This window comes from Pelobates fuscus, chromosome 8, assembly GCF_036172605.1.
Source record: "Pelobates fuscus isolate aPelFus1 chromosome 8, aPelFus1.pri, whole genome shotgun sequence".
Lineage (NCBI taxonomy): Eukaryota > Metazoa > Chordata > Amphibia > Anura > Pelobatidae > Pelobates > Pelobates fuscus.
The window spans coordinates 170,913,690-170,985,778 of NC_086324.1; the positions used below are offsets into that span (position 1 = coordinate 170,913,690).

Genomic DNA, 72,089 nt, shown 5'->3' on the forward strand with positions numbered 1-72,089 from the left:
AAAAAAAAGAAACATTTGCGGCCTGTGGTGTATTTCTTGCAGTCCTGTTGCATGGAGAAATGCTCAACTCCTGATGCATGGAGAAAAGGCCTTCACAAGCTTCTGCTATTGTGTACATTGTTTATACTAAGTGACCTATAGGTTGAGGAGGCGGTGACCATGGCGGTGTAGGTGGAAGCAGGAATCAACTTTCGATGCCATTGACTGCGTCTACCATGGTGACCATGGGTAGCAGGGAATCAGGGTTCGATTCCGTACAGGGACCCTGACAAATGGCTACCACATGCAAATGACCCACTCACGACGCGGGAAGGTAGTGATGACAAATAACAATACAGGACTCTTTAGAGGCCCTGTAATTGTAATGAGTCCACTTGAAATCCTTTAACTCTGATCAATTGGAGGGCAAGTCTGGTGCAGAGCCACTGACCCGTGCGGCTGCAGCTGAAACTCCACTAGCGCCTGCTGCTGCTCAAACAGTCTCTCCAGCATGTGCAAGGTGAAGTTCCACCTTGTGGGCACGTCGCATGTGAAGCAGTGAGCGGGAAGGCCAAAGTTACGCTGCAGCGCAGACAGGCGAGAAGCAGCAGGGTGAAAACACCGAAAGCGCGCACAGCCGCTTCAATGAATGTCACATCCTGTTCCAAGTTGCGGATCAGTCTGGTGATGGCTTCTGGTATCCAGTACTCTTTTTACTGAAGCTGCATCAGGGTCCTGGTATGTGGCCGCACAAACGCTGGTGCTCAACACCACGGGGCGTGCGGTTAGCCTGCACCACACCCTGCTAATCCATTCCACACTGTGACTCCTAACTTCTACATCACGCATACTGGGTCCCGGTCGTCCGACCGCCGCCCAGACAGTGTCTGGGTCCCGGTTACCGGACTGCGAAACTGCAAATGGCTCATTAAATCTGTTATGGTTCTTTTTATCGCTTCAACTGTTACTGTGGGAATTCTAAAGATAATACATGCCGTCGAGCGCTAGGGGACGGCTGCTCCGCTTTTGCACCCTGCTCCCTCTTATGCTGTGCTGGTGCCTCTGTGTGACCAGCGCCTTTTCCTCCAAACTGCACACATCACTCGCATGTCCTTCATTCCATGTGGGGTCTAGGACCTCATCATCCTCCACATCATCTTCCACCCACTCCTCAACCCTGCCCTCCTTGCCGGTATGCACACTGCAGAAACCCACAGCAGTTGGCACCTGTGTTTTTCCAGCATGTAAAGTCTGCAAAGGACATATGGAAATTGTTTTAGAATTGTATCCAGGCAATAGTTTTCCCTATAAACTGACCTCTTAGTTTGACTTGTGAGGGTATTGCCCCAGAACTACAATATTGTTTAAGTACCTCTTAGCTATTGATAACTGGTTTAAATATAGCAGCTTGTTATCTGGTAGATTCTAGTGTAGAAAATATCAATCTGTTTTCTATCACTTAGATCTGTGTAACAAGTGTTGTAGGTGTGAAACAATATTACAAGTGACCGATGTAGTAAATTCAAATCAAAGTTCCATTTGCAAAAACAATTCTCGCCCATCTTCTGTGGGTTATTGCATTTTTAAGATGTAGACTTATTGTATCACACTAGCCATGCACAGGTAGATTGTCTGGCACGTTGTTTTGGTGTTTGGTTTTTAACTTTGTAGTTGTGTCTTTACACAATATAGAAATGTATATTAATGCTTCTGTATATGAAGCGATCACAATAACACTTATTTTTCACTTTTTGTAAAAAAAAATCAGGCTAAACAAAAATTGGTAATTAACAATATGACATCTGAAAAGCACATGAAAGGATGCTGTCTGATTTTTTTTTTTTTTTTTTTAAAAAGAACACACTACATGAAGGTCCTGTTCACTAGAGTGTGTAGTCATGAATGTAACCAGTAAAACTTAGTTTTTACAGCCACTGGTTGACCCATACATATTTTAAAACGTGTTTAATTTTGTTATAGCATGACTTGTAGTCTTGTTTTTAACTTGTCTATAATACATATTTTTGTATGACACTTAGTGTGTTTTTTCATTGATTATTGAATTTTAATGGTCTAAGATAATTAACCTGTAAACAGGCAAACGTAACCCGAATGATTTGTCTCAGTCTTGCCTTCTATACTACCTGCACCATGGGCAACATTTATTTGTCTTTAGACTTTCTTGAGAAGCGGTAATTAGCCGGTGTTGCACACATACACTAGATATGAAGTGCACACCCCAAATGTACTATTTAGCACCCAGAAAATTAGAATGTTTACAACTGCGCTGTAAGCGCACTATTAGACGCTTCGATTGGACTCTCAGATATGAAGAGCAGGCCCCAAAATGTACTATTTAGCAGATTAGCAGCAAAGCAATTAGAATGTTTACAACTGCGCTGTAAGCGCACTATTTGACGTTTCTATTTGACTCTCAGATATGAAGAGCAGGCCCCAAAATGTACTATTTAGCAGATTAGCACCCAGAAAATTAGAATGTTTACCACTGCGCTGTAAGCACAATATTAGACGCTTCTATTTGACAACTTTACTGCTCTTCACAGACAGTGAAATAAATGTATGCATTGTACGCAGGGTATTATATGCAGGCTACTGTGGCCACCAAATTCTAAGTTTGACTCCTCTTACAAAGTAAACACACCAATACTAAATGTAACCCTATTCTAAACCTACTCCAAATAATTCTAAACATCCCTTATACCACAACTATAACTCGTATCAAGCTTTTTATCCTCCTAACTGTCTATGTATTATTACTCTGACACAAACCCCTCTCTAACAATGGGAATCACTGTATGCTGTCCTTATTGTCCTGTGTGAGAGGCTATTAGTGGGCAGATGGGCAGAGATCCCTTCCACTTCCTGTCCAGCCTCACACACGGACACTGGAGGAGCTTTGACGCACTTTACACTGCTCCGTAATCAAGCATAGGGACCTTACTGGATACAGAGGACACTGGCCAACACTCCTGGTACTTTCAAGTGACAGAGAGACTTTCATTTTCAATATTTTCACTGTGCTAAATTTATTGTTTGTTTGTCGTTGTTTTTGTTTCTTACATAAAACATGGTAAATAATTATATTAAAGCACTACATAAAATGTTATATACTTTCACACAAAATGATCATATCCACACAAAACAGTTTTACAATATTTATTAAAGAAGAAAAAAAAATGTAAAGAAGGGCATTTACTGATTAACATGTTTACCAATGTCAGCCATAGATTGGATATCCATTGATACTGGAAAGAACGGAATCCTTTATAAAATAAAACCCTTTATAAAGAGTTCTGATTTTTAATTGCTGGCACCTTTCACTAAATAAGCTGATTATGCAAATCACTCGTGATGTGTTAGTCATTGCACTAAAGTGATGGCTATTCACACAACGTGAATTGATGGTGAATTCAAAGTTAAATATTTTAGCCCTATATGACTGACTTGGGGAATTTTTTTTAACATTTGTAATTTACATAGAATTCAGAACAATTCACAATTTAGTAATTCATTCTGTCTAAGTTAACCTGCTAAAGTTAGTATAAATCCTAAGCTAACAAAAAACGTAACATGTTTAGTAGAATAAAAATGTACAGCTCCCTAGCCCTATATAGAATGTATCCATTTTATTATGAGTGATAGAAATTAATTAATCAGAGTTGCTCCTTTGGGATTCCCTCTATGGTTTATTAAATCCAGTCTTACAGAATATTCGTATTTACCTAGAGCTGGGCACAGATTAATTCACAGCCCAACAGTATATGGCAGCGACGTGAGTCCTATGATAACATGTAGGGCTTTGGAGTCCTTCTCACTGCTTTTCTATTCTTATTAACAAATTCCTATCTTCCCCTTGAACTCTATTCTTCCGGTTATTTTTATGTATTGCAATCTCACTCGCAATTCTTTCAATTATAACCATCAAATATATAATTTACTCCTTTTTTCCCTTCCAGTCCTCTCTAACCAGCTGTAAATTTGCAGAAGGTTTGCCCCAGTCTTACTGTCAATGTATTACAGAGACATTTTTATGAGGACTGTTTGCAAATTGCACGTCACACAGTAAAACTGATACAATCGTGCGACTTTATAAGTCGGAAATTGTCCATTGAAGCCCAAGTTCCCTTTGCTGTTACCCTGACTTAATTCCAAAACAGGAACTTGCATAATGATTCAAATACACTATTGGGGTTTCATATTAAAATTATGTTTAATTCAATAAATCCCAATATTCCCCATCAACAAATCTTTAAATGGATACTAGAAGCATTGTAATTGATTCATTTCATTGAAGTGGTTATAGTGTCCGGAGTCCCCTGGTGCTATTCTTCCATTCAGTGTTAAACATTTTAATGCTTTAATGTTAAATGAGAGTCCTCACCAACTCAGCCCCTCTGTACTGCTTGGACTAATGAGCAGGTTTTAGTCTGAGCAGCAATGGGCAGTTGAGTTTGGCTAAGAGTGTCAGCTGACCAATCTCAGCCTATCAATGCACCCATTGCTACTATGATTCCGTATGGCTAGAAGGAAGTGTGTAATCTGTGCCTTAGCCACACTTATTCTATGGGAAGCCAATGACCCAGTGGGGGCCAGACTGTGGGTGTCAGGAAACCTTATTCAAATATAAACTGCTTAAAAATTGTTTAACACTGAATGGAGGAACAGTGCCAGGAGACTACAGAAACTATAACCAAATTAATGAGATGAAATGGTTTTAGTCAAGTTGGATAATGTGACCCAATTAACCAAGATTATTATTTCATATTAAACACTTCCTTCAGGCTTCTCAGAGCTTGTTCTCTGTCTATCTGTTTCCATCCATCTGGCAGTTTAGCAGGTTCGGCATTATATTCTTTGGCAAACTCTTCATTAAACTTCATGAAAATGTATTTCCAGTAATCAGAGGACTCAATGCTGGGATCAGGCTGGATGGACCAGTCTGGGTATAATGTGCGATATTCCTTGTATAAGTGAGTTTTCAATTCTGTATCTGAATTTCTAAATGATGCCGTATTAGACACAACATCAGTAGAGCATATGTCTGTGCATAAAACCTTGCTATCGTGAAATCCATATCTTCCTAATCCTTGAGGTCTGTGAATGGATGCAAAGTGCTCTTTATGATCAGAACCTCCGGCCTCACAGGGGACTCTACAGAACGGACACTGCTTCCCACATCCCATCACCTTCTTCAGTAATTCATTCTCTGGTTTCAATGTCACCTTGGAGAGAATAGATTTAACATCCAAACCTTTAATCCCTAACAGAATTTGTTGTTCTGTTTCTGAAAGAAAACTCTGAATGTCACCAGAAAACTGCTTAACGTCCGCATTGTTCCCAAAAGTGACAATATTCATTTGATTCTGTGAAATTACTAAATCACTTTTTAATTCTTCACAAAGGTTTCCCAGCAAATGTTCAACATTGGGACTTTTCAGGCATTTTTTACTCTTCAGAAGATCTTGTACTTTTTTAATGATATCAGACAGGATGTTCGTTTGTAGACGTTCTAACTGTGACAATTCTTTATATTTCTCAGAGATACGTTCTAATGTCCAGCTTTGCAAAAATATTTGATATGATCCAATGTAATTTTTAAAGTTTTGAAAATCTTCTTTCTCTAACAAATCCTTTAGTACGGCAGCCTGGAAAAAGGATCGACTGTTAAATATAATATTGTCAGAACTCTTTAAAACATCATCCACTATTTCTTTCCCGAGATGTTTGTAAATGTACTCGATTAAAGCTGGCTTCAGACAGAGATCACAGAATTGTTTTGCTCTCTCCTGACATTGGTCTTTTTTTTGGAAAATATTGAGAAAAGTTGAAAGATACTGAGGTTTCAACTTTTCTAAGCAAAGCTTTGGGTCGTTTTCTTGAATAAACCGTTTATGCATCTCCTGGAACCTAGGAGTAGCTCGGCCAAAGATTTGAAGTTTGATATCTAACTCAAATGCCAAGTTAGTGTGAAGCTGATCCTGATTCTTACTAGAAAGGCTCTCATCGATCATACGTAACAATTCCTGACAGTAAGTGTCATCATAGTCTGACCCTTTACTAACCTTTTCTGTAACATATTGATCACAACGATCCATCAGAGAGACAGCAAACTGTGATATCTTATCATAATAATCCTGTTTTATAAATATTGATTTTACTTTATCAGAGAAAGAGCGATCAATATATGCTTTATCCATTTTAAATGTTTGGTTTCTGTATTGATCTAAACAATTTGCATTGAGTAATTTCTCGTTTATCTCAGGTCCTTTCTTGCTCATGTTATTGCGCAATTGCCAGATAATTGATTGGTTTATATCACATTCCCTTAAAGGCACAGTCTCTAAATCTGAGATTGTCTTTGTCCACATGGTCTCAAACTCCTCTTCCAACTCTCTGTCACTGAGCTTTCTCCCTCTGCATGTCTTCAGGAGATTAATAACTTTCTCTTCAATCAATTTCTGATATTGATTCTGAATAGACTGAATCTCATGTTTCCCTTTCTGGATATTTAGAGCCTCAGTACATTTATTGAGAGCATGTCTTTCAAGCTCCTTTTTTAGAAACATTACGCTCTGAAAGAAGTCCTCTCTGTGGTTTTCAATGAGCTGCACGTTCTCAGTTCCATGCTCAAAGTATTTTTCTAAAGATGCTGACATTTTATTTTCTTCCTTGCACAGCAGTGTTTGCAGATTGTTCTTGTATCCTTTGTATGTTTCTGTGTTTAATGTATCTGCTGACTGATTCCTAATCTGTGTCTCTGTGTTAATCACCCAGCTGTGCACGGCTTTGGTAAAATCCCATTCCCATTGAGAGAACTGTATGGACAACTTGTTATAAGCTTCAGCCACGAGACTGTTCCTGAAACTGAAGATAAACTTCTCATGTTTTAGTGCATTCCACAAACTGCTTACCCATAAGATAAAGTATTTAATGTTCAAAGATGTATTTAAAGATCTGCAGGTTTTCAAAAATCCTAATGAATACTTTTTCAGTTCAGAAACGGTTTCACTGTAGCCAGTGTTTACTGGAGCCATAGGTGGGACTCCGTGCCACAAACCAGGAACGTACCAGCTGTCCTTCGAAATGTCATAGTCCATCACATCACTAAATTTTGTAATTCCAATTTTGTTTTCCATCTTTGCTGCAATACCTGTCATTTCATCTAATTGTTCCAGCAGCTTCTTTCGGTCTCTCATATTATTCTCATGAGCAGACACATCACTCACATTCTGATGAACAAACAGGCATTTCAGTTTCTTTCCTATTGCTTTCATTCTAAGAAATGCATGGACCACAATCTGCAGAATATCTTTCATTTCTGCCGTGTTCTCCATGGCCATGTTAATTATGGTGATATCACTCAGCCCGATCACTAGCGTTGCCAGTTCATTATCATGTTCATAACTGCCCTCCAGAGAAGCCAATTCAGGAGCTTTCAGACCTTCCGTATCTATAACCAGAATAAAGTCACAGCCCAGCTCTTCTAAGAAGTCCCCTTCTACTTTGATAAATGTCATATAGGCTCCTCGTGTGCATCGACCACTGGCCACCGGGAACTGCAAACCAAACATGGTGTTTAGAAGGGTGGATTTCCCCGTACTCTGAACTCCCAGCACAGTGATCACTCTCATTCTGCATTGTCCTCCTGTCTTGGTGTCCAGCTCAGTCAGGACATCAGTTATCCACTGCAGGGGGATGTTAGAGGCATCTCCATCAATCAGCTCCAATGGGAACCCATCCAGCAGGAGATCAGCAGCTATTCCTGGGAGTTTGGTAAACTGTCTCATGTCTTTCTGAATTAGTTTTTCTTTTGACATGTAACATTCAGCCTCATAAAACTGCCCCATCTCACGCAGGAAATGTTCGATCCCCAGTGAGCTGTCAGATATTTTCTGATCTAGCTGTTTTAGTTCATCCAGATTCTTTGATGAGTTGTTACATTTCTCTTTGTATTCTGCCTGTAAATCAGCCAGATTATTCCGAGCAATTACATCAAGATCAAATTTTAGCCATTTCAAAAAATAGTGTTTCTCTGAATAAGGTAAATTAACAATGGCATTAATAAACAGCATTATACCAGTAGGAAGATCATGAGCATGTTGCTTCTTATGCAGTATGCTGTGTTGATGATTTAAGTCATCCAGATATTCTTGTGTATCTTTTGCTCCCTGCTCTCTCAGTCTGCACATTTCTTTTTCTAATTTAGATATTTTTTTCCACAGATCTCCTTGCAGACACATTGTTTCTTTCTTATACTGAGCCACATCTGTTATCTCCCGAGTAATATTCTCAGCTTGTTTTCTGGCATTACGGCATTCCATAGAATCTTCGTCTACACAGATACAAAGCTCACTGGCCTGAGTCCACATAGTTTTAATCATTATTTTATTGGAAGAATTTTTCATAGCAGAAAGAATGCTGGTCCTTATCTGTTTCACCACCGCTGAATCATTGTCTGAGCTTTTCTTCAATATAATATTGTTTTTTTCAGTCTTCATCAGAGACTTTAATTTTTTCAGATTCTGAATTGTCTCTTTGCTTACTTCTTTCCCAGGACTCGGAGTGATGATGAAATAATACTCTGTGTCTTTGTTATCGCAGTTTGATAACAGTCTGAATTCTCTCTCCCCGATGCTCTCAATAAATATAAACACAGCTGATGAGATTCGGGATAAGAAGTTGAACTGTGTCCAGTTAGACTCCAGGTCTCCTCGGAGATTGGTCACTGCAATCGGGTCAGAGGAAATGTCCGAACCTTTACTCCCAGAAGGAAAATACCAGGACATTTCCACTAGTCCATCTGATAATTTCCTCTGTATATTCCCTCCTTCCATGTTGTCATGTATGAAAAAGTCATTATGTTGTTGAGCTGGGCTGAGAACCTGATTCAAGATTTTAGATTTGGATAACTTGGTTTTCCCCAGTCTGACAAAGGAGAAGGTTGGCATTTCAATGGCTACCAAATTTTCTTCCTTAAACCCTTTACTGTCTGCTAATGACTGAGGTCTCCACTTCTTCACTATATCTCTCATTGCCCATAACATGAGGGTGCAGTTTGAGCCATCACCAGCAGGGATCAGCAAAGGGACAGCAAACTGACACATGGACATCTTAGATAGAATTTCCTGCTGTAAAAAAATATCTGAACAATGCAGGAGAACACACAGAACATCCAGGGGGTTAATTGAATCTGCCTCATTGTTTCCAAAATTAATACTTCCAAATGGATCATCATTTTCATCGCTATCTACACTTGATTCCATATTAGAGGGATCTGTCTCACAATGAATATTTCTGGCATTCCTATTAAGAGCAATAAGATTCTTTAAGAAATACCAGAGAATGTCTTGTTCACACTGGGGATTAATGTCCATCATTACATTCTTTTTTCCAATGTTCAGAATATTCTTCAATTTGAGCTTCTCGCTGATGTAGTTTGTCATTCCCAGTTGCACCAGGAGATCTTCAAATATCTTTGCTTTGTCTAATAAGAGAAAAGAAAGACTCATTATAATAATAACAGAATAACTGGAGTCTAGAACAAGCTATGAAGGGTATTTTTGTTTTGATTTGCAGATTTCAACCCACTTGGCCTGTTAGAGAAAAACCGAGAAAATTGACTCTAAGTGTGTCTGACAGGGCTCCATCAGGTAACTCTGGGCAAAAATGCACTTTACAAATAAATGTGTTCAGGGGCGGACTGACCGGTCGGGCACTTCGGACATGGTCCGGCCGCCCCTTTAAATGCTGCAGCCGCCTGAGCGCTCTCTTAAGAGCCTCAGGTGGCTGCAGCTTCTCACCTCCCCTGTAGCGTGACCGAGCTGCACTCCGGTCCGCGGTGCCCGGCCGGAGTGATAGGAAGGTGCACAAACACTGTGCACCTTCCTGTCAGTCCGGCCGGGTACAGGAAACAGAAACTCCTGTTCCGCGCGGAACAGGAGTTTCTATTTCCTGTACCCGGCCGGACTGAAAGGAAGGTGCACACTCAGTGTGCACCTTCCTATCACTCCGGCCGGGCACCGCGGACCGGAGTGCAGCTCGGTCACGCTACAGGTGGGGGGGGGGGGGTCAAAAAGAGAAAGGGAGGGGAGGGGTGGGCAAAAAGAGAAAGGGAGGGGAGGGGGGCAAAAAGAGAAAGGGAGGGGAGGGGGCAAAAAAGAGAAAGGGAGGGGAGGGGGGCAAAAAGAGAAAGGGAGGGGAGGGGGGCAAAAAGAGAAAGGGAGGGGAGGGGAGGCAAAAAGAGAAAGGGAGGGGAGGGGGGCAAAAGAGAAAGGGAGGGGAGGGGAGGGGGGGCAAAAAGAGAAAGGGAGGGGAGGGGAGAGGGGGAAAAAGAGAAAAGGAGGGGAGGGGAGGGGGGGCAAAAAGAGAAAAGGGAGGGGAGGGGAGGGGGGGCAAAAAGAGAAAAGGGAGGGGCAGGGGGGGCAAAAAGAGAAAAGGGAGGGGGGGGGGCAAAAAGAGAAAGGGGGGGCAAAAAGAAAAGGGGAGGGGGTAAAAAGAAAGGGGGGGTAAAAAGAGAGAGGGGTAAGGGGAGTGGGGTAAGAAGAGGGAGGGGGTAAGAAGAGGGAGGGGGTAAGAAGAGAGAGGGGGGTAAGAAGTGAGAGGGAGGGGGTAAGAAGAGGGGGGTAAGGAGAGGGAGGGGGGTAAGAAGAGAGGGGGAGTAAGAAGGGGTAAGAAGAGGGGGAGGGGGAGTAAGAAGAGGGGGGAGGGAAGAGTAAGAAGGGGGAGGGAAGAGTAAGAAGAGGTGGGAGGGGGTTAAGAAGAGGGGGGCGGGAGTAAGAAGGGGGTAAGAAGAGGGGGAGGGGGGAGTAAGAAGAGGGGGAGGGGGTAAGAAGAGGGAGGAGTAAGAAGAGGTGGGAGTAAGAAGAGGGGGAGGGGGGTAAGAAGAGGGGTAGGGGGGAGTAAGAGGAGGGCAATTGCCCCCTCCCCTGTCCGCAGGCACCGTGCGGGCAGCCTGCAGGGGAGGGAGAAAGAGAGGACCCGGGAGCTCAGCCTGCAGCTCCTCTGGGTCCTTCTTGCGCGAGCACAGATCGTTGCCGCGGTTACCACGGCGACGTTACGGCTCTGGCGAAAGTGAACTCTAGCCCCATAAACACACTACCCCCACACACCATACACATTTACACACTGCCCCCCATACACACCATACACATTTACACACATTGCCTCACACACACACACATACACTGCCCACCCATACACACACAGCCCCCTATACTAACATTGCCACACACATACACAGCCCCCTCATACACACATTGCCCCACACACCCTACACATTCACACACTACACCCCCTCACACACACTACACCCCATCACACACACTGAACCTTTCACACACACTGCACCCCTTACTCATTGCACCACTGCTCCTATACCCTACAACAGCCTCATATCCCAGCAGACCCCAGGTAAGTTGTCAAACTGTTCTTAAACGGTTTGACTACTTACTCTGAGAGGGGGGCCCGGCCCTCCTTGCACCATAACGACTACACAGAGCAGTAGTGGTTATTGTGCATGGATTATTTATTTAAATAATCTCCAAGTGCCCCAGTAGCCAGCAAGCCAGCCAGCCCACAGGCCAGCCAGCCAGCCCACAGGCGGGCCAGCCAGCCAGCCCACAGGCCGGCCAGCCAGCCAGCCAGCCCACAGGCTGGCCGCTGGCCAGTAGCCAGCCAGCCAGCCCACAGGCCACCAGTTAGGCTTACAGCCAGCAAGCCCGCAGCCAGCAAGCCACAGCCTGCCAGCCAGCAAGCCACAGCCAGCAAGCCAACAGCCTGCTAGCCGCAGCCAGCAAGCCCACAGCCTGCCGGCAGTAGCCAGCAAGCCCACAGCCTGCCAGCAAGCCCACAGCCTGCCAGCCGCAGCCAGTAAGCCCACAGCCTTCCAGCAAGCCCACAGACTGCCAGCCAACAACAGTAATTAAGGTAAGAGGAGCCAACTTGGCCTAGGTATCAGCGAGCTATGTTGTGTTGCTATATTGTGAATAGGAACCAGAGTGTTGGAGAGACCCCCCTCCAGGCCCCATTAGACTCTATTGTAGTCTCTAATGGGACCTGGAGGAAATTCTTTCTAACACACTCTCTAAAGGACACTGAGATAGCCTCTGCTAGAATACTCCCCCCCTCCATGGCCCATTAGCCCTCAATTGTAGTCTCTACTGGGGCCTGGAGGCGACTGTTTCCAGCAGGGACACTGAGATGGCCTCTGTTAGAAAGACCCCCTTCCAAGCCTATTAGACTCTAATAGGGCCTGGAGGGGATTCTTTCTAACACACTCTCTAAAGGACACTGAGATAGCCTCTGCTAGAAAGACCCCCCTCCATGGCCCATTAGCCCTCAATTGTAGTCTCTAATGGGGCCTTGAAGGGATTATTGCACTTTTGTTCCTTGTGTCTAAAGATTGTGTAGGGTGTGGCTGGAGGCGGTGCATGGAGGCGGGACATGGGTGGTGCTTGCTGCGGAGTATGGGTGGGGCCTGTAAGGGGGCCCTTGATTTATTTTGCCCGGGGGCCCTGAGGGTTCTCAGTCCGCCCCTGAATGTGTTTAAAGCCCACTATGACCAATGTCGTCAAATTGAAGGGAGGGAGGGACTGTCGCGTTTTTTGTGCAGTGTTAGCATCTATAAACTGTTCATAAGTCAGACGATGGTTACTGAAACGTTGGGTGTTTTTGGTGGATGCCTCTCAGTGAGAAATGATCTCTAGACAGTATTAACACTTTGGTAAAGTACTTTTTTGGTTTGTTTTTTATGTTTACATTTCCTGCTTGATTTTCCTTTGCATGTTTTCTCTATACACACTTTGTAATTACATTGTGACTGATAGATGTACAACATACTTGTGGATATGGTACTTTGATTTAGCCTTATGACTGTGGCTAATTTTCCAACCCCTGTACACCTTTATCGATCTTATGTTCACTGTACCTTTTTTCATGCCCCTGCTTATATTAAGTAGTGTCTGAATTTTAACTGAACTGAATGCTGCCTGATATCCAGGCTAGATTTTTAAAATGGAAGTCCAATGGTTCAAATCCGAGTTCAGATTCTAAAACTATGAACTATTTCCTCACTGACCGTAGCTAAAACAAATCCTCAGCAGTGTGATGTTTAGTCATGGGGTGGCTGGCAAACGTTTACTAGCCAACCACCACTTTAAATGCTAAAAAAATAAAAATAAACAAGCTATATGGAGGTGATTATTACCCCCTTTACTACATTACTACAAGGGAGGTTTCTAACCCCGCTTATGAACCCCCTGCCATGCGAGTGAGTGGCTGCTCAGTGTAACTATAAACTAGTGACTGAACAGGCATTACTCCCAGGCACTAGAAAGGCAACATTCCATGGGATGGGTCCTGTGAAATAATAATGTATGAGACCTCGCTCAAACTGTGGTGGGGGATTTATATTAAGAAACATGTCCCATCCAAGGCCAGCATATGGGGGTGTTTAAATAAATAATCAAACAGGGGTGACCTTGTTTTCACCCAGCTACCACGCCTGTATGGGACATAACTATAATACTGGGAGCAGCAGTGGCGTCTCCAGCATTCATATTTAGGGGGGGCAAATGGGGGGCCAGGGACAAAAGTAGGGGGGCAATTACAAAACGTGTGTATAATAAGAGGATAACCAACTAAGAGGATAACCCCTTGAGAACGACGGGATGACGTGACGTGAGCACGCCGCGTCTGGGGGGGCGGAGTTTCCGAAGAGAGAGGCAGCGGGAAAAGTTTGAAGCCGGCGGGGGACTGAGTGCGGTGGACGGCGTGCAGCGTGGTACGAGCGATTAGCTGCAGCTTAGTTGCGGCAGTAAATACTGGACGGCCAGCGGCACTAAGCGGCACAAGGTGGCAGACACTGAGGCGGATACTGAGCGAGAGCGAGAGCAGAGATTACTTGGAGCAAAGTGGAGAAGACAGGTGGAGAGATCAAAAAACGCCAGGCACCGGCCTAACATCAAGAACGTCAGGAAGACGAGATATGAGGTTTACTTTCTCCTTGTGGGGAATAGTACCCTCCACCTTACGCAAGTAGCAAAATAGAAAAAATATTGAGCAACAATCTGTAACAATCTGTATAGAATCTGATTAAGGGCAGACTAGAGTGGCTTGTGTCTATTTCAGGACCTTTTGCACCTTTTTTTTCTCTCATTTGTCTGTTGCTGCATTTATTACATCTGACATACTGATATATTGATACATATTGATACATTGATACATCAATACTTTTATACATTGTTTAGTGCAGTGATGGCGAACCTATGGCACGCGTGCCACAGGTGGCACGCCGGGCCCTTTCTGTGGGCACGCGGCCATAGGTTCGCCAATAATGCAGAGTAGGCACCTGCCTGCCCGAAACGGCAGGTGCCTACTCTGCTTCCGGGTTGGGAGGCAGGGGAGGGATCTGTGATGCAGCTCCCCTGTCCTCCCGCGAGCAAGCTGTGTGGAGCGTTGCCGCGCGTTACCATGGCAACGCTCCACACAGCATCGCGTGGGAGGACAGGGGAGCTGCTGCAAAGATCCCTCTCCTGCCTCCCGACCCGGAAGAATGCTTGCCACCACCGGACCACCAGGGATGGCTGTGTCCCCCCCCTTCCTTCATTAGAGGTAAGAAGGAGGAAGGGGGGGGACTGATTTAATATACTTTTTTTTATTTTTTATTTTATTACGTTAGCCCTACCCCCCCACACACAGCACCCCTACCCCCCCACACAGCACCCCTACCCCCCACACACAGAGTACCCCTACCCCCCCCACACAGAACCCCTACCCCCCCACACACAGAACCCCTACCCCCCCACACACAGCACCCCTACCCCCCCACACAGCACCCCTACCCCCCCACACACAGCGTACCCCTACCCCCCACACAGCACCCCTACCCCCCACACACACAGTACCCCTACCCCCCACACAGTACCCCTACCCCCACACAGTACCCCTACCCCCCCACACAGTACCCCTACCCCCCCACACAGTACCCCTACCCCCCAGCAGTACCACTACCCCCACACACAGTACCCCTACCCCCACACACAGTACCCCTACCCCCCCACACAGTACCCCTACCCCCCCACACAGTACCCCTACCCCCCACACAGCACCCCATACCCCCCCACAGAGTACCCCTACCTCCCCACACACACAGTACCCCTACCCCCCACACACAGTACCCCTACCCCCCCCACAGAGTACCCCTACCCCCCCACACAGTACCCCTACCCCCCACACACAGTACCCCTACCCCCCCACACAGTACCCCTACCCCCCCACACAGTACCCCTACCCCCCCACAGCAGCCCCTCTACCCCTACACACAGCACCCCTACCCCCCACACACAGCACCCCTACCCCCACACACAGCACCCCTACCCCCCACACACAGTACCCCTACCCCCACACAGCACCCCTCCACAGCACCCCTATCCCACAGCACCCCTACCCCCCCCACACAGCACCCCTCCACAGCACCCCTATCCCCCAGCATCCCTCCCCTCCCCCACACCCAGCATCCCACCCCTCCCCCACACCCAGCTTCCCTCCCCTCCCCTACACCTAGCATCGCTCCCCACCCCTACCTCCACACACAGCACCCCTACCCCCCATACACAGCACCCCTACGCCCCCACACACAGCACCCCTACCCCCCCACACACAGCACCCCTACCCCCCAAACACAGCACCCCTACCCCCCCACACACAGCACCCCTACCCCCCCACACACAGCACCCCTACCCCCCCACACACAGCACCCCTACCCCCCCACACACAGCACCCCTACCCCACACACACAGAACCCCTACCCCCCACACACAGCACCCCTACCCCCCACACACAGCTCCCCTACCCCCAACACACAGCTCCCCTACCCCCCGCACACAGCTCCCCTACCCCCCGCACACAGCTCCCCTACCCCACACACAGCTCCCCCTACCCCACACACAGCTCCCCCTACCCCACACACAGCTCCCCTACCCCACACACAGTACCCCTACCCCCCACAGCACCCCTAACCACCCACAGCACCCGTAACAACCCACAGCACCCCTACCCCCCACACACAGTACCACTACCCCCCACAGCACCCCTACCCCCCACAGCACCCCTACCCCCACACACAGTACCCCTACCCCCCACATAGCACCCCTGCCCCCCACACAGCACCCCTATCCCCCAGCATCCCTCCCCTCCCCCACACCCAGCATCCCACCCCTCCCCCACGCCCAGCATCCCACCCCTCCCCCACACCCAGCTTCCCTCCCCTCCCCCACACCCAGCTTCCCTCCCCTCCCCTACACCCAGCTTCCCTCCCCTCCCCTACACCCAGCATCGCTCCCCACCCCTACCTCCACACACAGCACCCCTACTCCCCACAGCACAGCAGCCGTACCCCCCACACAGCACAGCACCCCTGTCTCACACACACACACACACACACACACACACCACCACTCATACACACACCACCCCTCACACACACACCACCACTCATACACACACACACACCACCACTCATACACACCACCACTCATACACACACCACCACTTATACACACACCACCACTCATACACACACACACACCACCCCTCACACACACACACACACCACCCCACACACACACACACACCACCCCACACACACACACACACCACCCCACACACACACACACACACCACCCCTCACACACACACACACACACACACCACCCCTCACACACACACACCACCCTCACACACACACACACACACCCCACCCCACACACACACACACACCACCCCACACACACATACACACACACCACCCCACACACACATACACACACACCACCCCTCACACACACACACCACCCCTCTCACACACACACACACACCACCCCTCACACACACACACACCACCCCTCACACACACCACCCCTCATACACACCCCTCACACACCACCCCTCATACACACCCCTCACACACACACACAGCACCCCTCATACACACACACAGCACCCTTCATACACACACAGCACCCCTCACACACACACACAGCACACACAGCACCCCACACACAGCACACACACAGCACCCCTCAATGCCCCTTAAACTACACCCCTCAATGCAGTGTGTGTGTGTATTCAGCAGTCTGTGTGTGTGTGTGTGTGTATTCAGCAGTCTGTGTGTGTGTGTGTGTATTCAGCAGTCTGTGTGTGTGTGTGTGTGTTTGTATTCAGCAGTCTGTGTGTGTGTGTGTGTGTGTATTCAGCAGTCTCTCTGTGTGTGTGTGTATTCAGCAGTCTGTGTGTGTGTGTGTATTCAGCAGTCTGTGTGTGTGTGTACTCAGCGAACTGTATGTATGTACTCAGCAATCTGTGTGTGTACGCAGCAGTCTGTGTGTATGTACTCAGCAGTCTGTGTGTGTGTACTCAGCAGTCTGTGTGTGTGTACTCAGCAGTCTGTGTGTGTGTACTCAGCAGTCTGTGTGTGTGTACTAAGCAGTCTGTGTGTGTGTACTCAGCAGTCTGTGTGTGTGTGTATTCAGCAGTCTTGTGTGTGTATATTCAGCAGACTGTGTGTATGTATTCAGCAGTCTCTGTGTGTATGTATTGCATTTGTTGGAGATACTAATAAATATAAGCTTAATTTTATCTATTTATATCATTATTTAACATTTGTATTATTGAACTCTCTGCTGTTGTGTTCTTTTAAAACAAAAGTTGTTAATTAGTTCGGACAACAGTACGAGTTGTTTTTTCTAAACTTAAACCTCAGTATTGAGGTTTAATTGCCGTGTTGGCACTTTAAGGAAAAAAAAGTTGGCATGTATTGCGGTTTGGGCACTCGGGCTCAAAAAGGTTCGCCATCACTGGTTTAGTGGGACTGAGCACTAAAACTGAAAATTGAATTTGATACACTGAATACTGTATACCGATGACTGAATAATGGAAAATTGTATCACTGTAAAAATGTATTGTTACTAAGAGCAATACTGATACAAAGTGCATAGGAGAACTGGTTAATTGTATCTGATTGCTGATGGCTAGTAGTTGATCTGCATTACAGAGGCTCTTTGCTTGACTTGCATTATAGAGGCTCCTTGCTTCCTGCTCTCTCAAGTAGTGGTCAGCTATTAAGCCTATTAAGCATATTAGTTAGCTAATTATCGCTCTAACTGGTCTAATTGGGCTTAAACTGTGCTAATTTAACTATTGCGATATACTAGGCTGCTGGTCTAGTGCCGAATGATACCCAGAGATCTCCTGAAGCTCTCTAAAGTACAAGGAACCTGTAAAACGGGTACTTCAGTAATATTCTAGTAACATATTTGGAGATCTCTTGGAGCTCTCTAAAAATATAAGGAACCTGTAAGGAACCTGTAAAACGGGTACCTTAGTAGTACTTCAGTAATATATTTGGAGATCTCCTGAAGCTCTCCAAAGTATAAGGAACCTGTAAAAAGGTTACTTCAGTAATACTTCAGTGATACTCGGTGGGGTGTGAAATTCATAGTTTGATTCATAGCTTGAAGAAGCCTTGGTAAATAGCCCTGAGATACCCCTTGAGTATAACTGGACGATCTATTTGAGAAATAATGGGTCCTAAAAAAACCTGTCAGACAGCGACAATTGCTGTAGGTCTTAAATCTGCTATATCTAATTCATCGCCACAAAGATTATGTACAGACCGAATAGGCCAGGAACAAGACCACACTGAGAAATGGGCATCTCCATCTCCAGTCTATGAACCTTTGAGTTCACCAGTCAGTCCTACAATGTCGGAGAGTTTAACGGAAGGCGCAGACATCAGAACAATCTTGGCACAATTACCCTCTAAAGCGGATTTGATGGATATGTTTAAAAAAATGGAAGATAGTTTCTCTGAAAAATTAAAAGCAGTTACCTTAGAAATACATCATTTAGGAGATAGGGTCTGTACACTGGAAGATAATCAAGAAATAAATGAAAACCAGTGGACTGAATGCTCAAAATTCCAAAGATCACAGACTGAAGCTATCTTGTCCTTACAAAGGAAATTAGATGATATTGACAATCGGGGAAGACGAAATAATTTATGAATAAGAGGTGTACCTGAAACCATGCAGGACGAATTGGAAGATCCCACAAAGATTCTTAATCGTATTTTCAATCTGATTTTAGGAAGATCTTTGGACACTAAAATTAAGCTTGATAGAGCACATAGAGTGGGAAGACCAAGGAATCCACCACAAGAAAATCCTCGAGATTTAATCTGCTGTATCCATGACTTTTCAATAAAAGAAGAGATAGTACAGAAAGCCTGATTGATGAAGGAAATTAAATATGAGTATACTATTGCAATTTTCCAGGACCTCTCACCCTCTACCTTAATGGCACGTAAGGCTTTGAGACCGATTACTCTTCTACTAGGACAGAAACAAATAAAATACCGGTGGAACTATGCATTTGCTCTAATGGTTTTTCAACACTCCAAAACATATACGATAAAGGCTCCAGCAGACATACCAGACTTTTTACAAGCTTTGGGGCTTCCTCACATAGAGATTGAAGACTGGACAGGTCTTTCAGGTATCTCTCCACTACAAGAGATACAAAAATTTAAATGGCAAAGCAAAACAAAAAATAAAAAAATCGCCGAAACCATTAGGGAATGATGGCCTTAAAAACACCAGAAGGCCTTGCAAAAGGAGGAACACGGGATGACGTATCTTGGCTATGTAGAATAACCATGGAGGGCTCCTGGAAAATTAGCTTATAATTTTGTTCATGGGATGAACATGGGATGACGTATCATGGCTATGTAGAATAACCATTTAGGGTTCCTGGAAAATTAGCCTATAATTTTGTTCATGGGATGAACATGGGATGACGTATCATGGCTATGTAGAATAACCATTTAGGGTTCCTGGAAAATTAGCCTATAATTTTGTTCCCACCTACCTTTCTCTTCCTCTCCCCCCCCACCCCCCCTCGGGAATATGCCGATATGTCTTGTGGACACAAATGGGTCTCCCACGGGGGTGGCATCTTATCCTATATTGAAAATAGCATTTATATTATGATTATATATTTCTTTTTTTTTACTTCTGTTTTTTCTCTTTTTTCTTTTTTCTTTTCTGCCTTCTGCATAAAAATAGGAGTAGCGGTAAGTGGCTTGAGTTCAGTAATTATAGAAATGGAATTTTTATACTGCTTCTATGGTACAGATTAGTTGTATGTCATTGAACGTTAATGGTCTGAATTCCCCAAGGAAACGCTCTATCTTGGTTCAGGAGTTAGAAAGGCAAAAAAAATATATCGTATTTATTCAAGAAACTCATTATAAGAATACTTTTCAGCCTAGACTTAATGTGAATAAATTCAACCAGACTTTCTATAGCAACTTTATGAAAGGCAAGTCTAGAGGAGTGGCTATTTTTTAAAAACTCTGATTTGAATTTTGCCCAATTAGATAGTAAAATGGATCGAGGAGGTAGATATATTTTCCTAAAAGGGAAGCTTAATGACCAAATGATTACGCTAGCAAATATATATGTTCCCAACGCTAATCAGGCATCTTTCTTGAAAACATGTTTAAGGAAACTGGAAGATTTCAAGGAAGGAGTTTTGATACTTGGTGGGGATTATAATATGGTCTTGGATTATGCAGTGGATAGCTCTTCAAGTACGAGAGAAACACAAAAGAGTCAGAGGTCATTAGTCCTAGGGATTTTGCACTCCACCAATTGATTGACTGCTGGCGTATGTTCCATCAGTATGAAAGGGATTATACTTTCTATTCATCAGCTGCAGACAGTTATTCTAGGATAGATATGTTTTTTGTAAACCATAGGTATCTTCATTTGGTTAAGGAAGCAAAAATAGGAAATATTACGTGGTCTGACCATGCCCCCATTTTCCTGGATATCGAGTTGCAGGGTGTTGGGAAGGCTAATAATATATGGAGACTAAATGAGTCGCTTCTTGATGACCCAAGGGTCTCTAAGGATATATCAGAAAAGCTCTCTCAATATTTTCTAGATAACTGCACAGATGATATTAATGACTTATGGATATGGGGAGCGCATAAGAGTGTGATCAGGGGGTCTTAATCAAATGGGGTGCTAGATGTAAAAAGGAACGAGCCGAAGAAATTCAAAGGCTTGTTAAAAAACTGGATATATTGGAATCTATGCATAAGCAATCTCCAACTGAAGAAAATTTTTAATGTTTATCGGCAAATAGATCTAAGCTGAGATCATTATTGACATATGAGGCCCAAAGAGCTGTCCTGCTGACACAAAGTACAACCTACTCACATGGGGATAAAAGTGGGAAATTTTTAGCTAAAGTCTTAAAAGTAAAGTTACAAAAAACTTATATACCTAAAATGAAAGACACACAAGGTAAAATCTGTAATACTACTGAGGAAATAGCAAACACTTTTAGGAATTATTATAAAGATCTTTACAATTTAAAACCCCTTGAGAAGACCTCATATGAAAGAGAACAATATCTATCTAAAAATATCCCATTAAAAATTCCTAAAGATACATCAGCCCAACTAGAGGAACTGTTTTCTCCTCAGGAGCTTTCGGCAGTGATAAAAGCAATGCCTCTTAAAAAAAGCCCTGGGCCGGATGGTCTCTCTGCACGCTAATATAAACAATTCTATAATATTCTTGAGCCACATTTTCTAAGAACCTTTAATGGCCTATCTCCAACTATGGACATTCCGCCATCAATGTTGAGAGCAGTAATTGCTGTGATACATAAAGAAGGGAAAGATTCAGAAATATGCAGTAGTTACAGACCGATTTCTTTAATTAACGTTGATTTAAAAATATTTGCAAAACTTTTGGCAAATAGGCTTAAGCCCCTTATGCCTGGACTGATCCACCCTGATAAGGCTGGCTTTGTCTCTGGCCGTGAAGCCAGAGACAATACCACTACAATTATGAATGTAATACATGGAGCTATAATAAATAAAAGTCCTATAGCTCTGTTAACTATAGATGCAGAGAAGGCCTTTGACAGGGTGGATCGGTCCTATCTGTTATTTTAGAGGCATGGGGGCTTGGCCCGCGGTTTTGCAATTGGGCACAGACTTTGTATAGAGGCCCTTCTGCTAATGTCCGTGTTAATGGTCAACTCTCCAACTCCTTTGATATTAGTAACGGCACCCGTCAGGGTTGCCCATTGTCCCCTCTTCTTTTTGTTTTAGCATTTGAACCTTTTTTAGAAGCCATCCGAAAGAATATAGATATTAAAGGATATAAGTATACGGGAGGAGAAGTTAAAGTAACTGCTTTCGCTGATGATGTTTTACTTACGCTTACAGAACCCCGATATACATTATCTTATGTTCATGAGGAACTGGAGAAATTCTGTGGCTTATCTAACTTTAAAGTAAATCCAGATAAGTCTGAAATATTGAGAGTGGGGATAAATAGACGAATTAAAGAGGACTTACAAAAGCTTTACATATATAAGTGGACAGACATTAGTATAACATACTTAGTGAGACAATTGACGATACATCAAAAAGATCTATTCAAATTGAACTATGGGAGACTATTGAGTAAGATTGAAGAAGATTTAAAAAAATGGAATCAGGCCTCTTTCACATTGATCGGGAGAGTTAATATTTTAAAAATGATGATTTTACCTAAGATATTATATCTGTTTCAGACATTGCCGGTCTTTCTGCCGAGAGACTTTTTTAGAAAAGTGCGGTCTACATTCCTTTCATTTATTTGGAATCATAAAACTCCACGTATTGCGTATAATACATTGACATTACCTATTGAGAGAGGTGGCTTGGGCCTTCCGCATATTTAAAGATATTATGTTGCGGTATTATGCGTTCGAAATAGAGAATGGACGGCTATAGACAAGGTGAATCCATGGCATATGATAGAAAAGGATTTTATAAAGGTGAAGTTGGAGACCCTGCCTTGGCAGAATTGTAAATTAAAATTATTATCACCATCTAACCAGCCAATTATAAACCACACTATACAGACTTGGAGAAGGCTTAAAGATAGATGGGCTATCCCCGGGACTATCAGTTTTCTTCCCAATAGCATCTAATTTGGAGTTCCAGTTTGGTTCGGGTCATAAATTATTGGAAAAGTTAACAGGAGAGGTAGACCCTCTAGTAACAAGTTTAATAACAGATGAAACACCCAATAGATTAAGAGTTCCCATTATGGGACAATATGACAGCACTTATAGATAGAATGGGTATTAGGTATTTAAAGTTCTTTATAAACCAAAAAGTGCTACCATATTGGCAGACGAGAGATAGAACAGGTTTTGAGTCACTTTGTGGTCCTGGTATAGAGAAAAAGTGTTACTTGTCTAGTATATACAGTTTAATTCATAGAGGGGCTGTGGAGAAGACTGTCCCTTCATTCCAATTTAAATGGACGCAAGGTTTGAATATTCAAATGGACAGCAATGATTGGTCCTTTGTGTTCAAATTGGGGATGAAGGCTCAGGTGAGCACTTCTAGGACATTTTTTTTTTTTTTAAATTCTTTATTTTTGAGCAGACGATTTTGAGATTTACCGTATAAGCGTTTACATTTATGCATTTGATATCACATTTGCTGGTATAGTTTTACAGAGTGTCAGCGGTAAAAGTTACATTATACATTTTATATACGTTGCTTTTCCTGTATACATTTTCGTCTGTTTCGTCTGTTATTTTCTATTTTGTTGGCAAGCGGTCTCTGGCCCCGGAGGGTGTGTGACCGTTTACCTGCTTCCCGTTAGTTGCTACTGCTAGTAGATGTTGTGATTTATTCCCTCATTTGTCAGTTTATGAGTTACTAGAGCTTGCATTCAATAAAAGAAAGTTAAGAGGAAAGTAAAAGGTAAGTAGTAAGAGACAAGTACATAGATATCCGTTGTTGCTGAGGTTGCGTTTTCTTTGTGTTTTTCGAGTTTGATCCCTCACACGTCCGGTGGTGGTGCCGCTGCCACCCGTCCGGGTGATGGGGTGATAATTGGTAATAATCGTGTTTTTAGGTTTCCGCTTTTTGAGCTGTGTGGATGCTGCCCTGCTCCCCGGGTTGCTCCCTTAGGTGTCGTATTGTTCCCATAGGTCCCATACTTTTTGGAACTTAGGCATTGAGTTTCGTACCTGGGCGGTTAATTTATCCATTATATAGTTATCTCGCATTTTAGTTTTGACCAGGGATATACTCGGGAGGTCTGGACAAGACCACTTTTGCCAGGTAGTGCATATTGAGTAGCCTTTGTTCATGCCTGGGGAGGCCTTCAGTGGGTCTCGAGAGTAGGCACGCCCAAGGGTCCATTCCCAGTCGTCGTTGTAGGATTTGGGAGCTAAGTTCTACTATATTGCGCCAGTAGTTTGCTACCTCTGGGCATTCCCACCACATATGAATATATGTTCCTTTCCCCCCACATCCATGCCAGCAGTCATCTGTGGGGTTCAATCCCATGTGTTTCTGTTTTACCGGTGTCATGTACCACCTAAATAGTGTTTTATAGGATTGCTCTTGAAGTGTTATACAGATTGTGGTTTTGGTGCATGCTTCCCATATCTCCTGCCACTCCGTGCCCTCTAGTGTCTCCCCCAGGTCGGTTTCCCACTGTTTGGTATAACGCAGTGAGTCTTCTCCGTCTGGGGCCCCTATGAGATGGTTGTACATTAGCGTGATGAGTTTGGTTTGTGTTGTCTCGTTGTAGCATAGTTTTTCGTAGAAAGTTAATGGTGTTAGGGCTGCTTTCCGTACGTCGGGTTTGTGTGCAAAGTCTCTGATTTGCATGTATCTAAAGTAGTCTCTGGTATGTAAGGTGGCTTCGGTGGCTAGGTGTTCATAAGTGACCACTTGTTGGTTTATATATAGGTGGGTATATCTTTGGAGCCCTGTGGCTTCTATCCCCTTGTAGTCACCTGCCCTCATTCCCGGGGGGAAGGCCCTGTTTCTAAGGATCGGTGTCATGGGGGATAATTGGGTACTGAGGGTGTACTTCGTTTTAGTTTGGTCCCATATCCGAATGGAGTTGAGTATGGCTGGGTTCGCGGTTCTTAGCATGGCTCTTTGGGATTTGGGTGCCCATATGAAAAATTGTGGGAGGTCCTGACCTGTCATCAGCGACTCCAGGTCCACCCATCTTCGTTTTCCTGGTGGTGCGTGCCACTGTATTATCTGTGTCAGCTGTGCAGCTAGGTAGTAGGCGTATATGTTGGGCAGTCCCAGTCCCCCCCTAGGTTTCGGTCTATACATGAGGGCGCGCGCTATCCTTGGTCGTTTATTATGCCAGATGAAGGCATCTATCGCTCTTTGGATGCCTATCAGGTCCCCTCTGGTTACCGGTATCGGGAGAGCCTGAAAGAGGAACAAGATCCTCGGTAATACGTTCATTTTTATAGAGTTTACTCTTCCCATCCATGAGATGGGTCTGTCTGTCCACTGTTCTAGTTCCTTAAGGAGAGTTCGGAACAGAGGTGTATAGTTGCGGGTAAACAATGAGGAGGTGTTTGCTGTCAGTCGTATCCCTAGATACATGAATTCGTCAGTGGCTATCTTGAAGTGATACATGTCGTGTATGCGGGCTACGTCCGTGGGTTCTAAGTGGAAGGGCATGGCCACGGATTTGGAGTAGTTTATTTTGTACCCCGCAATCGTCCCAAAGCGCTCCAGTACTTGTGTGAGGTGTCGGAGAGACTGCATGGGTTCCTGAAGCGTTATCATGACATCGTCAGCATAGGCTGATACTGTGAATGGTGTGTCTCTTATTACGATGCCCTGTATGTTTGGGTGCTGTCTAATGGCTTGTAATAGTGGTTCTAAGGTTAGAGCAAAGAGTAATGGGGACAGTGGGCAACCCTGTCTGGTGCCGTTCCCTAGCGTGAAGGGTCTCTTGCGGGCCCCTGAGATGAGTATTTGCGCTTTTAAGTCTGTGTATAGTGCTTGTATTGCTGTGACAAAGGCCTCTGGGAACCCTTGGAATTGGAGTAGTTCAAATAAATAAGGCCATAGCACTCTGTCAAACGCCTTCTCCGCATCTAAAGAGAGTGCCAGAGAAGGCGCCTTGGAAGCCCCCATGTGCCAGATCGTGCTAACTCCCCTGCGTGTGTTTTCATATAGTTGGCGACCTGGCATAAAGCCCACCTGGTCCGGGTGGATCAGGCGCGGGAGCAGGGGGGTCAGTCTGGATGCCAAAATTTTAGCGAATATTTTAAGGTCGGTGTTGATTAATGAGATGGGCCTGTAGCTCGGGGCCAGTGTCTCGTCCTTCCCTGGTTTTGGCAGAAGGACAACGTTTGCCATTGCCATGTCGCCATCAGGTGTCCCTCCCTGCAGAAAGTGGTTGCTAAGGGTTGTGAGGGGTGGGGCCAATACGTCTTTGAATTGTTTGTAGTAACTAATGTCATAGCCGTCTGGTCCTGGTGCTTTGTTGCCTTTTAGGGATGCTATTGCTGCCTCAACCTCCATCTGTGTGATTGGTGCCTGCAGGTCATCGGCTTCGGCTCCGCTCACCCTTGGAATAGTGAGTTCGGAGAGGAAGCGGCGCACGTTTGCCATATATGTCGTGTTGGTGGTCTTGAGTTGGGGGGAGTGGTTGTAAAGGTCGGAGAAGTAGGATGTAAACACTGCGTTTATAGTTTCAGGAGTTTTGACTAGTGTGTTTGTTGTTGTGCGTATTTTTGTTATGGTCTCGGGCGGAGGACTCTTGCTAGGAGTGTATCTGTCTTATTGGCCTTTTCATAGAAAAGTCGTTTTGACCATAGAATGGACCGTGAGACCGTCTCCAGAGTGATGTCCCTGATTGAGTGTCTGATGTCATTGAGTTCCCTGAGGAGTGGGTCTGTTGGGTTTGTTTTGTGTTGTTGCTCCTTTTTGCGTAGAGCAGATTGTAAGTCAAGTAGCTGTTTCGTTTTGGCCCTCTTTTTCTGTGTGGCCAGTTTTATGAAGTGTCCACGTATTACTGTTTTATGTGCTGCCCATACCGTGGTGGGGCTAACCTCGGGGGTTGTGTTTATGTCAAAGTATTCTGTGATGGCGTGTTGGATGGTTGTTCGTGTTGTGTCATCCCTTAAGAGGCTATTGTTGAGCCTCCACGACCAGTTGGATTTGTAGCACAGATTGCTGAGTGTGAGTGTGATGTCTGCGTGATCTGACCATGTGATGTTGTTAATTTCCGTGTGGATTGTTTTGGCCATCCCTGCTCCGTTGAGAAATATGTTGTCTATTCTGGAGTAGGTGTTGTGTGGTGCTGAATAGAACGTGTAGTCTGTTGTGGTTGGGTGTTGCAGCCGCCAGGCGTCAAGGAGGCCTGTGTGTGTCAGGAATGTGTGTAATTGCTTGTCTTGGCTCCCTCTGCCCTGTGATCTGACGGTGCCTGGTTTCGTGCTTCTGTCAGCTACTGGGCTGGGTACAGCATTGAAGTCGCCCCCTACCAGGAGGACCCCTCCCCCTGTTCCCGCCACCAGCATTTCCAGGCTCGCCCAGAACTGTTGGTCTGGCTCGTTGGGAGCATAAACATTAATGATGTGTATTTTAGTGGTGTAGAGTGTGCCCCCTATGTATATAAATCTCCCCTCTGGGTCAGCTTGAATGGTGGAAATGTTTAGGGGACAGTTTTTATGTTGGAGAATTGCTACTCCTGCCCGTTTCCGTAGTGCTCGTGCTTCGTGAACTGTCGTGTAGTTTCTGTCCGTCAACCTAGTGGTCGCCGACCTGGGGAGGTGTGTCTCCTGTATTAGTGCTATGTCAATTTTTTTGGCTTTCAAGTCCCTCACCAGCAATCTGCGCTTGTTGGGGGAGTTAAGGCCTTTGACATTTAACGATAGTACCTTAAGGGCCATTTGGAGATGTATTCAGGGCATTGAGTGTGGCGGGGTCCCCCTTCCTCCGGGAACCGTGGGCTGAGGTGTGCGCTGAGTTGCTTACGGGGCTCCTCCTCGGGGCGCAGGCAGCATCCAGGCAGCGAGAGCGGATGAAGAATCAGTACTTGTCTTAAAGAATAGAGTAGGAAAAAGAAAAATAACTTGAGTAAGAAAGAACATTTGCATCATATATTCACATAAACAATTAACATAAACATTTGTTAACCATCTGGTCTTAACCTGTGCCAGATGAGAATGGGGGTGTTCACCCCCTCCGAGTGGCGTAGAAAAAGTCACCTCTCGGAGTCGGTGATTGCCCCGCGTTAATCCACTGTGGTGTGAGTCACAACCATCTTCGTGTTGTCGCCCCTGGGGCCTGTGGGACCTCCCCTGTGAGTGTTTGCTCTAACTTTCATACCCTCCTGGGTTAGTCTATATAGGGTGTGGTTAAGGTTTACTGGATTGTTGTGTGTCTTGCTGTATGCCCTCCCGTTCTCCCTCCATCATTGTTTCTCATCAGTGCATTAGGAAAACATTCCTGCCCTGTGTGTTAGGCACATTAATGGAATGGCGGAGTAAGGTGTAGTTGGGAGTGTTTCAGCATGTCTAGGAGTGTCCCCCTACCTGTGTGCAATCTTTGCCTGAGAGTCACCCCCCCCCTCCCCCCTCCCTCTTGTGCTCGGGTGACCATCCCGGCTCCTTAGTAGTGAAATGCATTAAAGGTGTAATATAGTAAGTCGTGATGACATGGGATTTGAACTGTCTCAGTGCATCACTCCCAGTGCAAGCAGCACCCTTGCGTTAAGCCCATTCAGGCTGTGTTCGTGGTCTGCAGTGCTGTTGGTGTCAGTGCCGCTGTGCAGCATGCAGTGAGGTCGTCTGCTCTCTCCTTCCTCTCTCTCCCCCTTGTTTTACTGAAGACAGTTTCATGCATAGGTTTTAAACAAATTGAGGAGAGGGTTGTCGGGGGTTTAAGGGGTGTGTGAGTCCTGGTGTCTGCTCTCAGAAGAACTTAACCGTCCAGAGCGCCAAAATTGCTGCAATAAGTCTTGTGAGCGCTCTTTTGGAGTTGCGCCTGGCTGTTTGCGGGTCTCAGTCCTCTCGGTCCGCTTGTGCTGTGATCGTGTACCACTCTCTCGGGAGGGGTGTAAGGGCCGGTCGGGTAGGCCCAGGTAGGGCGAAGTCTTGCGGTGGCGTGATTCCTAGGTCCCTGAGGAACTTGTGTGGGTCTCCTCCCGGTGTGTAGGCAAGTGTTCTTCCAGCTGTGAAGACCACTATTTTGAATGGGTGTCCCCAGGTGAAGCGGATTTCATGTTGCCGCAATATATCTGTCAGCGGCCTCCATTCTCTCCTTCTTTGCAAAGTGCTCGGGGCCAGATCTTGGTATAATGCGATGGATTTGCCTTTGTATGTGAGTTCATGTTGCCGATTATACCGCAGTAGGGCCTCTTTGGTTGAGAAGTGATGGAAGCATATAATGATGTCTCGTGGCACATCTGTGTTCGAGCGTCGGGCCCGCAGGGCTCTGTGCGCCCGGTCCATAGTCCATTGGGTCTTAGGGATTTCTGGTAGGAGGTTGCTGAAATATGCCTCCATGATTGGTGCCAGGGGGCCCTCTTGTGTTGCTTCTGGCCATCCTCTGACTCGGAGGTTATTCCGCCTCGTGCGGTTTGATAAATCCTCCACTTGCATTTCCAGGTCGCTGATGTAAAGGTTTAGGGACGTGGAGTGCTGTATCACTGTGTTATGGCCTTGCACTATGGTTTCCACGCGCTGCTCCAGTACAGCGGTGCGGGCGCCTAGGGCCTGAATCTCGGCCTTGATATCTCGGGCGCTACGGGTGATCTCTCCCGCCAGATAGGTTCTCACCTCCGCAAGCTGTTTCGAGATTTGTGCGGCGGTATCCTCACTCTGTTCGGGCTGTCCCCTATCCGTGTTGGAGGATGGGGAGTGGGAGCCTCGTGTGCCTGCCCGGCGGCCATCTTGTGCGGCCTGTGTGGATCTGGAGGCCGCGAACATGTCGGCCACTGTGGGAGAGGATTCTTGCGGTCCCCCCTGTTTTTTCTTGCGTGGGGTGGCTCTGGGACCTTTGTGGGGCATGTGAGTACCTTTTAGCGGTTGCGATGCTGTTTGCCGGTGCTGGATTTAGTGTGGATTCGCGGGAGCTCCCTTGTTAGGCTGCCATCTTCGTCGGCTGCCAGGCCACGCCCCGGAAATTTTTTTTTTTTAAAGAGTTAATAGATGGTATAATACCCCGGACTGACTTGGAAAATATGGAGCACTGGCTTCTGATGGCTGTTGGAGATGTGGCGAGAGGGGGGCGAATATGGAACACATATGGTGGGAGTGCAAAATTATTGGGAGCTATTGGATACAGGTATTGAGTGTCATTTATAAAAAAATTCCAACGCTGAACCAGCTGTCCCCATTCAAGATTTTGTTGGGTTGGCCAGCTTCCTTCAAGGAGAATCACAAACAGATATTGTTGAGCTATCTATTGAATGAGGCAAATGCTATGATCCCGTTGTTTTGGCTTAAATCTAGTGTTCCGACTAAAGAACAATGGATTTCTAGAGTGGAAACTTTGAGGGAACTCGAAGAAGTTCATTGGGCCACTCAGGGGAAGAGAGACCATTACTATAAGATATGGGATATATGGCAAATGCATTGGGTAGAAACACCATAGTAAGATAACACCATAGCAAGAATATTTCAAGACATACTGAAGATAAGCTAGTAGTCCACTAATGTTAGAAGTAACGGCAGAATCTCTCTCTTTTTTTTTTCTTTTCCTGTTTTCTTTTCGTTCTTTCTTTTCTTTCCTTTTTTTGTTCTTTTTCTGTCCTCCTTTTTTTTTCTTTTTTACTTGGATTAGCTTAAGCATATGATGATATGGGATGTATGATAATGTTATTTGGCTATGACATAAGCGATCCCAATATCTGATGTTAAGGGAAAAGAGAAAAAAAAAAAGGAGGAGTGAGCGCACATGTGTATGGGGGTGGCGTAGTAACTTGTGAAGTCACCTCCCTGAAATGCATTTTTGCATGTTGGGTTGTCTGTAATACATACATTTTACATGAAATATATACATTATAGCTGTGATAATAATATTTTCATTCATTTGGTGGGATTTTATTTATAATATTGTGGGATTTAATTTATAGTAATTGGTTTGAGTTAATTAATGTTACAGTGGACCTGTCTGACAGGCTCACTGTAAGAAACATTTTTTTAATTATAATCTATAAAATGTATTATGGATATAATTGGTCGCATGGTCACTCACACAGTCTTCAGTAAGCGCACAATGTCACTTACACACTCTAGCACACACTCTTGCTGAAGTATACACTAACACACACTTATTAAGTATATACACAATGTCACTGACACTCTCACTAACACTCACTATTATTAAGTAGACACACAATGTCATACACTCTCACTAACACACACTGTTAAGTATACATACAATGTCACTGACACTATTAATTACACACACAATGTCAAACACACACACTATTAAGTATACACCCACAATGTTACACCTCTCACTAACACACACTCTTACTGAACTATACACACACACAATGTCACTCACACCAGTTTAGTCACACTTTATACACACACAAACATACACAAAATCAGCCCCCTTGGGCTCCATGTGGGTCTGCTTGTGATGTAGAGGAGGATCCATTCTGTACTTACTGCTGGCTGGGCTCCCTCCATGTTACTGAGAGCCCAGCCCCTGAGCAGATGGATCCTACAGGCAGGGGAATCCCCCTGCCTGTAAACACGGAGAGACACTGGAGTGAGGAGGGAGCAGGAAGCAGGCTGTGCTCTCTGTGCACTGCTCTCCTGCTCCCCCAGCAGAAACAAAGGGGAGACTTCCTGGAGGCTGGAGAATGGTTCCTACTCCACAGCACTAGAAGTCTCCCCTTCAGCCTGCTTCCTGCTCCCTCCCCCCTCCAGTGTCTCTCTGTGTTTACAGGTAGGGGGATTCCCCTGCCTGCAGTATCCATCTGCTCAGGGGCTGGGCTCTCAGTAACATCGAGGGAGCCCAGCGAGCAGTAACTTTACTTTCAATTGGGGGGGGCACAAAGGGGGACACAGCCTGATCTAGGGGGGGAGCATGGCCCCCTCTGGCCCCCCCTAGTGACACCACTGCCGTTACGAGGGCGTCGTTATTCCAAACCACTTCAGATGCTAGAGTGCGGAATTCGATAGTATAATCCGCTACAGATCTGTTACCCTGTCGAACCCTAAGCAGAGCTTTGCCAGCAGAGGCAACCCTACCGGGTTGATCAAACGTGCGTTTGAAAACTGTCAAAAAATCTGCAAAGGACATAGGGGACGTATTTTCCCACATGGGGTTGGCCCATGCTAAAGCTCTCCCAGACAGGTGGTTTATCAAAAAGGCAATTTTGGATCTGTCAGTGGGAATGGAATGTGGATTCATCACCAAATGGATATCAATTTGGTTGAGGAAACCACGACACAATGCTGGGTCACCGCTGTAGCGCTGTGGCGGCGTCATATGAACTACATGAGCAGGAACGGGTACCGGAGTGGGAATGGGTTCGGGCACAGCAGCAGCAGCCTCCTGAACGGCAGGTTGCAAGTGTGCAGTACGAGCCAGTATGGTTTGTAAAGCTTGAGCAAACTGATCCATACGGTGGTCTAAACCATCCATTCAAGCCTCCTGATTAACTAGGAGCTGTGGAATGTCAGCAGGTTCCATTATGGCCCTGTTGTAATGTCACGATTCCGGGAACCAAACACGCTAACACACACACAGAAAAGGTGCAGTACCGGACCTTAGAGTGGCCGGGCTAAGCACACAAAGAATAGTCAGGAGACAAGCCGAGTAAAGGGAACCAGAAGACAGAATAACGAGAAACAAGCCGAGGTCAAAGGGTAGGAGAAAGTCACAAAGTCAGATAAACAAGCCAGAGAGTACGTAACCAGAAACACAAGTTCAGTAGCAATACTAGCAAGCAAAGACCACAACAGGGCAGAGAGGAACAGGAAAGGTAAGTATTTAAATCCATAGGTTAATTCTGATTGGATAATTTCCACTCAGAATTAACAATCACACAGATATCTAGACCTCCCACTGTGATTGAGGCACCGCGCCTTTAACACTGGGTCAGGTGGCGTTTATTAAAATGGGCGGTCTCCCAGCGTGCAGCGTCATGCATGCTGCCGCTGGGGGACGTAGAGGAAGACGCGTTCGGCATCCGTGGCTGGGAGGATGCCGCCCGCCGAGCGCACTCCAGGAAGGGGACGGCTGGAGGGTGAGTGCCGCGAGCGGACTGCAGCCTCCCGTCGCAGCCGCCCGCGGGATCCTGACACCTAGAACACACAACCCCTGGCTGCATATACCAACCCACTTCCTCCACCATCTTCTTCCATTCCTGCCTCCCTTCTTGAGGCAATAATTTCCCAATAAAAAAAAAAAAATGTAATAACTGAAAATATCAAAAACCTTGCTCCAGTTTAACCCTGTTCAGGTTATTCACTAACCTGAAAATTCAAGCTGAAATCAAAGTAAATTTCAAATACAAGCTGATTTAAAAAAAAAAAAATAACAATACATAAATAAGGAGACCAAAATAGATAAGAAAAATAAACAAAAGCAAAGCTAACTACCCAGTTACAAAATTCAGAGGACCAATTATATATTAAAAGTCAGCGTGTAACTGTTATCCTTACAGCAGTTTCTCAACTGTGTCACAAAAGGGCTTGAGTGTGCTCTCCCATATTACCAATGTGTCATCAATGTTCCTCTGTCAAGCTTTAGCATATGTCTGAAAAACAACTTAATTCCATGCTCAAATTCTTGATGCAATTAAGGAGCACATCATTAGAGTCAATGTGGCCCCTTCACATGCCAGTGTTCATGTGACATCAGATGCAGAAAGTATAATTGACATTTTAATAATTACTCAGATTACTCACTTTCTGGGAAGTGTCCTGAAAGGTTCTGTAACTTTGGAAACCTGGGTATCATGTTCTCCAGGTGTTTGAGGAATTTCTCGCAGGCCGGTTCTCCTTTCTCAAGTATGAGGTTCAACATGTTCTCTATTCTTTCTACCGGGCTTTCAGCTGCCTTCAGGTTAATGTATTCTTCTAGAGATATCAGATACAGAGAGAGTTCATCCAACAGACCATCTGCATTCACTTCGAAAACCTCTATTAATTTCCATTTCAGTGATTTAATAGTCCCAGATGCCCCCGCGGCAGGATCCATTCTTTATGGATTTCACTGTCTGAGAAAAAAGCATAGTTTTTTCAATGATTACAGTGAATTGAAGAAAAACAAATTTCTAGGTTTAGGCTAAAATACCTGATTTGAAAAGACAAAAAAAAGTCCATAAGAAGGACTTTTGAGGTGTGTGTAAGGATCCCTAGTTAGGGGGTAACCCTTTAGATGACATAAAGATGAATACAGAAATGTCCAAAGTGACACTAGGTCCAAATGGGCAAAAGAGGATCCTGACTGAATATATATAAAATTAATGTACGACTTTATTGGAAACAACAAACAATTCCGAACATCAAAAGCAAAAAACCTTAAGAAGCCAACTAAGTGGCTAAGTAGTAAAGAAAGGGGGAGAGTATATGAGTTAGGACGATATGGGAGTAAAATATATTAGAAAGGGATTGGAATGCTGTGCTATGTTGTATACACTGCTGAAAAAATCCATCTATATAGGAACCACAATATGGTCAAAAAGAGATACTGAAATAAATACAAAGTATCTTAATTGGTTACATTTGAGGAAACGTTATGTGGGATAGATGCCTGTAGAGTGAAGAGCAGAGTTCTGCTAACTGAATAAAGATACAGTATGTAAGGTGTTAACCAGATAGGGACTAATATATTGACATTATACTAGACTTTCTAATGTGAGTCAGGCTACTAAGCTAACACACAACTATACACTTGTACGTTACTAAGATAGTGAGTAGAAAATGCTTGATCGAGACTATTTCATTGCTATAACGGTCTCACAAGAAAAGCTGCTGCTTATAGGCAATCAACCAATATGAAAAACGAGCAACTCTCAACTGCTTTACTAATGCAAAACATAGACACTTGTAATGTGATAGATCAAATCTTATTGTCTTGCTATTGCAGTGCTAGCAGGGCCGGTGCTTGGATTTTTAGGTACATAGGCGAAGATGCATTTTTCCGTTCCCCTCCCCCCCCCCCCCCCCCCAAAAAAAAACCATCTTCACCTATGTGCCTCTTAACCAGCCCCTCTCCCCTCCCTGACCATTAATGGTCCCTTCCCTGTCCCTTAGTGTTCTTCTCCCCTACCCCCTCTTTTCCCTGTCTCTTGGTGTTTCTCTGCCATTCCCTCCCTGTCCCTTGGTGCACCCCATACCCCTTTAGTGGTCACACTCCCCTTCCTGGTGTGTCAGTGTGTACAGAGTGTAGCGAAGCGGAGCGCGGTACAGGAGCTTCAGTTTTCTGTACCCAGCCGAACTGACAGGGAGTGCTCTCTCTGTGAGCACATCCTGTCAGTCTGGCCAGGTACAGGAAACCGAAGCTCCTGTACCGCGCTCCGCTACACTCTGTACACACTGACAGTCACACACTCAATGACAAACACACAGACGTCACTGACAGACACAGACTAATTGATCTGACACACACTCATTCATTGACACTGACAGACCCACACTGATTGACACTCATTGACAGACACACTGATAGTCACACACAGACTCAATGACAAACATACTCTCACTGATTTGACAGACACACACTCATACACTGACAAACACACTCATCATACACTGACAGACACACTCATACACTCACATGCACACACACAGACGCACTCACACACACGCTGTCACTCACAGACGCACACACTCTGTCACTCACAGACACATACTGTCACTCACAGACACACACTCTGTCACTCACAGACGCACACTCTGTCACTCACAGACGCACACACTGTCACTCACAGACGCACACACTGTCACTCACAGATGCACACACTGTCACTCACAGACGCACACACTCTGTCACTCACAGACGCACACTCTGTCACTCACAGACGCACACTCTGTCACTCACAGACGCACACACTCTGTCACTCACAGACGCACACGCTGTCACTCACAGTCGCACACGCTGTCACTCACAGACGCACACGCTGTCACTCACAGACGCACACGCTGTCACTCACAGACGCACACACTGTCACTCACAGACGCACACACTGTCACTCACAGACACATACACTGTCACTCACAGACACATACACTCACACACACACATACACTCACACACACACACAGACACATACACTCACACACACAGACACATACACTCACACACACACAGACACATACACTCACAGACACATACACACACTCACACAGAGACACATACACTCACACACACACACAGACACATACACTCACACACACACTCACTAATTATTTTATAAATAAATATTTTCCACCCAGCCTCCCTACCTGGAGAGCTGGTGTGGATGATGAATCCTTCCCTGGGGTCCAGTGGGGCTGCTGGGCGGCGTGCGGCTGTGCTGAGAGATCAGACGCGGCGAGGGAGCTCTAACCTCTCTGCTCTGCTCCCTCGCGCGCTGTCTGTCTGCTGATACCGCGGGAGCCGGAATGTCATATTCCGGCTCCCGCGGTATCAGCAGACAGACAGCGCGCGAGGGAGCAGAGCAGAGAGGTTAGAGCTCCCTCGCCGTGTCTGATCTCAGCACAGCCGCACACAGCACCGGGGGCCGAGATGGTGGCCCGGCAGGAGGGAGAGCTTCCCTCCTGCCGGTCACTGAAATCTTGCGCCCCCAGAGCCCGTGCGCCCTAAGGCGGCCGCCTGTGCCGCCTTATGGATGCGCCGGCCCTGAGTGCTAGTCACAGAGAGTGTTCATTTTTTGTAATCATAGTAAGCTCCCTGCTATGACGGTATCTCCAGAAAGCAACCCCCAGAGAGCAAGTATATACCGGCATATAACCTAAGATGATCGGCTAACTTAACACCATCGTGCTAAAACTGTGATAAATGAAATAAAGAAAACAGTGAACCGACGCGTGTTTCAGCGCTACCAGAGCGCCTTCATCAAATGCCCAACCTGTTTGGTTGGGCCGCAGCTAATCTTTATTATTATTATTTTTTTAACCACTACACTTTAACAAACACACCAGGCTGTAAAATTACAAAGATGTATAATAATACACTGACCTGTAATAATGCACAGAGCTGTAATAATACACTGACCTGTAATAATGCACAGAGCTGTAATAATGCACTGACCTGTAATAATGCACAGAGCTGTAATAATGCACTGACCTGTAATAATGCACAGAGCTGTTATAATACACTGACCTGTAATAATGCACAGAGCTGTAATAATACACTGACCTGTAATAATGCACAGAGCTGTAATAATGCACTGACCTGTAATAATGCACAGAGCTGTTATAATACACTGACCTGTAATAATGCACAGAGCTGTAATAATACACTGACCTGTAATAATGCACAGAGCTGTTATAATACACTGACCTGTAATAATGCACAGAGCTGTAATAATACACTGACCTGTAATAATGCACAGAGCTGTTATAATACACTGACCTGTAATAATGCACAGAGCTGTAATAATACACTGACCTGTAATAATGCACAGAGCTGTAATAATGCACTGACCTGTAATAATGCACAGAGCTGTTATAATACACTGACCTGTAATAATGCACAGAGCTGTAATAATACACTGACCTGTAATAATGCACAGAGCTGTTATAATACACTGACCTGTAATAATGCCTTCCCTGTTATAATACAATGCCTTCCCTGTTATAATACACTGACCTGTAATAATGCACAGAGCTGTTATAATACACTGACCTGTAATAATGCACAGAGCTGTAATAATACACTGACCTGTAATAATGCACAGAGCTGTAATAATACACTGACCTGTAATAATGCACAGAGCTGTTATAATACACTGACCTGTAATAATGCACAGATCTGTTATAATACACTGACCTGTAATAATGCACAGAGCTGTTATAATACACTGACCTGTAATAATGCACAGAGCTGTTATAATACACTGACCTGTAATAATGAACAGAGCTGTTATAATACACTGCCCTGTAATAATGCACATAGCTGTTATAATACACTGACCTGTAATAATGCACAGAGCTGTTATAATACACTGACCTGTAATAATGCACAGAGCTGTAATAATGCACTGACCTGTAATAATGCACAGAGCTGTAATAATGCACTGACCTGTAATAATGCACAGAGCTGTAATAATACACTGACCTGTAATAATGCACAGAGCTGTTATAATACACTGCCCTGTAATAATGCACATAGCTGTTATAATACACTGACCTGTAATAATGCACAGAGCTGTTATAATACACTGACCTGTAATAATGCACATATCTGTTATAATACACTGACCTGTAATAATGCACAGAGCTGTTATAATACACTGACCTGTAATAATGCACAGAGCTGTAATAATGCACTGACCTGTAATAATGCACTGACCTGTAATAATGCACAGAGCTGTTATAATACACTGACCTGTAATAATGCACAGAGCAGTATTAATGCACTGACCTGTAATAATGCACTGACCTGTAATAATGCACAGAGCTGTTATAATACACTGACCTGTAATAATGCACAGAGCTGTAATAATACACTGACCAATTCTTAGACAGTTTGAGTACTTACTGTAGGAGGTCACCAGTGCTATAGTGGTTATGGTGTAAATCAGAGAAAGTCGAGCCTATAATATAGAAAAGAAAGATAAACTTAAGGTTACAAAAAAGGGGGGTGAATACTAAATAGTGGAATTGAAGAAAAATAAATAAACCAATAGGTGTACCTTCATAGTGTGTGAGCGATTATTGAAAAGAATGATGAATAAAATGTAACTTTTTTTATATTATAAGATAAAAGGTGAGATAAAATATAATACGCTGAGTACGGTCCTCCCTGTATTGTGGAGTGCTTCTGATTTAGCAAGTGACACTAGAATGGAAAGAATGTAACAAATATTTATCAATATGTTATTATGTTATTATTGCTATATGCATCTAGTGTCAGTATAGATCAGCTATTAGAAGTGAAGAGGAAAGGGAGAAAGAGAAACCTGTTTCTCCTAATATATAAGAATCCAATGTGCCTTCGAGGGCATCCCTTATAAAAAATCCTACTCTGTCTCTAAGCCACCCGCTAATAGAAATGGTTGAAAAATATTAAAGAAAGCAAAGTGGTATTAAGGTACACATGATTCATCAGAGGTTTGAACAACCGTAATAATCAAAGGTTGCTTGCATCAGATGAGCCACTCTGGGGAAGCGCGCATGTCAAGGGCTCTGGATGCTCACTCGGGATACCGCATACAAAACAGCGGTTAGCTGACACTCCGAGTACAGGAAACCTTTGATTATTATCCTCGGATGAATCCTGTGTACTTTAATACCATTTTGCTTTCTTTAAAGGGACACTCCAGGCACCCAGACCCCTTCTGCCCCTTCAGGTCACTTATCTGAGACCCTGCCAATGTCCCTCGGTGGTGGTTTCTGCTCGCCGGCGCTCCTCCCAGTCTCCTCCCAGAGACTGATCCCGCCCACCAGCCGGGGAGACCTAATGTGCAATGCCGCGCATGCGCATTAGAGCTCCCCCATAGAAAAACATTGAAAATGCTTTTCAACTCTTTCCTATGGGGAATTGACGACGCTGGAGGTCCTCACACAGCGTGAGGACGTCCAGCGACGCTCTAGCCCAGGTTTTCTGTGCTATTGACCAGGAAGTGCCCTCTAGGGGCTGTCTTGTAGACAGCCACTAGAGGAAGAGTTAACCCTGCAAGGTAATTATTGTAGTTTATAAAAAACTGCAATAATTACACTTGCAGGGTTAAGGGTAGTGGGAGTTGGCACCCAGACCACTCCAATGGGCAGTAGTGGTCTGGGTGCCTGGATTGTCCCTTTAAAGAAAGCAAAATGGTATTAAAGTACACAGGATTCATCCGAGGATAATAATCAAAGGTTGCCTGTACTCGGAGTGTCAGCTAACCGCTGTTTGGTATGTGGTATCCCGAGTGAGCATCTGATGCAAGCAACCTTTGATTATTACGGTTGTTCAATCCTCTGATGAATCATGTGTACCTTAATACCACTTTACTTTCTTTAATATTTTTCAACCATTTCTATTAGCGGGTGGCTTAGAGACAGAGTAGGATTTTTTATAAGGGATGCCCTCGAAGGCACATTGGATTCTTATATATTAGGAGAAACAGGTTTCTCTTTCTCCCTTTCCTCTTCACTTCTAATAGCTGATCTATACTGACACTAGATGCATATAGCAATAATAACATAATAACATATTGATAAATATGTGTTACATTCTTTCCATTCTAGTGTCACTTGCTAAATCAGAAGCACTCCACAATACAGGGAGGACCGTACTCAGCGTATTGTATTTTATCTCACCTTTTATCTTATAATATAAAAAAAGTTACATTTTATTCATCATTCTTTTCAATAATCGCTCTCACACTAAGAAGGTACACCTATTGGTGTTTGGAGTGTTCCATTAATATACAAAATAAAACCTGGATTTCTTTCAAGCAGGATAGAATATAAACTGTCATTCTATAATTATATAAGATGAGTGCCCATGTAAGGGTACAGGTTTAAGTGATGCAGTTATTAACCTGGCAATCTGCAGAATAATTGACTTATTTACCTGAAATATGTGAATTGTTCCAGGATAGGAGCTCTGCTGTCTGTGACGAGATGGAGCTGGGTGTTACTGAAAACAGACGTTAACCTAAATGTCTCTCAGTATTAAAACTGCTTGTTCCCAAAAAAGGTAAAATGTACGCTCACAGATTCCTTTCACTTTCATTTTGACAGAGTCAAACCATCATCAGCTGAAATTACTGCACAAAGTCAACAGGACACAGGGAGGCCCTGAGATGGTGATAACACGGAATTGCTCACTCAGTCAGCAAACTAATAAAAGTTGCTAAAACTACATTGCATTTTGTAGTGTTACAGCTAAGACAAATTCTAATTCTAATCCCGGTCATTTAATAATTGGTTACAGGCCTTTTGTATAGTTTCTAGTGATCTACATGCTGGCAAAGCTAGTGGACTCAATACTGGAAGCTTACAAACATTTTGGCGGGTTGTCATGGTTTAATAAAGTATTTTGACAGAAATGATCTGTACACGGGAATTTTTTAGTGGGGAATGAAAGATGTGGGCTCTTGGGCGAGCATAATGCTACCCAGCAGAGTGCCTCGGAGTCAGTACAGGAACCAAACACAAGTTGGAAATGCTGTGCAGCTGTGTCCCAAAGGCATTTATTGGGCTTTTAATGAGGCTCAGTGCAAATGACCCAATTCATGCAAATTTAGGCATGAATGTTTAAATTGTGCCGGGAATCACCCTACCTTTTGATGCTTTAAAAGAATGGGCAACCCCATTAGGGAGCAGATTACAAAAGGTCAGGACCCAAGTGATAGTAGAGTATTTGCTCCCTTATTTAAGATGTTACCCTAAAAGTGAGACAGCACAGCTAATTGAGGATGTTTTTTATATATGGGTTCTAGATCCCAGTCTGTTTTTCTCCTGCTCAATTTGTTGAAAATCTCAGTTCTGTCAAGTTACATTCGGATTTTGTAAGAGAAACAATGAATAAAGAGATTGTTATGGGTAGAGTGGAGGGCCTCTTTTCCAGTCCACCTTTTCATTTTTTAGAGTGTCTCCTACAGGGAGTGCAGAATTATTAGGCAAATGAGTATTTTGACCACATCATCCTCTTTATGCATGTTGTCTTACTCCAAGCTGTATAGGCTCGAAAGCCTACTACCAATTAAGCATATTAGGTGATGTGCATCTCAGTAATGAGAAGGGGTGTGGTCTAATGACATCAACACCCTATATCAGGTGTGCATAATTATTAGGCAACTTCCTTTCCTTTGGCAAAATGGGTCAAAAGAAGGACTTGACAGGCTCAGAAAAGTAAAAAATAGTGAGATATCTTGTAGAGGGATGCAGCACTCTTAAAATTGCAAAGCTTCTGAAGCGTGATCATCGAACAATCAAGCGTTTCATTCAAAATAGTCAACAGGGTCGCAAGAAGCGTGTGGAGAAACCAAGGCGCAAAATAACTGCCCATGAACTGAGAAAAGTCAAGCGTGCAGCTGCCAAGATGCCACTTGCCACCAGTTTGGCCATATTTCAGAGCTGCAACATCACTGGAGTGCCCAAAAGCACAAGGTGTGCAATACTCAGAGACATGGCCAAGGTAAGAAAGGCTGAAAGACGACCACCACTGAACAAGACACACAAGCTGAAACGTCAAGACTGGGCCAAGAAATATCTCAAGACTGATTTTTCTAAGGTTTTATGGACTGATGAAATGAGAGTGAGTCTTGATGAGCCAGATGGATGGATTGGTAAAGGGCAGAGAGCTCCAGTCCGACTCAGACGCCAGCAAGGTGGAGGTGGAGTACTGGTTTGGGCTGGTATCATCAAAGATGAGCTTGTGGGGCCTTTTCGGGTTGAGGATGGAGTCAAGCTCAACTCCCAGTCCTACTACCAGTTTCTGGAAGACACCTTCTTCAAGCAGTGGTACAGGAAGAAGTCTGCATCCTTCAAGAAAAACATGATTTTCATGCAGGACAATGCTCCATCACACGCGTCCAAGTACTCCACAGCGTGGCTGGCAAGAAAGGGTATAAAAGAAGAAAATCTAATGACATGGCCTCCTTGTTCACCTGATCTGAACCCCATTGAGAACATGTGGTCCATCATCAAATGTGAGATTTATAAGGAGGGAAAACAGTACACCTCTCTGAACAGTGTCTGGGAGGCTGTGGTTGCTGCTGCACGCAATGTTGATGGTGAACAGATCAAAACACTGACAGAATCCATGGATGGCAGGCTTTTGAGTGTCCTTGCAAAGAAAGGTGGCTATATTGGTCACTGATTTGTTTTTGTTATGTTTTTGAATGTCAGAAATGTATATTTGTGAATGTTGAGATGTTATATTGGTTTCACTGGTAAAAATAAATAATTGAAATGGGTATATATTTGTTTTTTGTTAAGTTGCCTAATAATTATGCACAGTAATAGTCACCTGCACACACAGATATCCCCCTAAAATAGCTATAACTAAAAACAAACTAAAAACTACTTCCAAAAATATTCAGATTTGATATTAATGAGTTTTTTGGGTTCATTGAGAACATGGTTGTTGTTCAATAATAAAATTAATCCTCAAAAATACAACTTGCCTAATAATTCTGCACTCCCTGTATGGAGTTAGTCCCTAAAAAAGAGAAAGGTACTGTTAGATTAATCCATCATTCATCATTCCCGAAAGGGGCATCTTTGAATGACGAGGTGGATTCGTCTATCATTTCACTATCATACACCTCTTTTGATGATGCATTGAAATGGGTAAGGCAGTGTGGTCAGGGTGCTCGTATGTCCAAAGTGGACATTGAAGCTGCTTTTAGACTGTTGCCTATACACCCTGAGTGTTTCGGTTCATTGGGATTTCAATTTGATGCCAACTTTTATTTCGACAAGTGCATGCCCATGGGCTGCTCTGCTTCTTGTTTTTACTTTGAGAATTTTTAATGTTTTTTAGAATGTGTCCTAAACCCCTTAAGGACCAAACTGCTGGAATAAAAGGGAATCATGACATGTCACACATGTCATGTGTCCTTAAGGGGTTAAAGTTTCTTGCCGATATCCAGTTGCTGCGGAGTCAGCCACTTTTCCACCTGTACGTTCAGGGCGGACAGGAGTGCTTGTCCGGTGTGACTCTCTGCTTTCAAGCAAGTCAAACCCAAGACGGCGTGACACTGCCGTATCCGGGATGTGGAATAGTACCTGGGGAGCTGGGGGGGTGCAGTTGATGTGGAGCAAGACGCAGCAGCAGAAGAGGACTCAGCCGAGGAGGTTATGGAAGAGGATGGAGTAGGAGGAGTAGAGGAGGTGGCAGCAGGCCTGCCTGCAAGTCGTGGCGGTGTCACCAACTCCTCTGCAGAGCCACGCATTCCATGCTTGGCAGCCGTCAGCAGGTTTACCCAATGCGCAGTGTAGGTGATATACCTGCCCTGACCATGCTTTGCAGAACAGGTATCAGTGGTCAGATGGACCCTTGCCCCAACACTGTGTGCCAGACATGCCATTACTTCCTTTTGCACAATCGAGTACAAGTTGGGGATTGCCTTTTGTGAAAAGAAATTTTGTCCGGGTACCTTCCACTGCGGTGTCCCAATAGCTACAATTTTTTTGAACGCCTCAGACTCCACCAGCTTGTATGGTAAAAGCTGGCGGGCTAATAGTTCGGACAAGCCAGCTGTCAGACGCTGGGCAAGGGGGTGACTTTCTGACATTGGCTTCTTACGCTCAAACATGTCCTTGACAGACACCTGACTGTGGGCAGATGAGCGGGAACTGCTCAAGGCGGGAGACGGAGTGGCGGATGGTTGAGAGGGGGCAAGGAGGACAGCAGTGGTTGACGTGGCTGAAGATGCTGGACCAGGAGGAGGATGGCGGCTTTGAGTTTGTGTGCTGCTTGTACTCATGTGTTGATCCCATAGGCGTTTGTGATGTGCGATCATGTGCCTACGCAAAGCAGTTGTACCTAGGTGGGTGTTGGACTTCCCACGACTCAGTTTCTTTTGGCACAGGTTGCAAATGGCATCGCTGTTGTCAGAGGCAGACACACTAAAAAAATTCCACACCGCTGAGCTCTGCAATGACGGCATTCTGGTGGTGGACACAGCATGCGTTGATTGGCGTGCTGTCGGGCTGACCCCGGGTGCTGATGCATGCTGTCTGACTGTGCCACTAGCTTCTTGCGATGACCTCCCCCTGCTTCCAACTCGTCAGATATGAGTGGCACTGTGCAGTGGCAGAGGTTGGCAGAGTACACGCTGTAGGCCTGACACACCCGCTTGAAGACAACTAACTGCTATTCAATCTATAACAGTGAAAAAAGTTTTTTGTTTTTAAATGCACGCTATTGTGACACCAGATATGAGTGGCAATGTGCACTGGCAGAGGTTGGCAGAGTACACGCTGTTGGCCTGACACACCCGCTTGAAGACAAGTAACTGCTATTCAATCTATAACAGTGAAAAAAGTTTTTTGTTTTTAAATGCACGCTATTGTGACACCAGATATGAGTGGCAATGTGCACTGGCAGAGGTTGGCAGAGTACACGCTGTTGGCCTGACACACCCGCTTGAAGACAAGTAACTACTATTCAATCTATAACAGTGAAAAAAGTTTTTTGTTTTTAAATGCACACTATTGTGACACCAGATATGAGTGGCAATGTGTACTGGCAGAGGTTGGCAGAGTACACGCTGAAGGTCTGACACCCGCTTTAAGGACACTGACTGCTATTAGCTTACAGTGAAAAAAGTTTTTTGTTTTTAAATGCATGCTATTGTGACACCAGATATGAGTGGCAATGTGCACTGACAGAGGTTGGCAGAGTACATGCTGTTGGCCTGACACACCTGCTTGAAGACAAGTAACTGCTATTCAATCTATAACAGTGAAAAAAGTTTTTTGTTTTTAAATGCACGCTATTGTGACACCAGATATGAGTGGCAATGTGCACTGGCAGAGGTTGGCAGAGTACACGCTGTTGGCCTGACACACCCGCTTGAAGACAAGTAACTGCTATTCAATCTATAACAGTGAAAAACGTTTTTTGTTTTTAAATGCACACTATTGTGACACCAGATATGAGTGGCAAAGTGGACTGGCAGAGGTTGGCAGAGTACACGCTGAAGGTCTGACACCCGCTTTAAGGACACTGACTGCTATTAGCTTACAGTGAAAAACGTATTTTCTTTTTAAAGGCACGCTATTGTCACACCTGATATGAGTGGCAAAGTGGACTGGCAGAGGTTGTCAGAGTACACGCTGAGGGCCTGACACACCAGCTTGAAGGACACTGACTGCTATTAGCTTACAGTGAAAAACTTTTCTTCTTTTTAAAGGTACCCTATTGTCACACCTGATATGAGTGGCAAAGTGGACTGGCAGAGGTTGTCAGAGTACACGCTGAGGGCCTGACACACCAGCTTGAAGGACACTGACTGCTATTAGCTTACAGTGAAAAACTTTTTTTTCTTTTTAAAGGCACGCTATAGTCACACCAGATATGAGTGGCAAAGTGCACTTGCAGAGGTTGGCAGAGTACACGCTGAAGACCTGACACCCGCTTGAAGACAACTAACTGCTATTCAATTGATAACAGTGAAAAAAGTTTTTTGTTTTTAAATGCACGCTATTGTGACACCAGATACGACTGGCAAAGTGGACTGGCAGAGGTTGGCAGAGTACACGCTGAAGGCCTGACACACCAGCTTGAAGGACACTGACTGCTATTAGCTTACAGTGAAAAACTTTTTTTCTTTTTCAAGGCATGCTATAGTCACACCAGATATGAGTGGCAAAGTGCACTTGCAGAGGTTGGCAGAGTACACGCTGAAGGCCTGACACACCAGCTTGAAGGACACTGACTGCTATTAGCTTACAGTGAAAAACTTTTTTTCTTTTTAAAGGCACGCTATTGTCACACCTGATATGAGTGGCAAAGTGGACTGGCAGAGGTTGGCAGAGTACACGCTGAAGGCCTGACACTCCAGCTTGAAGGACACTGACTGCTATTAGCTTACAGTGAAAAACTTTTTTTCTTTTTAAAGGCACGCTATAGTCACACCAGATACGAGTGGCAATGTGCACTTGCAGAGGTTGGCAGACTACACGCTGAAGGCCTGACACCCGCTTGAAGACAACTAACTGCTATTCAATCTATTACAGTGAAAAAAAAAATGTATTTTTAAATGTCAAGCTTAAGCTATTGTGACACCAGATATGAGTGGTGGCACTGGGCAAGAGGGCACAGTATCCACTGTGAGCCTGACACAGAAGCTGTCAGACAACTAACTGCTATTCAATCTATTACAGTGGAAAAAGTTTTTCTTTTTAAAAGCACGCTATTGTCACACCTGATATGAGTGGCAAAGTGGACTGGCAGAGGTTGGCAGAGTACACGCTGAAGGTCTGACACCCGCTTTAAGGACACTGACTGCTATTGGCTTACAGTGAAAAAAGTTTTTTGTTTTTAAAGGCACGCTATAGTCACACCAGATATGAGTGGCAACGTGTACTTGCAGAGGTTGGCAGAGTACACGCTGAAGGCCTGACACCCGCTTGAAGACAACTAACTAATTCAATCTATAACAGTGAAAAAAGTTTTTAGTTTTTAAATGTCAAGCTTAAGCTATTGTGACACCAGATATGAGTGGTGGCACTGGGCAAGTGGGCACAGTATCCACTGTGAGCCTGACACAGAAGCTGGCAGACAACTAACTGCTATTCAATCTATTACAGTGAAAAAAAAAAAAATTTAAATGTCAAGCTTAAGCTATTGTGACACCAGATATGAGTGGTGGCACTGGGCAAGTGGGCACAGTATCCAATGTGAGCCTGACACAGAAGCTGGCAGACAACTAACTGCTATTCAATCTATTACAGTGAAAAAACATTTTTGTTTTTAAATGTCAAGCTTAAGCTATTGTGACACCAGATATGAGTTGTGGCACTGGGCAAGTGGGCACAGTATCCACTGTGAGCCTGACACAGAAGCTGGCAGACAACTAACTGCTATTCAATCTATTAAAGTGATTTTTTTTTCTTTTTAAATGTCAAGCTTAAGCTATTGTGACACCAGATATGAGTGGTGGCACTGGGCAAGTGGGCACAGTATCCACTGTGAGCCTGACACAGAAGCTGGCAGACAACTAACTGCTATTCAATCTATTACAGTGAAAAACATTTTTTTGTTTTTAAATGTCAAGTTTAAGCTATTGTGACACCAGATATGAGTGGTGGCACTGGGCAAGTGGGCACAGTATCCACTGTGAGTCTGACACAGAAGCTGGCAGACAACTAACTGCTATTCAGTCTATTACAGTGAAAAAAAATTTTTTTAAATGTCAAGCTTAAGCTATTCTGACACCAGATATGAGTGGTGGAACTGGGCAAGTGGGCACATTATCCACTGTGAGCCTGACACAGAAGCTGGCAGGCAGGCAGGCAACTGCAAATAGATTACACAGGAAAAAAAAGCAGACTGATGTTCTATCCCTAAAAAGGGCTTTTTGGGGTGCTGTTCTTACAGCAGAGATCAGATGAGTCCTTCAGGTCTGTAGTGGACACTGAATACCCTAGCCTAGCTATCAATTTCCCTATCTAATGAGCAGCAGCTAAACTTTCCCTCCTCTATCTAAGAATGCAGCTTCAGAATGAATCTAAAATGGATGCTGTACAGGAGGTGGGAGGGTCTGGAAGGGAGGGTCTGCTGCTAATTTGCTGGAATGTGTCTGCTGACCGCGAGGCACAGGACCAAAGTTTGCTCAATGATGACGAATAGGGGGCGGATCGAACCGCGCATGTGTTCGCCCGCCGTGGTGAATGCGAACACGCTATGTTCACCAGGAACTATTCGCCAGCGAACAGTTCGGTACATCACTAATTAAAAATCCTGTCTGTCTGTTGCATGAATGTTTTCATTAAGCCATAATGCAATTTTCTTTGCATTCTTGGAATTAGACTTCAAATTTCATCGGTCTGTCTTATCACTTTTCTTTTGACAACATTTTGCATTAATCTTTTTTCTGCGCATGCATACTAAGCAGCTACAAAGAGAACATATCCCCCTGCCTGCAATCCATTGTCCTGGAACTAATGGACCATGCTATGCTGGTGTATTAGGCATATTAGGGAGTTTACCAAATATGTATATTTGTTCTCTTATGATATTTAGATCCACAATATTTCAGCATTGTATGCTAATTACAATGTACCTGGCACCTGAACTCCAAGTGCCTTGCACAAGTTCACATTAAGATGAAGATCTCTCTCTAAGTCTGGGCTACAAATAGCTCATTAGATTCTTGTTATTTCAAGACTTGTGCCATGACAGAGTATTGTGTCTTCTCTTACGTATAAGAGGTTTCCTAGAGATTTATTATTTTATAGTTAAAGCTTCCAAGTACAAGTCCCTTTGTGGTCGCCAATTGTAACCGCGGCTGGTTCCCTTATTTACCACTATAATGTCTTAAAGCATAGAACTTAGTAGGGCTAACCATACAGATATCTTAGTCATAATTTTATATAATTAGTAAGAGATCCTCTATTTAACATATATAAATAATTGAGAATACAATATAAAATAAGGATTGTCTTGGAAGCAATAGTTTTGTCTTTTTGGATATTTATTAAATATAAATATAGACATATAAAATCCATTATAGCAGAGTTTATAAGATTAAACTAAATGCTTGCAAATACCATTTATAGGTTAACATACCCTTTCTGAACATGTCATCATGTCAGCCTCTCTGTCATTTTAAGATGGAGCAACGACTGTCTCCAAGTCTCTCCTCTGTCTCTTAACATTTAAAAAGTACACTTATTTATACCTTAGGTGTCTCCATTCTAGGGTCACTGTAGTTCATATATGGAAAAGTAACTGTTTTACTTTATTCATTTTAGGACCTCCCTTACCCAAGACCATAACTAAAGGGTGTATACGTCATGGAAAGTTTTCTGGCTTAGGTCGAGATGGCATCTTAAAGTCTGAACATCCTTATCTACTAAGGTTATACCACAGTATATTACGTACTGAAAGAGTCGTAGTATAGCCTTGAAGCTTGTTTATGCATTATTGTTATTGTAATTCGTCTGGGACAAAATGGCGCAAACATAGTATGCACTGAGGTTATTGCTTAAAGAAACATCTATGAAAAACAATATGTTCCATTTCTAACACCTTGTCAGTTTGCAATATCTCTTAAAGACAAAGTACACAGTTTAAGAAATACATTTCATTCTAAAACTTGTAATATTTGCATTTGCCCATAACAAGCTATTACTGAAGAGAACCCTTTAATGAATCTTCTATAATAGTTTGCAAAACCAATAAACCTCTGAATGACTTTTAACCCATTGGGTAATGGCCAATGCAAAACAGCCTCTAGTTTACAAGGATCCATCTGGAAGTCAGAGGCAGAAATATTATACCCCAAGAACTGTACCTTAGGTTGATCAAAGATACATTTTACAAGTTTACAATAAAGACCATTTTTGAATACTGTCTGTAATACTTGTTTAACCTGATCATGATGGGTTTGGAGGTCGGGTGAATAAACAAGGATGTCATCCAGGTATACCAGTGCAAATGAGTAAATATAGTCCCTGAGAACATCATTGATGAAGTCCTGAAACACAGCTGTGGCATTACATAACCCAAAAGGCATAACCAAATACTCATAGTGTTAAAAACAGTTTTCCCACTTGTGATTACTCTGAATCCTCACCAAATTATATGCACTCCTGAGGTCGAGCTTAATGAAGACTTTAGTTCATTGAAGTCTATCAAACAATTCCGAGATAGGGGGGGTGGGATATGTATTATTTATGGTTATTTTGTTTAATGCCCTATCATCAATACAAGGGCGTAGTTCACCATCCTTCTTAGATACAAAAAAAGAACCCTGCACCAGCAGGAGAGGATGATTTGTGTATGTGGCCCTTGTGTAAGGCATCCCTGATGTACTCGTGCATAATTTTAGTCTCTTGTGCGGATAGAGCATATTTAGGCCCCTTAAGGGGCATAGTCACGGGGAGCAGATCAATAGAACAATCATACGATCTGTGTGGTGGTAGTACATCAGTTTTACTCTTGCGAATAACCTCCCGATACTGTAAGGGAATCTCTGGGGTATAGGATGTAGTAGTAGGTAGGTAACCATGCCCACTCTTATCGTAATAGGAGACATGCAGCTCTCCTGACAATCAGTGCCCCATTTCAATATTTCCCCTTTTGGCTAGTCAACATGTGGATTGTGTTTAACTAGCCAAGGACACAAAGGGGAAGCGATTATTTGAAATGTAAGGATCTCTTTATGCAAGGCTCCTATAATAATACAAATAGGCCATAGTTTCGTAGGTAACCAGAGGTTGGGAGCGAAGTCTCCCATCTATAGCCTCAACAGCCAGAGGGGAAGATTTCTCCTTAATAGGGATACTGTGTTTATTAACAAAATTAATGTCAATAAAGTTACCTGCCGCACCTGAGTCCACCAGGACTTTGCATGAAAAGTTATTCTTGTTGCAAAGGGTGGTAATGTTAAGGAGAAATCTACTTTGGTAACTCCCAGAGGATGTAACCATTACACCTAAGACCTGTCCTCTGTAGGTTCTTAGGTGTGGGAGTTTTTCGGATGTATAGGACAAGCTTCTCTTAAGTGTCCTTTTTACCACAATGCAAGCATAGCCCCTCTTTTGTCCTTTACTGTTTTTCTGCCTCTGATAGTCTTGTATCCCCTAATGGCATAGTTTCCGATTCTGATCGTATAGGGAGATCAGGAATCATGGGTTTGGAGGATTGAGGTGCTAGTGATAATGTCATGCACCTGGATCTGTTTCTAGTAAGTGCTCTCTGTTCTAAGTCTATTGTCTATTTGAGTTATAAAGGTAATACATTCGTTAAACCTTTTTGGTAGATCTTTGGCAGTGATCTTGTCTAGTATAAAATCGGATAATCCTTTTTTGAAAGCAGGGATTAATCCATTGTTAATCCAATCTACCTCAGAAGCCAATGTACGGAATTCAATGGCGTATTCCGAGACAGATTGGTTCCCTTGTTTGATGTACATTAAAGTAGTGGAAGCATCATCTTCTCGGCCCAATGGTTCAAACGTTAATTTGAATTCCGTAAAGAATTCCTGGTAACTGTAAGCAATATTCCCATCCTTAACCACTTCACAGACTCCTCCCTTCTACTGTGCTCAACCTGCAAAACTGCCTTTCCTACTCCACCTCCAACCAGTAGAATGAGCCCTCAGGTCGAAATCAACATGGAGCTGCTCATCGACACTGGGATTCATTGTACATCCAACAAAACCCCCTCTTTTGAACCATCTATGCTCCTGAGGCAGAAAAACTAGTGGATCCAGGTAAGGAAATGGACACAGGCTAGTTTGGCATTATAAGTAGGAGTCATACTGTCATGGGCAACCACAATCCAAATCTAACTGGAGAAAAGCATATTAGAGTCTTGGAGTGGCCAGAATGAATGCAAAACAGAGTAGTACAGAACACGCAGAGGTCAGGATAATAGAATATAGAATAAACTAGCGTAAAGCCAAAGGTCAAGCACAATGGATAGTAGAATGTTCAAGAAAAAGACATGTTCAGATAAGCCAGAGAATAACAAGAAATAACGCACTCTAGGATTAACTGAACAAATGGAAACTAAATAAGACTTAAAATAGCCCTAGGAGGGCAAGGATTGACTTTGTGATGCCAAAACGCACAAGCGTCACTTTCGTCATGCTCGTGGCATAGCTATATAAATGCTCAATATTGCAGTGGACGCATTTATTCTGAATGCCATTTTGGCCAGGAGCTGCGTGGAGAGATGACTGTATAAGAATCTGAGGGAGGTAAGTGTTTGCAAGACCTGAAGTAGCTTAACCGCACTGATCGGGCGTGGCCGCGTGATCGTGCCTTATTGATGTTGTGATACATTTGTTAGCATCCTGGACGTTCAAATACAACCCTAGGTGCACTAAAATCTTCTGGCAGAACTGCAGTCCTACCTAAACCACCATTGTCTTCCATAAACCTTGTAAGTGCCCCTTATTAAGTCCAAATATGTAAATAGAAAGGTACTGTTCAGGAAAATACTCACACATAATAGCCGCAAAGATAGAAAACTCTTGCAACAAATTCACAACAGTCTGACCCACCTGAACCTCGCCTTTATGTAGCCCATCCAATGTTTCTCTGTCAAGGTAATCCAAAGTAAGAATGTTTACAAACTCATCCTTCCAAATCTTATCTTGAGGAATGTGCATCCCTATCCCTATTGGGACAATTCGCAAGCCGAATGCACCCAACCACTGGGTGCCCTCCACTCAGTGACTCTACAGGATCTACCTCAAGCCCTGCTGTACCCAGAATAGACATAGCATGTGCAGGCCTGTCCACTGCAGAATGGGGCGGGATAATATTAACTGCCTGCAATGCCACCAGAAAAAATAGCACTCTGACCCTGGCTACTCACACTCCTCTTCCCCCCACCCCCACACCTCCCTCCTGAACACCTCAAGTCAGCAATATCACACTAGCAAGCTGTAAACAGAGGTGAGATCCCAGCATAAGGAATACTGGACCATGGCAGAAGCAGAACATTATTCACGCTATTATTAACCCTCGACTGCTCCCCTGCTCTTTAATTTTTTATTTTTTTTTTACTAAACTCCGAATTACAGTGACCCTGTTAACCAGATTATACAGTTTACGTTCACTAGCCTACCTGTGACTCTAATATTTTCCAAATCATCACTATACATTTTGCCATTTGGCTTTTAACTTGCTCCAATTAATAGTGAATAATAGCATTTTGTATACATTTGTAAAATTTTCGACTGGATTTGCAAATTTTACTTGAATATAGTTGAATTGTAAACATTGTTCAACTTGATTATATTTTGAGCTTTGATAATTTTGTTTAAAGTTTAAAATTGCCTTGCAAATTCTCCACAATTTCAATTCTGTGAGTAAATGTCATTAAGTTAAAATGTAAAAATGTTGAATTTTAATAGAGGTGTACAAGTAGAGACTAAAGATTTGTTTATAACTCTTATAATATATTGCTAAATTGGTCTATTTACCTGAAGTCTGTGAATTGTCCCAGATAAGATGATCTGCTTTATTTAGATAATGCTGAGTACTTGTGACAAAGGATGACTGAATGTTTTATCTCTCCGTGTTTCGAATGCACATTTGTTTGTAAACTGTTATTAACCAGAAATATGACTTAAAACACATTCCTTTAATTTTCGTTTTGACTGGGTGTTTCTCTCGATTGATATTACTAACCAATAACACATTCAGTATCTGAAGAAACAGGCTGCAGTAATCGCAAAGACAAGTTTAAAGAGAAGTTAACGGTATTTTTAACTGACAGATCTCTCATAGGCACATAAAGATATATATAACAAAAAGGATTCTGAGACTTTTTTTCAAATTGTCATACATTTTGCCATTTAGCTTTCAATTTTCTCAAATTCATTTCACAAAGTTTACCAAATGATAGTATTTTGTAGAATTTAGTGGCATTTACAAGGGATTTGCAAATTTTAACAAAATAAAAATACTCAATGCATTCACTTTCAACATAAACACACTCTTTCATTTACACATCAACATTCCATACAGATACACTCCTGCTTTCACAAACATCCACTTACTCATAGAATGATACATTTATGCTACACACAAACACTCGGGCACTACACAAATTATACCATAGCATTTACACACATTTTAAAAGTGATTTTCAAATTGTAGATGAATTCATGAGGACGGTGTTCTTCTTTGACACCAGCAGCTGATCTTTTGCCCTTAGCAAAGTTACCCTACTGAGACTCTATCCTGCATACCATCAGTTATTTATACTGTAGGCACCCTGTATATTTATGTATTTATTTTATTGTCTATGCAAGCTGTATTAGCCATACTTTGTGGGTGCATTGAATATTTGCTTACCTCTATGCAGGCAGGCTGGCGCTATCATAAGGTGAATAAGGCATTCTCCTAGGGCACCGGCCTCTGGGGGGCACCCACTGGGAAGTTTCCTGGTGGGATACACTGTTGCTATCTGAGCTTGTGTGCTGGGCGAGCGGCTCCTTAGCCACCCCCCAATGCAGCCACTCACCTGCTGGGCTCCCTCTACTGCCACCTGCCTGCTCAGGGAGCGGGTTTTACTGTAAACCTAGCACCCGAGCAGAGCCCTCTGCTTCCTGCAGGCAGGGGAAGCCAGGACATGACCTGATATCCCTGCTGCCTCCTGTCTGTAAACAGCAGAAGCACTCTGCAATGGGGCTCTCCTGCTCCCCCAGCAGAATAAAGAACAACTTCCTGCAGGCTGGATCCCTTCTCCTCCAGTCACAGCACACAGGTATGTCATTACTGGAGGTTAAGGCAGGTTGTTTATTGTATGAATGATTGTAAATTTGTGTGTGTGTGTGTAAAATTGCTGTGTTTGTGTAACTACAGTGTGACTTTATGTAAAGTGGTGTGAGTTTGTGTTTGAGTGACAGTGTGTGTGTGTGTGTGTGTGTGTGTGCTAGTCAAAGTGTCACTGTATATGTCAGTGAGAGTGTGTGTTAGTGAGAGTGTGCAAGTGACTGTATATGTCAGTGACAGTGCAAGTGGCAATGTGTGTTAGTGAGAGTGTGTATGTTGGTGAGAGTGTGTGTGCTAGTGAAAGTATGTAAGTAACACTGTGTATATGAGTGAGAGATTGTGTGTATTAGTGAGACAATGTAAGTGACGATTTGTGTGTATGTCACTATGCATAGGATAAGGTAGAGGCAATAAATATGCCTACATGCATTCAATATAGATATACAAAAAAAAAAACAGAGACTCCCCACCGCAATTCCAACAGTGTAAGCACAATATAGAAGAAATGGAATCCTGCGCATCCAGTAATGGTGTGCACACCAAAGTGCTAATGTCCTTTTAGCAAACGTCTGCTGTTTGTACTATGTCCTCTCAATAAATCACAGTAGCACTTTGGTGTGCACAACATTACTGGATGCGCAGGATTCGATTTCGTTTATATTGTGTGTATGTCAGTGAGTGTGTGTTAGTGAGTGTGTGTAAATGACACTGTGTATGTCAGTGAGTGTGTGTAAATGACACTGTGTATGTCAGTGAGTGTGTGTTAGTGAGTGTGTGTAAATGACACTGTGTATGTCAGTGAGTGTGTGTAAATGACACTGTGTATGTCAGTGAGTGTGTGTAAATGACACTGTGTATGTCAGTGAGTGTGTGTTAGTGAGTGTGTGTAAATGACACTGTGTATGTCAGTGAGTGTGTGTGTTAGTGAGACTGTGTGTATGTGTTAGTGAGTGTGTGTAAATGACACTGTGTATGTCAGTGAGTGTGTGTAAATGACACTGTGTATGTCAGTGAATGTGTGCTAGTGAGTGTGTGTAAATGACACTGTGTATGTCAGTGAGTGTGTGTTAGTGAGTGTGTGTAAATGACACTGTGTATGTCAGCGAGTGTGTGTTAGTGAGTGTGTGTAAATGACACTGTGTATGTCAGTGAGTGTGTGTTAGTGAGTGTGTGTAAATGACACTGTGTATGTCAGTGAGTGCGTGTTAGTGAGTGTGTGTAAATGACACTGTGTATGTCAGTGAGTGTGTGTTAGTGAGTGTGTGTAAATGACACTGTGTATGTCAGTGAGTGTGTCTCTTTCTTTCCATAAATGTGTTCTCACTATGTCTCTCTCATAAAATGTTTCCCAGTTTTTGTTTCCTAAATATCTCAACAGTCTCTCTATCTTTTCCCTAAATGTCTCCCCAGACTGTTTCCGTTCTTTCCCACCGTGCATCTGCTTTCACTTAAAGGGACACTATAGGCACCCAGACCACTTCAGCTGATTGAAGTGATCTGGATGCACTGACCCACTGCCCTTACTCTGCAGAGAAACTGCAAAAATTACAATTCATGGTTAACTCCACCTCTAGTGGCTATTCATAGGGACGTCTAGCGTCACCCAAACTCCATAGGAAAGCATTGCATAATGTTTTCCTATGGGGAAATTAAAAGGTGAGTGCGGCCATTGAAAAGTGAAGGCAGACCCAAGTCAGCGCCGAAAGAAGACATCAGCGCTGGACCCAGGTAAGAAACAGAAGGGTTTTTAACTTCTTCTGCACCACAAGGGGTTGGGGTGGTGGTGCGCTATCGGAGGGGGTCGCTATGGTGCCAGGAAAACAAGTTTGTTTTCCTGGCAACATAGTTTCCCTTTAATGTCTACTAAGTGTGTCTCTTTTCCTAAATGTCTCTTCACTGCAATTCAGTGTTTAGTGAGATTCCGTAGCGCTTTACAATATTATGAGAGGGGGTGATTTAACTATAAATAGGACAATTACAAGAAAACTTACAGGAACGATAGGTTGAAGTGGACCCTGCTCAAAGGAGCTTACAGTCTATAGGAGGTGGGGTGTAAAACACAAAATGACGGGAAATAATAGCAAGAAGCAGAGCTGGAGGAGAGAGTAAAGTGCTGCCCTTTAGGAGAGAGCAAGACAGGCATGTGAGGTAGAGGTTACTCTGGGAGGCCATAAGCTTTCCTAAAGAGATGGGTTTTAAGGCACTTTTTAAAGGATTGAAGACTAGGGGAGAGTCTGATGGTGGTAGGCAGGCTATTCCATAGGAAGGGAGCTGCCCGCGAGAAGTCCTGCAAGCGCGAGTTGGCCGTACGGGTGTGAGCAGCAGTCAGGAGGTGGTCACGACCAGAGCAGAGGGAACGAGGAGGGGCATACCTATGGGTCTGTGAAGAGATATAAGAGGGGCTAGAATTGGTCAGTGCTTTATAGGTATGGGTTAGCACTTTGCATTGACTCCTATAAGATACAGGAAGCCAATGTAAGGACTGACAAAAGGGTGAGGTGTGAGAGGAGTGACTAGAGAGGAAAATCAGTCTGGCGGCAGCATTCATTACAGACTGTAGCAGGGTAATACGGCTTTTTGGAAGACCAATTAGGAGTGTGTTACAATAATCCATGCAGGAAATTACTAGAGCATGGACAAGCTCCTTGGTAGCATCTTGTGTTAGAAAGGGGCGGATGCGGGCTATGGTTTTAAGTTGGAATCTACAGAATTTGGTAACAGACTGGATGTAAGGCTCAAAGATGAGGCCAGAGAGAATAGCAGCCACCACTTGTTCAGTGGCAGGGGAGAAAGTCTGAAGGGTAGGCATGATCACATTGTGGTTGAGAAAGAGAACAGCAAGGTGGGGAGAGCTCTTTCCTTAGCTGTTCAATCTTGTCGGTAAAGTAACATGCAAAGCTATCGGCTGTAAGGTTAGTTTGAGGGGTGGCTACTGCAGGGCAAAGAAGAGAGTTAAAGGTGTCAAAGAGACGCCTGGGATTGCGGGAGCATGAACAAATTAGAGAGGAAAAGTATGACTGTTTGACGAGGGCAAGGGATGCGCTGTATGAACACAATATGAATCTATGATGGAGAAAGTCTGACTGGGAGCGAACTTCCTCCAGCAGCGTTCAGCACAGCGGGAGCAACTCTGCAGATAGCAGGGGGGGGGGGATCCTCCTCGAGGTGCATGTTTGGAGTGGGGCTGCAGCGTTCAAGGCAGAGGTAAGGGTAGTGTTATATGTGGAGATGGCCAGTGAAGGACAGGAGAGGGAAGGGATGGATAGCAGTTGATAATCGATATCAGCTGACAGCTGCTGGAGGTCAATAGAATAGAACGTAGTTGCATTCATGAAAGGGCGGCAAAATGGATCCCTGCCTCTATGTATTGTCTGTTATGCTGAAGTTTAGTTTTACTAGCTCTGTATGTAATTGTTTTATTCACCTACATGCATTCCTCTATTTTCCCTCTGATCTCTTTTCGCTGCCTCCTCCCTTATTTTATTGATACAACCATCACTTAATCTCTGTGCTTAGATGCATGTACCCCCCTTTCCTCACCTTTATTGCAGGCATATCTGACCCTCATATATCTGTCTCACTCAGCCTGACTTAAAAAAAAAAAAAAAAAAAAGGTTCCAGACCAAGCAGTGCAAGAACGTCTCTGTGTTGATAGGCATGTGATAGGAATTTCTCAACCTCCCATTTGATCTAATCTAATTAACACAATTGTGGGATTATTTTTTAGCTAAAATCCTTCAGCTTGGTATCCTGGAAAAATGACCAATTCTTACATTTGCTAATGTCAGATCCTTTTAAAGTGTCCACTATTTCTTCCCCAAGATGTTTGAAAATATATGATGTCAAACGCTGGCTTAATGTACAGACCACAAAATTGTTCTTCTTATTACATACTTTGGTCTTTCTCTCAGTGAATACTGTGAAAAATTGAAATGTACTGAGATCACAACTTTTTGAAAAATACCTTTGGGTCATTCTTATGTATCTCCTGAAACCTCAACCTGAGCTATCAAGAAAACTTACTTTGTGAGGTTGTTTAATTGTATGGTCTATATGTATTATGTGTGCTATGCATGTGTGTGTCATGTCTGTGTGGTGTTATGTGAATGAATACACAGGCTCTGTGTAGTATTGTATATGCATTGTTTGCTGTATTATATGTAGAGAGGATTGATTGCTGTGTTTTGTGTGTTGAAGTTGGCTGTATGTGCATGCATGTATTGTGTGCATGTGTGTGGTGGCAGCTGTTTGTGTGAGTTGTTTAAGGTACTGTGTTTATGTGGACTGCCTGTTGTATTATCTATGTGTGTACCTTGTTGTGGTATTATGTATGAGGCCTCCTGTGATATTATGTGTGTGGATGTGGACTGTTCAAGGTATTTTTTTTTTGTATATGGGCTGTCTGATGTGTGACGTATGTTTGTGGGATTCTTGTAATGTGTGTGTATATGTGAGTTGTTTGTAGTATTTGTGTGTAGTAAGGACTGTGTGTATGTGGCATTTTGTTTGTTTGTATAGGCTGGGGTTTTGTACCTGGGAGGAGATTGAGCAATAGTTGCTTGTTAATTACATTAACTCCCAGGTACAGAGAATACATAATATTTATTTGACAATAAAACATATTTCTATACATTCCTGAATATTAATATAATATTCCTGAAAGATGCTTTGCCAAACAGCTGGGATCTAAGCGCCCACTTGGTGAAAGTTTCACTCAGATCTGTTCGGTGGTTTTAAAACACCATTCGAGCAAAGTTTGTACCGGTCAGCCACGAGGCGAAGCCCCCAAATAGTTCCGTAGCAAAGCATGCTGTTGACCGGTCTCTTTCGGGAGTAATCTAATGAACTAACAGATGAATGGAATGGTTTATCAACTGGGTGGTCGTGTGTCTCTCGTTTGGGAGTTTATTCTCCAAGAACCCCACTCCTGGTAAGTGAATATAAACAAACATACACCGTCCTGGAAGTCCTAGCGGTGTTCAGGACGTCGAGTGTCCGATTATAGTTCCACGCACTCGACGACCAAACACTGCTGTCCATGTTCCTGCGACTGTGGTGTTGTGCAAGGGGTTCTGTGTGTGGGGTTGTGCATGTGTGGACTATCTGTACTGTTGTGAGTGGAGGGTGTTTGGGGATCTCTTTACTGCAATAAATTCATGTTAAACTAATGTTTACCTTCCATTCTCTTGCATACCCTTGTCCAGGGAGGGGGAATACATCTTCATTAATCCGTGGTGCACCAATAGTGGACTTGTAGTCTGGACCTTCAATGGACGCAGAGCCCTTCTACCTCTAACACTGTCTGGCTCTTTACTCTTTGGACAGCGCATTGCCATGTTAACACTATACATGCCATATCGCAGGAGAGAGTTCCTTGTGGTGTCTGCACCCCCTAAAGTCGAAGACCAGAGGCTCTCTTGCACACTGGGCATTGAAGAGATCTGGGCTGGCTGGGGAGATTTCGACATCTGATCAATTTGGGTACAGGAGCCCCAGGGGCCATGCAAAGACACCCTACATCCTGAAGGTTGCTGAATCCTGGACTAGGCAAAGTATAATGAAACTACTTTATCAGTCATAGATCTGCTACAATGAGTGACAGCACTGTCACCTTGTGTGGGCTGTTCACCACCAACGTAGTGATTATGGTGCCAGGAGTCTCCTCTTGCAATTCTCTTTTAAGTAGTCAAATCATTTCTGACTGACAATTTCTATGCAGTCTGTTAATTATTTAAATTAAATATCAGATCAGTGAAGGAATCATTAGGGAATGAACTGATATCATATTAGGTATAATCAAACTGACATGTTTTGTCATTAATTCATATTAAACACTTCTTTCAGGCTTCTCAGAGCTTGTTCTTTGCTTATTTGTTTCCATTCCTCTGGTAGCTTAGCTGGCTTTAGTCCATATTCTATTGCAAAATGCTTGTTAAATTTCACAAAGATGTATTTCCAATAATCAGAAGATTGGATACTGGGATCAGGTTGGATGGCCCAATCTGGATAAAAAGTACGATATTCCTTATAACTGTGATGTTTCCCTCCTGTTTTGCAATTCCAAAAACAATCACTAGACACCACCGAAGTAGAACAAATATTTACAGCCAGTGAATCGTCTGGGTCCCATCTAAGTTTACGTAAGCCTTGAGGTCTGTGAATGGATGCAAAGTGCTCTGTATGACCAGTTCCTCCGGCCTCACAGGGGACTTTACAGAACGGACACTGCTTCCCACATCCCATCACCTTCTTCAGCAATTCATCCACTGGATTCGATGTGACCTTGGTAAGAATGGTTTCAATGCTCAAACGTTTTACTTTTGATAGTATTTGGTTTTCTGTTTCTGAGATAAACATTTTAACATCTTTAGAAAACTGGTCAACATTTACATTATTACTAAATGTGACCATATTAATTTGATACTGTGGAATTATTAATTCATGGTTTAACTTCTCACAAATGTTTTCCAAAAAGTTTGCAATATTAGGACATGTTAGATATTCTTCATTTGATAGAATGTGTATATTTTGTTTAACAATAGTAGACAGAATGTTTGTTTGTAAAGTTTCTAACTGGGAGGGTTTCTTGTATTTGCCTAAAATGAATTTTAAAATCCAGTCCTTCACAAAAAGTGGATATTCTTTAATATATTTCAAAATATTGTGAAAATCTTCTTTTTCTAACAGATCCTTTAGTACGGCAGCCTGAAAAAAGGATCTACTGTTAAATATCTTATTGTCAGAACTTTTTAAAATATCATCAACTATTTCTTTTCCGAGTTGATTGAAAATATACTTGGTTAAAGCTGGCTTCAGGCAAAGCTCACAAAACAGTTTTGCTCTATGCTGGCTCTGGTCCTTTTCATGGTAAATAGTGAGAAAAGTTGAAAAATATTTAGATTTCAGCTTTTCTAGGCAGATCTTTGGATCATTCTCTTGGATAAATTCCTCATGCATCTTCTGAAAGGCTTGAGTAGCTCGTCCAAAGATTAGAAGCTTGATGTCTAATTCAAATATAGAGGAGAAGTGAATCCCTCTTACATCCTGATTCTGCAATCTGAAATCGATTGATTGTAATAATTCCTGGAAGTAAGTGTCATCATAGTCTAACCTTGTGTTAACCTTTTCTGTAACATATCCATCACTTATCTCAATTAGAGACTTCCCAAGCTGTGATATTTTGTCGTAGTGGTCTATAATATATAGCTTGTTTTGTTTCACAGAAAGCCAAGATGGATCAACATAACTTTCACGCATCTGAAATTCTTTTTTCCCATATTCCTCTAAGCTAATCACATTAAGTAATTTTTTATTGATGTCTGATCCTTTGAGGCTCATTTCATTTTGCAGTTGAAGTAGAATGGTTTGACTTATATTTCGTCTTTGTAATGGTTCAATCTGTAAAGCTGAGCTTGTATTCTCCCACATGGTATTAAATTCATCTTCTAAGTATTTGTCACTAAGCTGATGGTTTAACTCTCTGCAGGACCGAAGGAGATCAGTAACTCTGCATTCAATCTTCCTCTGATATTCAACCTGGATACACCGAATCTTATGGTTTAATTTCTGGATATGGTAAGCCTCACGACACTTATAAAGAGCATTTCTTTCAAGTTCATTTTTCAAAAATTTTACTTTCATGAAAAACTCTTCTTTGTATTTTTCAATTAGATGCACATTTTCAGATTTATTCTCAAAATACTTTCCTAACAACTCCGACATCTTACTTTCCTCTTGACACAACAACTTCTGTAGCTCATCCTCATAATGGGTGTCTCTCTCAGTATTTAATGTATCTGCTGTCTGATTCCTAATCAGTGTCTCGGTGTTAATCACCCAGCTGTGCACGGCTTTGGTAAAGTCCCATTCCCACTGAGAAAATTGCATAGACAACTTATTATATGCTTCTGCAAACACACTATTTCTGAAACTAAAGATAAACTTTTCATATTTTACTGCATTCCACAAACTTTTTATCCATTCAATAAATTCTTTAATGTTAAGAGGTTTGTTTGAAGAGTTCTGTGTTTTCAGGTTATCAGCTAAAAACATTTTCAGTTCAGAAACCTTCTCACTATAACCATAGTTTACAGGTGCCATGGGTGGGACTCCATGCCACAAACCAGGAATGTACCAGCTGTCTTTCTCTGTGTCATAGTCCATCACATCACAAAACTTTGAAATGCTATGCTTTTTTTCCATTTTTGTTGCAATATTAGTCATCTCATCTAACTGTTCTAATAGCTTCTTTCTATCTCTCATGTTCTTCTCATGAGCGGACACATCACTCACATTCTGATGGACAAATTGGCATTTGGGTTTCTTTCCTATTTCTTTCATTCTAAGAAACGCATGGACCACAATTTGCAAGATATCCTTCATTTCTGCTATGTTTTCCATGGACATATTAATAATGGTGATATCACTCAGCCCGACCACTAACGTTGCCAGCTCATTGTCATGTTCATAACTGTCCTCCAGAGAAGCTAATTCAGGAGCTTTCAGACCTTCCGTATCTATAACCAGAATAAAGTCACAGCCCAGCTCTTCCTGAAAGTCATCTTCTACTTTAATAAATGTCATGAAAGCCCCTCGTGTGCATCGTCCACTGGCCACCGGGAACTGCAAACCAAACATGGTGTTTAGAAGGGTGGATTTCCCCGTACTCTGAACTCCCAGCACAGTGATCACTCTCATTCTGCATTGTCCTCCTGTCTTGGTGTCCAGCTCAGTCAGGACATCAGTTATCCACTGCAGAGGGATATTGGAGGCATCTCCATCAATCAGCTCCAATGGGAACCCATCCAGCAGGAGATCAGCTGCTATTCCTGGGAGTCTGGTAAACTGCCTTATGTCTTTACTGATTATTTCTTCATTTACCATAGAAAACTCAGCTTCATAAAACTGCCCCATCTCACGCAGGAAATGTTCAATTCCCAGTGAGCTGTCAGATATTTTCTGATCTAGCTGTTTCAGTTCATCTTGATTATCGAGTGGGCTGTTGCACTTCTCCTTGTAGTTGGCCTGTAAATCAGACAGATTAACCCTAGCAATTAAATCAAGATCCAATTTCATCCACTTTAGAAAAAAATGTTTCTCTATGGGAGATAAATTAACAATGGCATCAGTAAATTGCATTAAGCCACTAGGAAGAGAATGACCATATTGTGTCTTGTGTAATGAGGTGCGTTCAGATCTCAGTTCACCCAGATATTTTTGTGCATCTTTATGTCCCTGGTTTTTCATTCTACACATTTCTTTTTCTTTTATAGATATTTGCTTCCACAGATCTCCCTGCAGAATCAATGATTCTTTTTTATACTGTGACACATCTCTTATCTCCTTAGTTATTTTCTCAGCAATCTCTTTGGCTTTACAGCATCCATTGGAAGTTTCATCTACACAGATATCAAGTCCAATTATCTGTTTTTCCATATTTCTAATATCTGTTATTTTGGGGTTATCATTTAAGAAACAATTGATAGACAATTGGATTTTTTTCATAAGAGCTGTATCATTATCTGTGTTGGTCTTTATTATAATATTATCCATTACAAGCTGTAGCTTGGACATTATGTTTTGCAAATTCTGAAGTGTCTCTTTGTTGACATTTGTCCCAGGACTCGGAGTGATGATGATATAATACTTTGTGTCTTTGTTATCACAGTTTGACAACAGTCTAAATTCTCTCTCCCCAATGTGCTTAATAAATATAAACACAGCTGATGAGACTCGGGTTAAGAAAATGAACTGTGTCAAGTTAGACTCCAGGTCTCCACGTAGATTGGTCACTGCAATCGGCTCTGGGAAAATGTCAGAACTTTCACTCCCAGATGGAAAATACCAGGACATTTCCACTAGCCCATTAGATAATTTCCTCTCTATATTCCCTCCTTCCATGTTGTCATGTATGAAAAAGTCATGATATTGCTGAGCTGGGCTGAGAACCTGATTCAGGATTTTAGATTTGGATAACTTGGTTTTCCCCAGTCTGACAAAAGAGAAGGTCGGCATTGATATGTTCACCACATTATCTTCTTTAAACCCTTTTCTATCTGCTAATGAATGAGGTCTCCATCTTTTCACTATATCTCTCATTGCCCATAGCATGAAGGTGCAGTTTGTTCTATCACCAATAGGGAGCAGCAAAGGGACAGCAAACTGACACATGGACATCTTTGCTACAATTTCCTGCTGTAGAAAGTTATCAGAACAATGCAGGAGAACACACAGAACATCCAGAGGGTGGAGACAATGTGACCTATCTTCTTCAATACTGAAGCCAGGCACTTTAAACAGGTCATTAGATGTATTTATATCTATATCTGAAGCTTGGCTATAAGTATTTTTCTTGCACTGAATGTTTCGGGCACTTCTGTTGAGAGCCAGGAGTTTCTTTAAGAAATGCCAGGGAATATCCTGTATATTCTGAGGGTCAGTGTTTGTTATATTTTCTTTCCCAATATTAAGAATCCTCTTCAGTGTGAGCTTAGAATGTGCAAAGCGTTCCATTTCCAACTTCACTAGGAGTTCTTCCAAATCTGTTCTTTTGTCTGTGAAGAAATGAGAAGCATTTGTAATAATTTTTACAGAACAAATAGAGGATTATAAGAGAACACCTCACTTCACCACTTTCAGAGCACCTACCACATTACCGAAATATATTATCTTGCAAATGTTGGTTCTTCAAATATCCTACTGGACCCTTGCTTAACATCTTCCCTCCCAACAATGGGCTTATTGTAATCATTAACAAGTCGGTTATCGTTAAAATGCCTGTCACTATCATTAGCGATTATGGGCTGTTTCCCTGCTACAAATATAACATTTAACAACTAGTAATGCGCTGCTGATGATAGTTTAAATGCCTACCCCTAGAGATTAATAGGAGTTGTTAAATAACACCTGGTTCCATGTCAGATGGTAAAAATCGTCACCTCTTTCTATCTGATTAACAAAGACATCTAAGTATAAAGAGAAAAAGACAAATAAAGGATGCAAACTCTCAATATGTCTTATATTTAAAAAATAATGTAATCTATAGTCAAGTACATGTAAGTACTAAAGCCTGTCTATGAACATGATGTCTGTAGTTTTCAGTAAATATCTTTTGAAATGTTTCAGGTGTATTGAGATATTAAAAGGACACTATAGCCACTAAAACAACTTTAGCTTAATGAAGCAGTTTTGGAGTATAGATCATCCTGCGATTTCCATCTGGATGGCTGCTCACTTCCTTAAACTCAACCTGTCCAAAACAGAACTTCTGGTCTTTCCTCCCTCAAGTGTTACTACTCCCATGTCTGTCTCCCTCTAAGTCAACGGCGCTACCATCACCTCTACCTCGCCGGCTCGCTGCCTGGATGTTCTTTTAAACTCCAACCTCTCCTTTACCCCTCATGTCCAATCAATCGCGAAATCCTGTCACTTCCATCTCAAAAACATAGCGCGCATCCACCCCTATTTAACCCCGGATGCAGCTAAGGTGCTGGCCCATGCCGTTGTTCTCTTTCGCCTTAACTACTGCAATACCCTTTTCAGTGGTCTTGCGTGTTCCCAGCTTGCACCTCTGCATTCTATAATGAATGCAACGGCAAGGTTCATTTTCCTGTCCGCTCGCACCTCCCATGCCTCCCCGCTCTGTTAGTCCCTGCATTGGCTTCCAGTTAGATATAGGGCTCAATTTAAAATTCTGGTGCATGCTTACAAGTCCGTACATAATGCTGCTCCAACCTACCTATCCTCCCTAATACACAAGTATGTCCCGTCGAGGCCCCTACACTCCGCCAATGACCTACATATATCCTCTGTCCGTACACCCACCTCTAATGCTCACCTCCAAGATTTCTCCAGGGCTGCACGTCTTCTGTGGAACTCCCTTCCCTTCTCTGTTAGACTTTCACTCAGTCTCCACTCATTCAAAAAATCACTGAAGACTCACTTCTTCAAGAAAGCATATCAATTAAACTGTTAGCAGGTTTTTATCCCCCACTCCCTCCACTGCAACTGTCAAAAATTACCTACTAAGCCCTCAGTGAATACTTTTCTAACAACTTACTTTGTTTCCCTACTTTTACCCTTTTGTGTCACTATACCCCAATCCCTCTAGAATGTAAGCTCATTGAGCAGGGCTCTCCACCTCTCTGTTCCTGTACGTCCAGTTGCCTGGTTACAATTACATGTCTGTTAGTCCACCCATTGTACGGCGCTACGGAATCTGATGGCACTATATAAATAATAATAATAATTCAGCTTATGCAGCCCTAGTCACCCCCCTTATGGCTGTGACTAAAACAGAAAGCATGAAAAAAATGTTTAATTTTCATTTAGATGTAACTTGCCTTTAAATGTTTTTATCTCATGGTCTGTTAATTGATTAAAATAGTTTAATCACACACAGGGGGCTCCTGCATGGTATAGCAAGCTATTAATAGAGCAGGATAATCTAAATTCTAAATTAGGCAGCATTTGAAGGAAGTGTAAACATTAGATGACTATTTACAGGAAGTGTTTAGGAAGGCTGTGCAAGTCGCATGCTGGGAGGTGTGCCTAAAGCTGTATAAACAAAGTGATTTAACTCTTAAATGGCAGAGAATTAAGGAGTGAACCTGCAGGGGCATGATCTATACATCAAAACAGCCTAATTAAGCTAGAGTTGTGAATAAAGGTGACTAATGTGTCCCTTCAAATCAATTGTTTCTGTTTATGCAGCCATAATCATACCTACCCTGGCTGTGACTGACACAGCCTGCATGAAAACAAAATTGTTTCACTTTTAATCAGATGTTAACTTTTTATCTCCTGCTCCGTAAATTGAACTTTAATTACATACAGGAGGCTCCTGCAGGGTCTAGCAAGGTTTTAACAGACGAGGAGATAAGTAATTTTAAATTAAACAGGATTTGCGATAATGGAAGTGTAAACATTAGATGACTCTTTTCAGGAAGTATTTAGGAAGGCTGTGTAAGTCACATGTTGGGAGGATTGCCTAAGGCCGCATAAACAAAGTTATTAAACTCCTAAATGGCAAAGATACATAATCTATACACCAACACTGCTTCATGAAGGCAAAGTTGTTTTGGTGAAGTGAAATGAGAATGCACTGATAGAACCTTTTATAGTGTTTAGAGTTATTGTTGTAATGTAATGTATTGAAAAGTGTGCCTACTGCTTGATCTATGTTTAAATATGAAACAGTGGATTCTAAATAGTTGTCGGTATCAGTGGAGGAGTATGTCAGTAACATGCATAAGTTAAATGTAAGGGTTAACAATGGAAAGCTGTGTCTGTATTTTTAGCCATAATAAACATCTACCAGATGTTGGAATTAACTTTAGGATATTTGATGATTTTTTATAATGACAAACATGGAGAATTGGTCAGAGTGTTTAGATAGCCTAGCTTTGTATATTTCATTGTAGAGCAATGCAAAGTGAATTAGTCCATAAAGTCCCACTAATTGTCATCATTGTTCCGGCACTCATTTACACCCCACAGAGATATCTGCCAGGACTCCTTTCAGTCTCTACATTTCTGCAGAGGGTCTGGTAGCTTCACCCTCCCTCCTCAAATTATTGACATTGATTCGTACTAATGTTTTTATGAAGGCTGTTTAACTTTTTTTTTTTATTATTGTTGTACTTTTCTCTTTGGTGGTGAGCTCTGCCATGTGCCCTTCTTCCCGTACTGATGACTCTGCTGGGGTAAATATTCTGAAGAAGCTAAGCATGTCAAGATTTTGGGGCATATTTGAAAAAACAAACATTTTTTGTGTATTAAACCTTATATACATGCTCAGTTTGTTCTGATAGCATCTCTGACATCAGATGATAACCTAAACAATTAATCTGGATATTGTCTTGTCAGGCTGTCATTAGATAACAGCATCAAGTGGTGGAGTCAGAAGACCTTCTCTGTCCTCATACCATTTATATCTCTAAGCTTAGAGTTTCTTTTCCAGAGGAGGAATGGCTGTGTCAGATGGATATCATAAACCATGATAATTCTGTATATCCATCAGTCCCAGCCAGGTATCCTATACACAGGAGGATTCATTCTTTCCCTTTCTTTATTACCATATGTGCCTACCATAGTTTCATTCCTCGTGCCCACACTTCACCATTGGCACAGCTCAGGCGTCCTGACAGATCATGGTGCAAAGGAACACCTTGCACAATAATGAGGAATGGCATTCTATCTGACTGCCTACTGTAAGAATTATGATGAACTTGTTTCAGTCCTGTCCCCCACCCCACAATTAATCGCTGTGCTGGAACATTTAGACATGCGCAGTGATTGTGTTGGATTTATGTCATCCTAATCACTAAGTTTAATGTAATAGATATGACTTGTGTAGAGATTAGTCTGTTCAATCATCAGTTTAATGGCAATGCCTAAATATAAGGGAACAGACGGCTGCTATCAGTTTATTCGCAGCTCAGTTTACAGTTTGCTGAAACACATTGTATGCAGTGATCTGTCGATTGTAGCTGTGGTTCAGGCTATCCACACAGAGAGGGGAGGAAAGAAATGCCAATAGAGCACAACTTGTAGCAATTGCGGACATCAAACAAGGAAGTAAAATGTCCTACTTTGATGTCACTGATAGAAGGGGAGTATAAAAGCACAAATCAGGTACCAGAAACAAGAACCACAACAGAGAAGTAAAATAGAGGTGCTGTACCTTTAAATATGCTTATGTGCACACTGATTGGGCCATGTCACTCCTGCAAAGTATGAAAATGAATGACAAGGTCCCTACAGTAGCAAAAATTACAGGGGGTGCTTTTATTTTACGTAAGGACATCCTTTATCCTTTATACTGAGAGGAGGCAGGCGGCATGAGAGATCAACACGGGCGACAAGTCACAGAGAAAGAGGTGAGCACCGCGCTGACGGTGGTGGATTTATTACAACCTATGGGTAAGCATTGGATTGGCTGAATTCATCAACATTGATCTCCACCTTTTAAACCCCTGCAAGGAGCTGCGGGCACCTAGATAGTTAGAAGAACAATGTAGTGTTAGGAATCCTTTAATAGAATTGCGGTGACAATAAAAAATATATTTAACATAAAAAAAGACATATTGGCTAAAGTATCACTTGAGCATTCTAATCATACTTCCAAGCCTAAAACTAATAATATATCTAACACTGATTTTAGCCCTACCCTTATTGTTTTAACTTGAACCTAAATTCTGACCCCAATGGTAAACCCAATGATACAACCTTAACCCTATTTTGAACCATAACCTTAACATTAGTTGTACCCCAGGACTCTAGATCAAGTAACATGTGGCATCACGTCTAAATTTCTATTGGCTCCGCCGAATTTTGGTTTAGGGTGGTGATGGATCCTTAAACCAAAGTCTTTATAATTATGCAGATTAAGAATAACAGGTTGCCCTGACCACCAGGAAAAGTAAAGAGTATCAAAACTTAACTTTTAATATTCAATTGAATATTAAAAGTTCAATTTTAATTTTGATACTCCTTACTTTTCATTGTGGTCCGGACAATCTGTTATTCTTAGTTTAATTCAATTAATACCCGCTTTCGCTATAATTATGCAGATTACTCACTTTCTGGGAAGTGTCCTGAAAGATTCTGTAACTTTGGAAACCTAAGTATCATGTTCTCCAGATGTTTGAGGAATTTCTCGCAGGCCGGTTCTCCTTTCACAAGTATGAGGTTCAATACGTTCTCCGTTTTCTTTACCGGGCTTTCAGCTGCATTCAGATTAAGGTATTCTTCTGGAGATATCAGATACAGGGAGGTGAGCTCATCCAACAAACCATCTACATCTTCCACAAACACCTCTATTAACTGCCTCCTCAATCTGTTAAGAATATGGGATGCATCCGTGACAGCAAAATCCATGGTTTCTAAATATTAAAGAATGAACATAAGAGGAAATCTTAGTGACATAAATTTCCAGAACAAAAACAGAATAAGATGACATGTCATTGCTTCCAGAAAAACACATTTATATTAGGAATGCATGGAAAAATATTAAATGAAACAAACACATAAATGAAGATGTTATGCTGGAATGTGCATCCACTTGCAGTGCCGGACTGGCCCACCGGGATACCGGGAAATTTCCCGGTGGGCCGCAGCAAGCTGAGGCTGGGCAGACAGCCATAATAATCAGATATTCAATAATTCCCCTCGTACTGTGCCAGCCTTTCAGCCCAAGGGGAGTAAGCAGGGCCGGATTAACATAGGGGCTAATGGAGCTGCAGCTCCAGGCCCAGGCCCATGGAATAGGCCCATTGATTTAAAAAAAAAAAAAGATTTTTTTTTTTTTTTTACTTTCAATTTTTTTTATTTCTTTTTAAACACTACTCTTAGGGTTGCCACCTGGCTGGTATTTATTTAAAGCTGTATGGCCAATGCCGATGTTGCAGTAATACGGGCAATACAAATACCGGAATTTTTCTCAGTTTAAACAGAGATTACTCTGCATTACCAGCACCGGCCGGTAGGGGTAGCTGTGTGTGGAGAGAGGCAGGGATGGGGGGTGGAGCTTGACCGCCATGCGGAGTGGTCGCAAACACCCAGGGCTCCCGCCAAAGGGCTGAATTTAAGCCTTCCTTGCCGCAAACTAGCCGGGCTAAACAGGCTCCAAACCCACTCACCCCACGGAGCCCCTGGTGGAAACAGGACTGGGGCAATATTAGCACTCCGCCGGCACCAGCCGAGGCAGGTCCGACCTGCGGCCTAGCAGTTGATGCGGGGCTGGGGACGCGGCCGGTCCTCCAGTCCCAAAGTCCTGCAGAAGCAGAACCTCCCCCCCCCCCCCCAGACCGTCGGGGGTTATCGCGGTCCACCACGGCACGTCCGCAAGCATGGGCATACACGTGCGGGCCCTGTGGGATGGCCACAGAGGGGTGGAAGCAACAACTCGCCTACTCAAGATGACGGCGGCCTGCAACGCAAAGAATCCCACAACCAACGTGGTCTCACACACCAGGAAAGCCGACAGCTGAGCGAATGGCAGGACAGGTCAGTGGCAGTAACCCCACAGTGGACGTAGAGACCTTACCCACTCCCTCAGGCACCAAACGAAGGCATGCAGTCTGTAATGGTAGCCACGCGACCCGGCGGCATCCAGCTTTGGTCCCTTACTA

At 43.2% G+C, this 72,089-nt stretch overlaps 2 protein-coding genes across 2 annotated transcripts in view; both read right to left on the bottom strand.

Annotated features, from left to right (window-relative positions):
• Nucleotides 1-4,592: 4,592 nt before the first annotated feature.
• Nucleotides 4,593-34,084, bottom strand: LOC134572015 (up-regulator of cell proliferation-like). The gene is made up of 2 exons (XM_063430780.1): nucleotides 33,793-34,084; nucleotides 4,593-9,484 (listed from the first exon to the last, which is right to left on the bottom strand). Exons 1-2 carry the CDS (start codon nucleotides 34,082-34,084, stop codon nucleotides 4,755-4,757), a joined length of 5,022 nt encoding a protein of 1,673 aa, XP_063286850.1. The 3' UTR covers nucleotides 4,593-4,754.
• Nucleotides 34,085-60,013: 25,929 nt separating this feature from the next.
• LOC134570674 (interferon-induced very large GTPase 1-like) overlaps nucleotides 60,014-72,089 on the bottom strand; it is a 12,326-nt gene continuing 250 nt past the window's right edge. The window contains exons 2-3 of the mRNA XM_063428606.1: nucleotides 70,539-70,841; nucleotides 60,014-65,510 (exon numbers count right to left, since the gene is read on the bottom strand). Coding sequence (XP_063284676.1) covers nucleotides 60,775-65,510; nucleotides 70,539-70,841 — 5,039 coding nt within the window. The 3' untranslated portion in view covers nucleotides 60,014-60,774. The remainder of the gene's footprint in view (nucleotides 65,511-70,538; nucleotides 70,842-72,089) is intronic.

Excerpts from the sequence above, each read along its gene's own strand:
- LOC134572015 (XM_063430780.1), bottom strand. The coding sequence starts at position 34,084 with ATGGATCCTGCCGCGGGGGCATCTGGGACTATTAAATCACTGAAATGG. Across the intron at positions 9,485-33,792 it reads TTCAGGACACTTCCCAGAAA|ACAAAGCAAAGATATTTGAA; the intron begins GTGAGTAATCTG and ends TTCTCTTATTAG.